A 72,089-nucleotide genomic window follows, 5' to 3' on the forward strand; every position below is an offset into this window, starting at 1 on the left:
ATGTATTTGAGTGTTTTTCACTTTGAAAGGTACAAAAATGCCATTACGACTTTACAAGAAACATATCTGTTGTTTTCGTGCATGTTAAGCATCAAAACACTGAAAAGCATGGAAGGCTCACTATTTGGGAAAAGAAAACAGCTTTATCAAAAACGTGTCTTTTGAGTGTTTTACAGTTCATTTCGTAAGAAAACCCTAACATATATGCAAAATACCTTGGAGAAAAATAAAAGCATTCCCCGAAAAAAAAAAAAGCGTCTTCAGTGTTTTGAGCTTGTTACGTACAAAAAGATCAAAATGCACGTAACGTACCCTATATTGGGGGAAAAAAACTACATTACAAGAAACGTGTAAGAATGTTTATTTTATTTATATTTTTTTAGCTTTTCAAATACAAAAACGTTGAAACTTAATAGTAGCACTCTCTATGAAGAAACAGGACAACAACACGAAAAACGTTTATTTTCACATTGTTAAGTACCAAGACGCTAAAATGTGTGTGTGTGTGTGTGTGTGTGTGTGTGTGTGTGTGTGTGTGTGTGTGTGTGTATGTGTGTGTGTGTGTACACACACACACACACACACACACACACACACACACACACACACACATAAAAAAAAAATAAAATATTTGGAAAAGAAATTACATTTCCAGAAACATGTCTTTTGAGGGTTTATATGCGTGTTATGCACCAAAACACTTAAAATCTTGGGGAAAAACCCTGTACAAAAAATATTACCAAAAACATGTTTCGAGTGTTCTTCAGACTGTTACGTAGAAAATGCCAAAATGCATGCAATATACCCAATATAGGGAAATGAAAAGATGTTAACGTGTATTATGAGTGTTTTTGAGTTTCAATGGAACCAAAACACTAAAACGCATGGATAGCACTCTCTGTGGAGAAAGAAAACAAGACTACCACAAACGTGTATTTTGAGTGATTTTCACAGTTAGGTAGCAAAACCCCAAAATGAATGCATATCACCCCATATGAAGAAACGCAAAATTACAATCAATGTATTCTCCAATACGCTATAAAGCATGGAAAGCAACATTACCAAAAACGTGTCTGTTGTGTATTTTGAGTGTTTGGTAGTTACGTACCAAAACGCTAAAACGCGTTTTTGGAGAAACAAGACAAATTTACGAAAAACTTATATTTTGAGTGATTTTGGGCTTCTTACGTAGAAAACGCCAAAGTGCATGCTAATTACCCTGTATGGTGAAATTAAATGACATTTCGAGAAACGTGTACTTTGAGTGTTTTTTGAGTTTCTTCGATAGCAGAGCGCTAGAATGCATGAATAGCACTGTATATAGAGAAATAAAACAAGATTACCACAAACGTGTATTTTGAGCTTTTTTTTTAACATTCTTAAGTACCAAAAAGCCAAAATGTTTGGAAGTCACCTCATATGGATAAACGAAATGAGATTACCATGTATCCAACAATTTATCCATGTATCCAACCTTGTATCAACCGTGTATTCTTTGTTTATTACTGTGTTAGCCATCAATACGCTAAAAAAAAAAGATATAAAGTACCCTATATGGAAAAACAACAAAACATTATCGAAAAAGTGTATTTTCAGTATTTTTCAGCTACTTATGTACCAAAATTCTTAAACGCATGGAAAACACATTTTATGAAGAAACAGAATAACGTTAACAGTGTTTTTGAGCTTGTTACGGAGAAAAAACGCTAAATGTACGCAAAGTACCCTATATGAGGAAAAGAAAAGACATTACAAGAAACCTTTATTATAATTGTTTTAAAACTTCTTAGATATCTAAGCGCGAAAACGCACGAATAACATTTATATAAAGGGAAAGAACAACATTACCATAAACATGTATTTTGATTGGTTTTCATATTTTCATGTACAAATATGCAAAACTGCATGCAAAACATAATCTATGAAAACGAAACGTTATTTCTAGAAAAAAAAAAATTCAGTATTTATAAGGGTATTAGGCACCAAAAAAAAGCTAAAGAGCATGGAAAGCTATGTGGGGAAACAAAATAATATTCACCAAAAAACGTGTCTTTTGAGTGTTTTTCCGTTACTTACATACCAAAACACCCTTGATGGACAAAGAGAATAAAATAACAAGAAACATGTATTTTCATTTTTTTTTCGTGCTTGTTTATCACAAAAAAAAAAAGAAAGCCAAAATGCATGGAAGAACCCTATATAGGGATATGTCTCTTGAATGTTTTTAAGCTTTTTCAATAACAAAACATTAATACGCATCCAAAACTCTCCTTATAAACAAAAAGAAAACATTACCAAAACCATAGAAGTTGAGAGATATATATAAACTTTCTTCCGTAGAAAAACGCCAAAATGCATTAAACGTATATCATATATTGTGAAAGGAAAATATATTACAAGAAACGTGTATAGTGGGTGATTATGAACTTCGTAGCTACACTAAAAAAAAAAAAAAATAAATAAATAAGACACTAAAACACTAAAACGCGTGAAACTCATTGTGTATGGAAAAATATAACATTACCAAAAAGGTGTTTGTTTTTTTTAGTGGTGTTTAACTTTGTTCGTTACCAACACGACAAAATGCATGAGAACAACGTGATTTGAAAAAAAAAAAGAAATTTACAAAAAAATATGTATTGTAAGCGTGTTTGAGGTCATTAGGTACCAAATGGAAAAAAAATGCATGCAAACCACATTATATAAGGAAACGAAAGGACATCATGAGAAACGTGTACAATAAGTGTTTTTGAGCTTCTTAGGTACAAAAACGCAAAAGCGGTTGAATAGCACTCTATATGAAAAAGCAGAATACCATTACCAAATTTTTTTAATTTTTTTTTTATTGGTACCAAAATGCCAAAATGCATTCAAAGCACCTTATATGAGGAAAAGAAACATTTCCTGAAACGTGTCTTTTGAGTGTTTATGAGCGTTTCAGGGTCCAAAATGAGAATCACCATATATGGGAATATAAAACAGTTTTATGAAAAACATGTCTTTCGAGTGATTTTGAGCTTTTATACCAACACACGAAAACGTATGCAAAAAAAAAAAAGGAAAAAGAAAAACATTCATAAAACAACTATATTAAGTGTTTTTGAGCTTGTTAGGTACAAATTTCGCAAAATGCATGGAAAGTACACTATATGAGGTAACAAAAGAACATTATTAGAAATGCGTATTATGAGTGCAATTGAGCTTTTTAAGTATCAAAACACTAAGACACATGAATCACACTCTATATGGAAAACAGAATAACATTACCAAAAAACAGTATTTTGAGTATTTTTCACAGCCTAAATTCTGAAGTGTAGGCATATCTCTATATATGATGAATTAAAACCTCATTTTCAGAAACATGTCTTTTAAATGTCTTTTGGAGTGTGTTAGGCACCAAAACTCTAAGAAGCATGATAGCACCCTGTATGTAAAAAAAAAAAAAAAAAACGTGTCTTTACAGTGTTTCTTCGGTACTTACGTACAAAACGCTAAAACGCATGTAAAACATCCTTTATAAAAAAAAAAACATGATAATATATCAAAAAAGTGTTTCAAATGGTTTTGAGCTTGTTACGTACAAAACAACCAAAATGTACGGAAAGTATATCATATGGGGAAATAAAGGAATATTACCATGGAGGTGTATTTTGAGTGTTATTGAGCTTCTTAGATAACAAAACACTAAAAATCATGAATAGCACTCTATATGGAGAAACAGAACAATATTACCAAAAATGTGTATTTTGAGTGTTAGATACCAAAATACCAAAATCCATGCAATGCACCCACTATGGTGAAGGAAACGATATTTCCAGAAATATTTCTTTTTGAATATTTATGGGCGCGCTAGGCACCAAAACGCCAAAAAAAAAAAAAGTAAAAGAAAACAAAGCAACATTCCGAAGATCGTGTCTTTTGAGACATTTGAGCTAGTTAAGTACCAAAATCTAAAAAGCTTGCAAAACACATTATTGAGAAACACAATAACATTACCAAAAATATGTATTTCCAGTGTTTTTCAGTTTGTTGCGTGGAAAACGCCAAAATCCATGCAAAGTAACCTATATGTGAAAATGAAAGGATATTACGTAAAATATATTTTAGGGTGTTTTTTTTTTTTTTTTTTAGCTTATTAGGCACTAGATGTAAAAACGCGTTCTCTGTATAGAGAAACAGAACAACATCTTCAAATATGTCTACTTTCAGTGTATTTTATAATGTTAGGTACCAAAATGCAAAAATGCATGCAAAGTCCTCTATATGAAAAATCGAAACGACATTACGGTAAACGTGTATTATGAATGTTTTTTGAGCTTTTTAAGTACCAAAAACGCTATATGGGGAAATAAAGGAACATTACGATAGAGGTGTATTTTGAGTGTTATTGAGCTTCTTAGGTAACAAAAAGCTAAAAGGCATGAATAGTATTCTAAATGGAGAAACATAACGTTACAAAGAATGTGTATTCTGAGTGTTTTTTTCACTTTGTTAGACGCCAAAACGCACCCCCCCAAAAAAAAAAAAACATGCAAAGCACCCCTTTATGGTGAATCGAAACGATATTTCCAGAAATGTCTTTTGAATATTTTTGTGTGTTTGACAATAAAATGCTAAAAAGCATGGAAAGCATGTGTATTTCACATTGTGAAGTACGAAAAAGCCAAAATGCATGGTTATATGAGGAAAATAATTGAGGAAAGGAAAGAACATTTTATAGAAACGTGTCTGTTCAGTGTTTATGAACGTGTTAGGCACTAAAACGTTAAAACGCATTGAAAATAATCTATAATGAATAGCAAATCAACATTATCAAAACCGTCTCTTTTCAGTGTTTTTAAGCTACTTCCGTACGAGAACGCTAAAGCACAGTCAAAACATCCTTTGTAGAGAAAGAGTATAACTCTACAGAAAACGTAAATTTTTCATGAATTTTCAGAGTTTTGAGCTTGTTACGTAGAAAAATCCTGAAATGCATGGAAAGTATTCGATAAGTGTAAACAAAAGAACATTACGAGAATCGTTTATTATGAGAAATTTAATGTTTTTAGGTAAAAAAAAAAAACGCTAAAAGGTATGAATAGTTATCTATATCAAGATACAGAACAACATGACCAAAAATCTGTATTATGAGTGTATTTCAAGTTTTTATGTGCCTTAACACCAAAAGTCATGCAAAGTACCCTACATGGGGAAACGAAAAGATATGAAGAGAAACGTGTATTATGATATTCATAGGTACTAAAACACTAAAACGCATGAATAACAAGGTATATGGAGAAATATTCCAACATTACCAAAAACAAGTATTTTTTTTTTTTTTTACGTAAAAAAAAATCTAAAATGCATCCCAAGGATCATTAAACGACTTTACGAAAAACGTGTATTTATGAATGTTTTTGAGCTTCTTAAGTACAAAAAAATGCTAATAAACATTGATAACACTCCATAAGGAAAACATAAAAAAAAAAAAATCATGTACCTTGCATAGATTTTGGTACGTAACTATATGATGTATACTGAAAATATTCGTTTTTGATAATGTTATCTGTTTCTTCATATAGAGTAAAATTCGTTCTTTTTTAGCGTTTTGGTACCGAAGAAACTCAAAAACACTCATAATACACGTTTCTCGAAATGTCTTTTTGTTTTCTTTTATAGGGTATCTTACATGCATTTTGGCATTTTTGTACGTAACGAGATGAAAAACTCTCAAAATATTTGTTTTTGGTATTGTTATTCTATTTCTCCATAAAGGTGGTTTTTTATGTTTTCTAGGATTTTGGTATGTAACTAGCTCAAGAACACTTAAAATATATATTTTTTTCATAATATTGTTTTGCATTACATTATAGGGTGATTTCCATGGTTTATAGCGTTTTTGTGCCTAAAACGCCCATAAATACTCAAAATACACCTTTCTGGAACTATCGTTTCGTTTCCCTGTGGCTTTAAGCTTTTCATGTCTCTGTACCTAACAATAACCTAATAACTTAATAACAATATCTAACACTTAAAATTCATGATTTTGGTAATGTTGTTCTCTTTCAACATATACAGTTATATCACCGTGTTTTCGTGTTTTGGTGCCTAAGAAACACAAAAACACTCATAATAAACGTTTCTCATAAAATCTTATATTTTCCCTTTATATGGGACTTTGCTTGCACTTTCGAGTTTTTCTACGAAACAAGCCCAAAAACTCAAAATCCTTGTTTTTTTTTTCTTTTTAATGTTATTCTGTTTCATGATGCCATTCATCGTTTCAGCACCTAGGAAACTCAAAAACAGTTTAAAAAACACGTTTTTTGTAATGTTTTGTATTCCCATATAGGGTGATTTTCATGCATTTTATCACCCAAAAGACACACTTGGAAATGTTTCCTTTCTCCATATAATGTGTTATTTATGCATTTTGGAGTTTTGGTACCTACTCAAAATACACGTTTTTGGAAATCTTGTTCTATTTCCCCATATAGAGTGTTATTCATGAATTTTGCCGTTTTGCTATCTGAGAAGCTAAAAAGATAGTCATAATACACGTTTCTCGTAATATTTTAAAATTCCCCCATATAGGGTACTTTATATGCATTTTGGCGTTTTTACATATAAATAAAATAAAAAAAAAACACTCAAATTGCACGGTTTTGGTCTGCATGTTCTATTTCTACATAAAGGGTGTTGTGCAAGCGTTTTACCGTATTGGTATGTTAGTTAAAAACACTCAAAAGACATGTTTTTGATAATGTTGATTTGTTTTACCCATATAGGGTTCTTTCCTTTTTTTTTTTTTCTAGTGTTTTTTTTGCATAACATGTGTATAAACACTCAAAATCCATATTTCTAGAAATGTTTCGTTTTTCCATAGATGGTGCTTTGCATGAATTTCATTTTGCAATGAATTTCTGTACCTAGCAATGTTAAATACGTACATTTAAAATGCATGTTTTTGTCAATATAGTTCTGTTTCTCCATATAGCGTGCTCTTCAAGCATTTTAGTATTTTCATAACTATGAATCTCAATGAAAAAAAAAAACTTTCATAATACACGTTTTTCGTAGTGTCCTTCCATTTCCCCATATAGGGTAATTTACATGCATTTGGATTATTTTTTTTTTGTGCGTAACAAGCACAAAAACACTCAAAATATTCATTTTTCGTAATTTTTTTTTTCTCTCTCCATAGAGGGTGTTTTGCATAAGATTTAGTTTTTTGGTACATAAATAATTCAAATATATTTGTCACGTTTTTGGTAATGTTTTTTATTCCCTTATAGGGAGCTTTCCATGGTTTTTAGTGTTTAGGTGTCTAACATGGTAATGTTATTCTGTTTTTCTATAAAAAGTGTTTTGTATGCGTCTTTTGCTTTATGGTATATTACATTAAAAAACAGTGAGAAGACAAATTTTTTCATAATGTTTTTATTCCTCATATAAAGCGGTTTCCCCCTTTCTTTTTTCTTTTTTTAGCACTTTGGTGTCTAACACGCTCAAAAACACCGAAAAGACATCTTTCGAAAAAAAAAAAAAAGATACCAGAAATCTGTCTTTTCAGTGCATTTCAGCATGTTAGGCACCAAACGATAAATAATATGGATGTCAGCCAATATGTGAATCCAAAACAAAATTACTGAAAACATGTCTTTTCAGTGTTTTACGTAGAAAAACGCTAAAGCGGATGCAAACCAACCCATATAAAAAAAATAGAATAACATTACCAAAAAGATATATTTTGAGTGTTTTTGAGCCTGTTACCTAGAAAAAATGCAAAAATGGATGTAAAGCACTCTATATTAGGAAACAAAAGGACATTACGAGAAACGTGTATAACGAGTGTTTTATAGTTTTAAAAGAACCACAAGGCAATAAACGCAAAAACTCGTGCATATAGAGAAGTTTCTTACATATCAAAATGATGAAATGCATGAATAACACTTTTAATCGATAAACAGAACTACCTTACCAAATTGTGTATTTTGAGTGTTTTTCACATTCTTAGTTACGAAAATGCCAAATTACATGCGAAACTAGCTTCATGTGGGAAAAAAAAAAATGACATTACCAGAAAAATGTCTTCTGAGTGTTTTTGAGCGTGATATGCAACAAAGCAATAAAAAGCAGAGCAATCACATTACATGTGAATAAAACCAACTTTTACGAAGAACATGCCTTTAAGTGTTTTTTAACTCCTTACATACCAAAACGCTGAAGCGCATGCAAAACACTCTTTATGGAGAAACAGAATAATATTACCAAAAAACATGTATTTTGAGTGTTTTTGACCATGTTACCTATAAAAACGCTTAAATACATGTAAAGAACACTATGATTGTATAACAAAAGGACATTACGAAAATCGTGTATTATGACTGTTTTTAACTTCCTCAAGTACCACAAATAACACTCTTTATAGAGAGAGAAAAAAATTGTTATTCATCTTTATATGTACCGAGATGCCAAAATTCTTGCAAAATTCAGGGAAATTTTGTAAAAAAAAAATCATTATAAAAATAATATATAATTTTAGCCTTTTTCCGGAGTTATGTACCAAACCCTGAAGTGCTTGCAAAGACACCTATATGGGGAAATTACACGACTTTACCAGAAACCTGTCTTTTGAGTGTTTAATTTTTTTAGCAATTTCAACAATATTACTGAAAACCTGTCTTTTCAGTGATTTAGGTAGAAAAACGCTAAAACGGATGTAAACCAATATAAAGAAATAGAAAAACATTATCAAAAAGATATATTTTGATGTGTTTTTGAGCTTGTTACCTACAAAAAATGCGAAAATGGATGGAAAGCACCTTTTATTGGGAAAGAAAAGGACATTACGTGAAACGTGTATAATGAGTGTTTTATAGTTTCACATGAACCACAAGGCAAAAAACTCAAAAACTTGTGTACATAGAAAAGTTTCTTACATACCAAAGTGCTGAAACTCATGAATAACACTTTTAATTGAGAAACAGAACTACCTTACTAAATGCGTGAATTTTGAGTGTTTTTCACATTCTTAGTTACCAAAACCCAAATTCCGTGCAAAACTAGCTTTATGTTGGGAAAAAAATGATATTACCAGAAAAATGTCTTTTGAGTGTTTTTGAACGTGTTAGGCAATAGAGCCCTAAAAAGCAGGGAATCACATTACATGGGAATAAAAACAACTTTTACCAAGAACTTGCCTTTAAGTGTTTTTGAGCTCATTACATACCAAAACGCTAAAACGCATGCAAAACACCTTTTATGGAGAAACAATAAAATTACCAAAAACATATATTTTGAGTGTTTTTTGATCATGTTATCTATAAAAAGGCTTAAATACATGCAAAGAACCTTATGTTTGAGAAACGAAAGGACATTACGAGAAATGTGTATTATAATTGTTTTTAAGATCCTTAAGTACCAAAAAGCTAAAACCCACAAATAACACTCTTTATTTAGAAAAAAAAAAAAAAATAGGATTTTTTTTATTTTATTATCTTTATTGTACCGAGATGCCAAAATTCTGGGAAAATTCAGGGCTATTATATGATAAAAGAAAATTATAAAAAAAGTTAATTTTACTTTTTTTCGGACTTATGTACCAAACCCTAAAGTGCATGCAAAGCCTCCTATATGAGAAAATTAAACGACCTTACCAAAAATCTGGTAAGTAAATACCAGTAAAAAATAGTATTTTTTTTTTTTGTTAATCATCTTCATAGGTACCGATATGCCAAAATTCGGACAAAATTTAGGAAATTATAGGAAATAAAAACATTATCAAAAAAGTTTATTTTAGCTTTTTTTTCGGACTCCTATGTACCAAAACCTAAAGTGCATGCAAAGCCACCTGTATGAGGAAATTAAACGTCTTTGCCAGAAAACTGTCTTATGAGTGTTTTTCAGCATGTTAAGCACCAAAACGATAAATAACATGGAAGTCACTCTATATGGGAATCCAAAACAAAATTTACTGAGAAAGGTGTCCTTTCGGTGTTTTATGTATAAAAACGCTAAAACGGATGCATACCAATCAATATGAAGAAAGAAAATAACATTACTAAGAAGGTATATTTTGAGTGTTTTTGAGCTTGTTACCTACAAAAAACGCGAAAATTGAAGCAAAGCACTCGCAATTTGCAGGAGGAGGCAGTAGACACCTGCCGAAACGATAATTACTCCCAGTGAGGTCTAAAGCACTGTTCAGGGGGTGCTGTGAACTTATCATTAAACCCAGCTGTGACCTCACTGAACTTTTCCCTTTGTGTCTCACAACACAAGGGGGTAGTCACAGCCTGCCCTCTAAAGACAACTCTCTTCCTCCACACAAAACTACAAGCACCTAATAACACACACACCCTTCACTCAAAAATTTTAAAATCATGGCGACTCCTACACCAGCCTCGGAGTCCCCATCTGGGGAGGGGACCATAAATGTCCCCAGGTCGGACTGCCTTTCCGTCGACGACCCTAAGTGTCTTGACACCCCCCTCAACTTTTTCTTCATTAACTTCTGCAACATTCGCGGTCTAAGATCTAATTTTCAATCTGTAGAACACCACCTCTCCTCTTCTAAACCTCATCTTCTTTTCCTCACTGAAACTCAGGTGTCTGAGGCAACTGACAGTAGCCCCTTTTCTGTTCCTTCATACTTTCTCTATCCTCATTTTCGATCCAAAGCTGGATGCTGCGTTTATGTGCGCAATGACTTAACCTGCTCTCGTGCCCACGCTCTTGAATCTTCCGAGTTTTCCACCATCTGGCTACGACTACAGAGTCATTCTCATACTAAATTTATCTGTGCTGTATACCTCTCTCCTAACTCCTCTGACTAAGAAATTCTTTGACTACTTAACTTCCAAAGTGGAGCACATTCTGACCCTCTTCCCTTTTGCAGAGATCTCCATTCTTGGAGACTTCAATGTTCACCACCAGCTTTGGCTTTCCTCTCCCTTCACTGACCATCCTGGTGAACTAGCCTACAACTTTGCTATCCTCCATGACCTAGAGCAATTGGTGCAACACCCTACTCGTATTCCTGACCGTCTTGGAGATACGCCCAACATTCTTGACCTTTTCCTGACCTCTAATCCTTCTGCTTATGCTGTCACCCTTTCTTCTCCGTTGGGCTCCTCCGATCACAATCTCATATCTTTATCTTGTCCTATCACTCCAATCCCTCCTCAGGATCCCCCTAAGCGAAGATACCTCTGGCGTTTTGCCTCTGCTAGTTGGGGGGACCTGAGGAGGTATTTTGCTGATTTTCCTTGGAATGACTACTGCTTCCGTGTCAGACACCCGTCTTTGTGTGCTGAGCGCATAACAGAGGTGATAGTGTCTGGCATGGAGGCGTACATTCCTCACTCTTTTTCTCGTTCTAAACCTTCTAAACCTTGGTTTAACACAGCTTGTTCTCGTGCTATACATGATAGAGAGGTGGCCCACAAAAGGTACTTAAGCCTTCCATCACCAGAATCTCATGCACTTTATATTTCTGCCCGGAACCATGCCAAGTCTGTTCTCCAACTAGCCAAAAACTCCTTCATTAACAGAAAATGTCAAAACCTTTCAAGATCTAACTCCCCTCGTGATTTCTGGCATCTAGCCAAAAATATCTCCAATAACTTTGCTTCTTCTTCTTTCCCTCCTCTACTTCAACTAGATGGCACCACTGCTATCACATCTATTTCTAAAGCTGAACTCTTCGCTCAAACCTTTGCTAAAAACACTACCTTGGACGATTCTGGGCTTGTTCCTCCCTCTCCTCCACCCTCTGACTACTTCATGCCACGTATTAAAATTCTTCGTAATGATGTTTTCCATGCCCTCGCTGGCCTAAACCCTCGGAAGGCTTATGGACCTGATGGGGTCCCTCCTATTGTTCTCCGAAACTGTGCCTCCGTGCTTGCACCTTGCCTAGTCAAACTCTTTCAGCTCTGTCTGTCAACATCTACCTTTCCTTCTTGCTGGAAGTTTGCCTACATTCAGCCTGTTCCTAAAAAAGGGTGACCGCTCTAATCCCTCAAACTACCGTCCTATTGCTTTAATTTCTTGCTTATCTAAAGTTTTTGAATCTATCCTCAACAGGAAGATTCTTAAACATCTATCACTTCACAACCTTCTATCTGATCGCCAGTATGGGTTCCGTCAAGGCCGCTCTGCTGGTGATCTGGCTTTCCTTACTGAGTCTTGGTCATCTTCTTTTAGAGACTTTGGTGAAACTTTTGCTGTTGCCTTGGACATATCAAAAGCCTTTGATAGAGTCTGGCACAAAGCTTTGATTTCCAAACTACCCTCCTACGGTTTCTATCCTTCTCTCTGTAACTTCATCTCAAGTTTCCTTTCGAACCGTTCTATTGCTGCTGTGGTAGACGGTCACTGTTCTTCTCCTAAATCTATTAACAGTGGTGTTCCTCAGGGTTCTGTCCTGTCACCCACTCTCTTCTTATTATTCATTAATGATCTTCTAAACCAAACTTCTTGTCCTATCCACTCCTATGCTGATGATACCACCCTGCACTTTTCCACGTCTTTTCATAGACGTCCAACCCTTCAGGAGGTAAACATATCACGCAGGGAAGCCACAGAACGCCTGACTTCTGATCTTTCTAAAATTTCTGATTGGGGCAGAGCAAACTTGGTATTGTTCAATGCCTCAAAAACTCAATTCCTCCATCTATCAACTCGACACAACCATCCAGACAACTATCCTTTCTTCTTCAATGACACTCAACTGTCCCCCTCTTCTACACTGAACATCCTCGGTCTGTCCTTTACTTATAATCTGAACTGGAAACTTCACATCTCATCTCTAGCTAAAACAGCTTCTATGAAGTTAGGTGTTCTGAGACGTCTCCGCCAGTTTTTCTCACCCCCTCAGCTGCTAACTCTGTACAAGGGCCTTATCCGTCCATGTATGGAGTATGCTTCACATGTCTGGGGGGGTTGCACTCATATTGCTCTTCTAGACAGGGTGGAATCAAAAGCTTTTCGTCTCATCAACTCCTCTCCTCTAACTGACTGTCTTCAGCCTCTCTCTCACCGCCGCAATGTTGCACATCTAGCTGTGTTCTACCGCTATTTTCATGCCAACTGCTCTTCTGATCTTGCTAACTGCATGCCTCCCCTCCTTCCGCGGCCTCGCTGCACAAGACTTTCTTCTTTCTCTCACCCCTATTCTGTCCACCTCTCTAACGCAAGAGTTAACCAGTATTCTCAATCATTCATCCCTTTCTCTGGTAAACTCTGGAACTCCCTGCCTGCTTCTGTATTTCCACCTTCCTATGACTTGAATTCCTTCAAGAGGGAGGTTTCAAGACACTTATCCACCAATTTTTGACCACTGCTTTGACCCTTTTATGGGACTGGCATTTCAATGGGCATTTTTTTTATTAGATTTTTGTTGCCCTTGGCCAGTGTCCTTCCTACATATAAAAAAAAAAAAAAAGGTGTGAGGCGCTGAGGACCAGCAGGGACGATGCCCCTGAGGGACAGATCCCTTTGTACCACCACCGCGTTCGGGTGTGACTCGTTCTGGAAAGATTGGATCACTACAATGCAGACGCAGGTGGTGCTTGGTGATAGGCCTGCCTAAGACCCCAAACACGTGAATTCCATATCTGTATTATGAGGGGGTCGATTTCCCTAATTGTCATAATCCATGATTAGTGATGCTGTAAGCGCTGTCCGACGCTTATTAATGTATTGTACTGGAGGTAACTGAAACGAGCTGTGCAGTATGCTCTCTTTGTATTCAGAAGCGGTCAAACCTGTGAATTAACATATTATCACTAATACTGAGAATAACAGAAAAAAGTATATCAATAGGTAAAACAAGTATTGCAGTACATCAATGTCGTGACACTTCACTTTGTCAATTCCGTAACATATGTGAGTCAATACAGAGTTACCTACACTTTAGCGGGTTCAGTCGGTTCTACAGATGAACACCACCAGCACAAACACAGCAAGTCGTCCTCTCGTCTGCGTGATCTGATGTACGTCATTATGTTACACACACATCGCTAAATCTCTCACAATTACGTAACTCACAATTACGTAACTATCTAATTACTATAAGTAGTTACATTAATTATGTTGACACATCATTAGATCCTCATGGTTACATGAGTATCTGTTATCTAATACTATGATGAATACATACACAGTGCGGGGAACAGGCGTCCTCTTGGTTGTATGCAAGGGATTACACTTGGGGATTTACCGGAATGAGAACTCGGGGATTTACTGGGATTTACTCTCCGCGTCTCCCGAGACAAGTTTGAGGTTTAGGCGTGACTGTCGTGAAGTGGCTTTGGAGACGCTGCTGGGCCCCTACGGCGTATGATGTTCCTAAAACGCATGCAAAACACACCTTTATGGAGAAGTAGAATAACTTTACCAACAATATGTGTTTTAAGTGTTTTTGATCATGTTACCTATAAAAACGCTTAATAAAATGCAAAGAACCCTATGTTTGGGAAACGAAAGGACATGAGGAGAAACGTGTATTATGTGTTTTTAAGGTCCTTAAGTCCCAAAACGTTAAAACCCACAAATAACACTCTTTATAGAGAAAAAAAATAAAATAAATAAATAAAATAAAAAAATAGCATTTTTTTTATTGATGTCCATAGCTGCCAAGATGCTAAAATTCTCCCAAAATTGAGGGAAATTATGTGGAAAAAAGTTTATTATCGAAAAAGTTAATTTTAGCTTTTTTTCGGAGTTATGTACCAAACCCTAAAGTGTATGGAAAGCAATCTATATGGGGAAATTAAATGACTTTACAAGATACATGTTTCTTGATTATTTTTCCGCATGTTAGGCACGAAAACGATAAATAATATGAAAGTCACTCTATATGGAAATCCAAAACAAAATTACTGAAAACGTGTCTTTTCAAAGTTTTACGTAGAAAAATGCTTAAACGGATGCAAACCAACCAATATTAAGAAACAGGATAATATTACCGAAAAGGTATATTTTGAGTGTTTTTGAGCTTGTTACATAAAAAAAATGCGAAAATGGATGCAAAGCACTCTATATTAGAAAAAAAAAGACAACGAGAAACGTCTATAATGAGTGTTTCAAAGTTTCACAAGAATCACAAGGCCAAAAACGCAAAAACTCGTGTGTATGGAGAAGTTTCTAACATACCAAAATGCTGAAACTCATGAATAACAAACTTAATTAAGAAACAGAACATTCTTACTAAATGTGTGTATTTTGAGTGTTTTTACATTCTTAGTTACCAAAACCCCAAATTCCATGCGAAAGTAGCTTTATGTGGGAAAAAAATGATATTACCAGAAAAGTGTCTTTTGAGGGTTTTTGAGCGTATTAGTCAATAAAGCACTAAAAAGTAGGGCAATCACATTACATGGGAATAAAACCAACTTTTACCAAGAATTTGCCTTTAAGTGTTTTTGAGCTCCTTACATACCAAAACGCTAAAACGCATGCAAAACACCTTTTATAGAGAAACAGAATAACATTACCAAAAACATGTATTTTGACTGTTTTTGATCATGTTTTCTATAAAAACGCTTAAATACATGCAAACATCCTTATGTTTGGGAAACGAAAGAAGATTACGAGAAACGTGTATTATGAGTGTTTTTAAGTTCCTTAAGTACCAAAGAGGTAAATCCCACAAATAACACCTTTTATTGAGAAAAAAAAAATAAATAAAAAAAAATAAATAGCATTTTTTTTTTTTTTTTTTTTGTTATTCATCTTCATAGGAACCGAGATGCCAAAATTCTTGAAAAATTCAGGGCAATTATATGATAAAAGAATATTATCAAAAAAGTAAATTTTAGCTTTTTTTTTGGACTTATGTACCAAATCCTAAAGTGCATGCAAAGCCTCTTATATGAGGAAATTAAACGACCATATCAGAAATCTGTCTTTTGAGTGTTGTTCGGCATGTTAGGCACCAAAACGATAAATAATAAAGGAACTCAGTCTATATGGAAATTCAAAACAAAATTACTGAAAACGTGTCTTCTCAGTGTTTTACGTAGAAAAAGCGCTAAACCGGATGCATACCAACCAATATAAAGAAATAGAAAAACATTACCAAAAAGGTGTATTTTGAGTTTTTTGACTTTGTTATCTATAAAAAACGAAAAAATTGATGCAAAGCATTCTATAATGGGAAAGGAAAGGATATTGCAAGAAAAGTGTATAATGAGTGTTTTATAGTTCAAAAGAACAACAAGGCTAAAAAATGCAAAAACTAGTGTACATGAAGGAGTTTCCTAGATACCAAAATGCTGAAACTCATGAACAACACTCTTAATTCAGAAACAGAATATCCTAACTAAATGCGTGTATTTTGAATGCTTTTCACATTCTTATTTACCAAAACCTCAAATTGCATGCGAAACCAGCTTTATGTGGAAAAAAAAAAAAAGACATTACCAGAAAAATGTCTTTTGAGTGTTTTTGAGCGTGATAGGCAATAAAGCACTAAAAAGCAGTGCAATCACATTACATTGAAATAAAACCAATTTTCACCATGAACTTCCCTTTGAATGGTTTTGAGCTCCTTATATACGAAGACACTAAAACGCATGCAAAATACACTTCATGGTGAAACAGAATAACATTACCAAAAACATGTATTTTGAGTGTTTTTGATTATGTTACCAATAAAAACGCTTAAATACATGCAAAGAACCCAATTTTTGGGAAACGAAAGGACATTACGAGAAACGTGTATTATGAGTGTTTTTAAGTTCATTAAGTACGAAAAAGCTAAAAGCCATATATAACACTCTTTATTGAGAAAAAAATAAAAAAAAATAAATAAAAATACGTTTTTTTTTCATTCTTATTCATCTTCACAGGTAACGAGATGCCAAAATTCGGGCAAAGTTCAGGAAATTATGTGAAATAAGAACATTATGAAAAAAGTTAAATTTAGCTTTATTTTTCGGACTTTTATGTACCAAACCCCTAAAGTAAATGCAAAGCTACCTATATGGGGAAATTAAATGTCTTTTCCAGAAAACTGTCTTATGAGTGTTTTTCAGCATGTTAGGAACCAATACGATAAAACACAAGGAAGTCAATCTATATGGGAATCTAAACAAAATTACTGAAAACGTGTCTTTTCGGTGTTTTACGTAGAAAAACGCCAAAACGGATGCAAAATCAACCAATATGAAGAAATAGAATAACATTACCAAAAAGGTATATTTTGAGTGCTTTTGAAATTGTTACCTACAAAAAACGCGAAAAGGGATGGAAAGCACTCTCTATTAGGAAGCAAAAGGACATTAAGAGAAACGTGTATAATGAGTGTTTTATAGTTTCACAAGAACCACAAGGCAAAAAACGCAAAAACTCGTTTACATAGAGAAGTTTCTTACATTCCAAAATGCTAAAACTCATGAATAACACTTTTAATTAAGAAACAGAACTATCTTACCAAATGTAAGTATTTTGAGTGTTTTTCACATTCTTAGTTACGAAAATCCCAAATTACATGCGAAATTAGATTTATGTGGGAAAAAAATGACATTACCAGAAAAGTGTTTTTCGAGTGTTTTTGAGCGTGATATGCTACAAAGCACTAAAAAGCAGAATAATCACATTACATGGAATAAAACCAACTTTTACCAAGAACTTGCCTTTAAGTGTTTTTTTTTAACTTCTTACATACCAAAACGCTAAAACGTATGCAAAACACCCTTTATGGAGAAACAAAATAACTTTAGCAAAAACATGAATTTTGAGTGTTTTTGATCATGTTACCTATAAAAACGCTTAAATACATGCAAAGAACCCTATGTTTATGAAACGAAAGGACATTACGAAAATTGTGTATTGAGTGTTTTTAAGTTTCTTAAGTACCAAAAAGCTAAAACCCACAAATAACACTCTTTATAGAGAAAAAAATAAAAAAAACAAATAAATATATCAATAAAAAAAATATAATTTTTTTTTTATTTATCTCCATAGGTACAGAGATGCCAAAATTCTGGCAAAATTCAGGGAAACTAGATAAAAAAAAATATTATCAAAATCAATAATTTTAGCTTTTATCCGGAGTTATATACCAAACCCTAAAGTGCATGCAAAGCCACCTAAATGTGGAAATTACACGACTTTACCCCAAATCTGTCTTTTGAGAGTTTTTCAGCAATTTCAACAATATTACTGAAAACGTGTCTTTTCAGAGATTTACTAAGAAAAACGTTAAAACGGATGTAAACCAACCAATATGAAGAAATAGAATAACATTACCAAAAACATATATTTTGAGTGTTTTTGAGCGTGTTACCTACAAATAATGTGAAAATGAATGGAAAGAACTCTATATTGGGAAACAAAAGGACATTACGAAAAACGTGGATAATGAGTGTTTTATAGTTTAACAAGAACCACAAGGCAAAAAAACGCAAAAACTCGTGTATAGAGAGAATTTTCTTACATACCAAAATCCTGAATTTCATGAATAACACATTTAATTGAGAAACAGAAGTACCTTACAAAATGTGTGTATTTTGAGTGTTTTTCACATTCTTAGTTACGAAAATCCCAAATTACATGCGAATTTAGCTTTATGTGGAAAAAAAAAATGACATTATCAGAAAAGTGTCTTTTGAGTATTTTTGAGCGTGATATGCAAGAAAGCACTAAAAAGCAGAACAATCACATTATATGAGAATAAAACCAACTTTTACTTGCCTTTAAGTGTTTTTAACTCCTTACATACCAAAACGCTAAAACGCATGCAAAACACACTTCATGGAGAAACAGAATAACATTACCTAAGACGTTTATTTTGAGTGTTTTTGAAAATGTTATCTATAAAAACGCTTAAATACATGCAAAGAACATTATGTTTGGAAAACGAAAAGACATTATGAAAAACGTGTATTATGATTGTTTTTAAGTTCCTTTTGTACCAAAAAGCTAAAGCACACAAATAACACTCTTTATAGAGAAAAAAATAAATAAATAGATTTTTTTGTTGTTATTCATCTTCATAGGTACCGAGATGCCAATATTCTAGGAAAATTCTTTGGGAATCCAAAACAAAATTACTGAAAACGTGTTTTTTTCGGTGGTTTACGTAGAAAAACGCTAAAACGGATGCAAACCAACCAATATGAAGAAATAGAATAACATTACGAAAAAGCTATATTTTGAGTGTTTTTGAGCTTGGTACCTAGAAAAAACTCGAAAATGGATGCAAAGTACTCCCTACTGGGAAACAAAAGGACATTATGAGAAATGTGTATAATGAACGTGTTATTATTTTCGCGCAAAAGAACTTGTGGTTCACAAGAACCAAAAGGCAAAAAACGCAAAAACTCGTGTATATAAAGAAGTTTCTTAGATACCAAAATGCTGAAACTGATGAATAACAATCTTAATTGAGAAACAAAAGAACCTTATCAAATGCGTGTATTTTGTGTGTTTTTCACATTCTTAGCAAAACCCCAAATAGCAGGCGAAACCAGCTTTATGTGGGAAAAAAATGACATTCCAAAAAGTGTCTTTTTAGTGTTTTTTTGAGCGTGTTAGGCAATAAAGCACTAAAAAGCAGGGTAATCACATTACATGGGAATAAAAGCAACTTATACCAAGAACTTGCTTTTAATGTTTTTAACACGCATTTTGAAAGGTTGTTCTGTTTCTCAGTTAAGAGTGTTATTCATGAGTTTCAGCATTTTGGTATCTAGGAAACTTCTCCATATACACGAGTTTTTGCGTTTTTCGCCTTGTGGTTCTTTTAAACTATAAAACATTCATCATACACTGTTCTCGCTATGTCCCTTTGTTTCCCAATATAGAGTGCATTGTATCAATTTGGGTTTTTTTTTTGTAGGTAACAAGCTCAAAAAAAACTCAAAATATACATTTTTGGTAATGTTTTTCTACTTCTTGATACTGGTTGCTTTGCGTCCTTTTTAGCGTTTTTCTATGTAAAACACTGAGAAGACACGTTTTTAGTAATTTTGTTTTGGATTCCCATATAGACTGAGTTCCTTATTATTTACCGTTTTGGTGCCTAACATGCAGAAAAACACTCAAAAGACAGATTTCTGGTAAGGTCGTTTAATTTCCTCATATGGGAGGCTTTGCATGTCTTTTGAGTGTTTTTCAGCGTGTTAGGCAATAAAGCATTAAAAGGCAGGGCAATCACATTACATGGAAATAAAACCAAATTTTACCAAGAACTTGCCTTTAAGAGTTTTTGACATCCTTACCAAAACGCTAAAACGCATGCAAAGCAGCATTTGCATTATTAAAAACATGTATTTTGAGTGTTTTTGATCATGTTATCTAGAAAAACGTTAAAAACATGCAAAGAACCTTATGTTTGGGAAACGAAAGGACATTACGAGGAAGTGTTTTTAAGTTCTTTCAGTATCAAAAAGATAAAACCCACAAATAACACTGTTTATATTTAAAAAATAAATAAATAAAAAAATAAATAAAAAAATAGGGTTTTTTTTTTTTTATTCATCTTCATAGGTACCAAGATCCCAAAATTCTGCCCAAATTCAGGGAATTTATGTGGAAAAAACAACATTATGAAAAAAAAAGTTAATAAAAGCTTTATTTTCGGATTGTTATGTACCAAACTCTAAAGTGCATGCAAAACCACGTATATAGAGAAGTTAAACGACTTTACCAGAAACCTGTTTTTTTTGTGTTTTTCAGCATGTTAGGCACCAAATGATAAATAATATGGAATAAATAATATGTGAATCCAAAACAAAATTACTGAAAACGTGTCTTTTTTGTTTTGTTTTACGTAGAAAAACGCTAAAACGGATGGAAACCAACCAATATGAAGAAATAGAATCACATTACCAAAAAGATATATTTTCAGTGTTTTTGAGCTTGTTACCTACAAAAAATGCAAAAATGGATGGAAAGCACACTATATTAGGAAACAAAAAGACATTACGAGAAACGTGTATAATGAGTGTTTTATATTTTCACAAGAACCACAAGGCAATAAACGCAAAAACTCGGGTATATAGAGAAGTTTCTTATTTACCAAAATGATGAAATGCATAAATAACACTTTTTATCGAGAAATAGAACTACCTTACCAAATTGTGTACTTTGAACGTTTTTCATATTCTTAGTTACGAAAATGCCAAATTACATGCGAAACTAGCTTTATCTGGGAAAAAAATGATATTACCAGAAAAGTGTCTTCTGAGTGTTTTTGAGCTTGATATGTAACAAAGCACTAAAAAGCAGAACAATCACATTATATGGAAAAAAAAACAAGTTACGAAGAACTTGCCTTTAAATGTTTTTTTAACTCTTTACATACCAAAACGCTAAAACTCATGCAAAACACCGTTTATGGAGAAACAGAATAACTACCAAAAAACATGTATTTTGAGTGTTTTTGATCATGTTACCTATAAAAACGCTTAAATACACGTAAAGAACACTATGTTTTTATAAGAAAAGGACATTACAAAAATCGTGTATTATGAGTGTTTTTAAGTTCCTTAACTACCAAAAAGCTAAAACCCACAAATAGCACTCTTTATAGAGAAAATTTTTTTTTTTTTTGTTATTCATCTTTATAGGTACCGAGACGCCAAAATTATAGCAAAATTCAGAGAAATTTTGTAAAAAAAATTATTATAAAAAAAATTATTTTAGCTTTTTTCCTTACTTATGTACCAAAGACTAAAGTGCATGCAAAGCCACCTATATTGGGAAATTAGACGACTTTACCAGAAACCTGTCTTTTGAGTGTTTTTCAGCAATTTCAACAATATTACTGAAAAAGTGTCTTTTTAGTGATTTACGTAAAAAAAAACGCTAAAACGGATGCAAACCAACCAATTTGAACTTGTTACCTACAAGAAATGCGAAAATGGATGGAAAGCACTATATTGAGGAAGAAAAGGATATTACGAGAAACGTGTATAATGAGTGTTTTCTAGTTTCAAAAGAACCACAAGACAAAAATCTCAAAAACTCATGTACATAGAGAAGTTTCTTACATACAAAAATGCTGAAATTCATGAAAAACTTTTAATTCAGAAACAGAAATACCTTACCAAATGTGTGTATTAGAGAAGTTTCTTACATAACAAAATGCTGAAACTCATGAATAACACTTTTAGTTAAGAAACAGAACAACCTTACTAAATGCGTGAATTTTGAGTGTTTTTCACATTCTTAGTTACCAAACCCCAAATTGCATGCGAAACCAGCTTTGTGGGAAAAAAAAATGACATTACCAGAAAAGTATATTTTGAGTGTTTTTGAGCTTGATAGGCAATAAAGCACTAAAAAGCAGGGCCATGACATTACATTGGAATAAAACCAATTTTTACCAAGAATTTGCCTTTAAGTTTTTTTGAGCTCCCTATATACCAAACCCCAAAAACGCATGCAAAACACACTTTATGGAAAAACCGAATAACATTACCAAAAACATGTATTTAGAGTGTTTTTGATCATATTATCTATGAAAACGCTTAAATACATGCAAAAAACTTTATATTTGGGAAACGAAAGGACATTACGAGAAACGTGTATTATGAGTGTTTTTAAGTTCCTTAACAACCAAGAAGGTAAAACCCACAAATAACACTCTTTATTTAGAAAAAAAATAAATAAAAATATATAAAAATAGTATGTTTTTTTTTTTTATTGATCTTCATAGATACTGATATGCCAAAATTCTGTGAAAATTCAGGGCTATTATATGATAATAGAAAATTATCAAAAAAGTTAATTATAGCTTTTTTTTTCGGACTGTTATGTACCAAACCCTAAAGTGCATGCAAAGCCTCCTATATGAGGAAATTAAACGACCTTACCAGAAATCTCTCTTTTGAGTGTTTTTTCTGCATGTTAGGCACAAAAACGATAAATAATAAGGAACTCACTCTATGAGAATCGAAAACAAAATTACTGAAAACGTGTCTTCTCAGTGTTTTACTTTGAAAAAAACGCTAAAACGGATGCAAACCAACCAATATGAAGAAATAGAATAACATTACAAAAAAGATATATTTTGAGTGTTTTTGAGCTTATTATCTACACAAAACGCGAAAATTGATGCAAAGCACTCTATATTAAGAAAAAAAGGACATTGCAAGAAAAGTGGATAATGAGTGTTTTATAGTTCAAAAGAACCAAAAGGCAAAAAATGCAAAAACTCTTTTATATGGAGAATTTTCTTAGATACCAAAATGCTGAAACTCATGAATAACACTTTTAATTTAGAAACAGAACAACCTTACTAATTGCCTGTATTCTGGGTGCTTTTCACATTCTTATTTACCAAAACTCAAAATTGCAAGCAAATCCAGCTTTGGAGTGTTTTGAGCGTGATAGGCAATAAAGCACTAAAAAGCAGGGCAATCACATTACATTGGAATAAAACCAATTTTTACCAAGAACTTGCCTTTAAGTGTTTTTGAGCTCCTTATATACCAAAACACTAAAACGCATGCGAAATACACTTCATGGTGAAACAGAATAACATTACCAAAAACATGTATTTTGAGTGTTTTTGATCGTGTAACGAATAAAAACGCTTAAATACATGCAAAGAACCCAATTTTGGGGAAACGAAAGGACATTACTAAAAACGTTTATAATGAGTGTTTTATAGTTTAACAAGTGCCAGAAGGCAAAAAACGCAAAAAATCGTGTATAGAGAGAAGTTTCTTACATACCAAAATGCTGAAATGCATGAATAACACTTTTCATTGAGAAACAGAAGTACCTTACAAAATGTGTGTATTTTGATTGTTTTTCACATTCTTAGTTACGAAAATCCCAAATTACATGCGAAACTAGCTTTATGTGGAAAAAAAATGACATTATCAGAAAATGTATTTTGAGTGTTTTTGAACGTGATATGCAAGAAAGCACTAAAAAGCAGAACAATCACATTATATGGGAATAAAACCAACTTTTACGAAGAACTTGCCTTTAAGTGTTTTTAACTCCTTACATACAAAAGCGCTAAAACGCATACAAAACACACTTTATGGAGAAACAGAATAACATTAATAAAGACATGTATTTTGAGTGTTTTTGATCATGTTATCTATAAAAACGCTTAAATACATGCAAAGAACATTATGTTGGGGAAACGAAAGGACATTACAAGAAAAACGTGTATTATGAGTGTTTTTAAGTTCCTTTTGTACCAAAAAGGTAAAACACACAAATAACACTCTTTATAGAGAAAAAAAAAATATTTTTTTTTGTTATTCACTTTCATAGGTACATAGATGCCAAAATTCTAGCAAAATTCTTTGGGAATCCCAAACAAAATTACTGAAAACGTGTTTTTTCGGTTTTTACGTAGAAAACAACGCTAAAACGGATGCAAACCAACCAATATGAAGAAATAAAATAACATTACGAAAAACCTATATTTTGAGTGTTTTGAGCTTGTTACCTACAAAAAACGCAAAAATGGATGCAAAGCACTCCCTATTAGGAAACAAAAGGACATTACGAGAAATGTGTATAATGAGTGTCTTTTTATTTTCGGGCAAAATAACTTGTGGTTCACAAGAACCAAAAGGCAAAAAACGCAAAAACCTCGTGTATATAAAGAAGTTTCCTAGATAACAAAATGCTGAAACTCATGAATAACAATCTTAATTGAGAAACAGAAAAGCCTTACCAAATGCGTGTATTTTGAGAGTTTTTCACATTCTTTATTAACAAAATCCCAAATAGCATGCAAAACTAGCTTTATGTGGGAAAAAAAGTGACATTAACAAATGTGTCTTTTGAGTGTTTTTAAGCGTGTTAGGCAATAAAGCACTAAAAACCAGGGCAATCACATTATATGGGAATAAAATCAACTTTTACCAAGAACTTGCCATTAACGTTTTTGACACGCATTTAGTAAGGTTGTTGTGTTTCTCAATTAAGTGTGTTACTCAAGAGTCTCAGCATTTTGGTATCTAGGAAATTTCTCCGTATAAACGAGTTTTTGCGTTTTTTGCCCTGTGGTTCTTTTGAACTATAAAATATTCATTATACACTTTTCTCGAAAAGTGCCCTTGTTTCCCAATATAGAGTGCTTTTTTTATCAATTTTGGCGTTTTTTTGTAGGTAACAAGCTCAAAAAAAACTCAAAATATACATTTTTGGTAATGTTTTTCTACTTCTTGATATTGGTTGGTTTGCATCCGTTTTAACGTTTTTCTACGTAAAACACTGAGAAGACACGTTTTCAGTAATTTTGTTTTGGATTCAGCCTCTCTCTCACCGCCGCAATGTTGCATCTCTTGCTGTCTTCTACCGCTATTTTCATGCTAACTGCTCTTCTGATCTTGCTAACTGCATGCCTCCCCTCCTTCCGCGGCCTCGCTGCACAAGACTTTCTTCTTTCTCTCACTCCTATTCTGTCCACCTCTCTAACGCAAGAGTTAACCAGTATTCTCAATCATTCATCCCTTTCTCTGGTAAACTCTGGAACTCCTTGCCTGCTTCTGTATTTCCACCTTCCTATGACTTGAATTCCTTCAAGAGGGAGGTTTCAAGACACTTATCCACCAATTTTTGACCACTGCTTTGACCCTTTTAGGGACTGGCATTTCAGTGGGCATTTTTTTTATTAGATTTTTGTTGCCCTTGGCCAGTATCCTTCCTACATAAAAAAAAAAAAAAAATATAGAGTGAGTTCCTTATTATTTATCGTTTTGGTGCCTAACATGCTGAAAAACACTCAAAAGACAGATTTCTGGTAAGGTTGTTGCATTTCCTCATAAGGGAGGCTTTGCATGTCTTTTGAGTGTTTTTGAGCGCGTTAGGCAATAAAGCACTAAAAGGCAGGGCAATCACATTACATAGAAATAAAACCAAATTTTACCTTTAAGTGTTTTTGACATCCTTACATACCAATACGCTAAAATGCATGCAAAACACCTTTTCCATTACCAAAAATATGTATTTTGAGTGGTTTTCATCATGTTATCTATAAAAACGCTTAAAAACATGCAAAAACCCTTATGTTTGAGAAACGAAAGGACATTACGAGAAAGATGTATTATGAGTGTTTTTAAGTTCCTTCAGAACCAAAAAGCTAAAACCCACAAATAACACTGTTTATTTAGAAAAAAATAAATTAAAAAATTTAAAAAATAAAGAATAGGAATTTTTTTTTCATTCACCTTCATAAGTACCGAGATGCCAAAATTCTGCCAAAATTCACGGAATTTATGTGGAAAAAAAAACATTATCAAAAAAGTTAATTATAGCATTTTTTTTCGGATTTTTATGTACCAAACCCAAACAAAAGTTAAAAGACTTTACCAGAAACATATCTTTTCAGTGTTTTTCATCATGTTAGGCACGAAAGGATAAATAATATGGAAGTCAATCAATGTGAATCCAAAAAAAAAATTACTGAACACGTGTCTTTTCAGTGTTTTACGCAGAAAAACGCTAAAACGGATGCAAACCAACCAATATGAAGATATAGAATAACATTACCAAAAAGATATATTTTCAGTGTTTTTGAGCTTGTTTCCTACAAAAAATGCAAAAATGTATGGAAAGCACACTATATTAGGAAACAAAAGGACATTACGAGAAACGTGTATAATGAGTGTTTTATAGTTTCACAAGAACCAAAAGGCAATGAACGCAAAAACTCGGGTATATAGAGAAGTTTCTTACATACCAAAATGATGAAATGCATAAATAACACTTTTTATCGAGAAATAGAAGTACCTTACCAAATTGTGTACTTTGAATGTTCTTCACATTCTTTGTTACGAAAATGCCAAATTACATGCGAAACTAGCTTTATCTGGGAAAAAAATGACATTACCAGAAAAGAGTCTTTTAAGTGTTTTTGAGCGTGATATGCAACGGATGCAAACCAACCAATATGAAGAATTAGATTAACATTACCAAAAAGGTATATTTTGAGTGTTTTTGAGCTTATTATCTACAAAAAACGCGAAAATTAATGCAAAGCACTCTATATTAAGAAAAAAAGGACATTGCAAGTAAAATGGATAATGAGTGTTTTATAGTTCAAAAGAACCAAAAGGCAAAAAATGCAAAAACTCTTGTATATGGAGAAGTTTCTTAGATACCAAAATGCTGAAACTCATGAATAACACTCTTAATTTAGAAACAGAACAACCTTACTAAATGCGTGTATTCTGGGTGCTTTTCACATTCTTATTTACCAAAACCCAAAATTGCAAGCAAATCCAGCTTTTGATTGTTTTGAGCGTGATAGGAAATAAAGCACTAAAAAGCAGGGCAATCACATTGCATTGGAATAAAACCAATTTTTACCAAGAACTTGCCTTTAAGTATTTTTGAGCACCTTATATACCAAAACACTAAAACGCATGCGAAATACACTTCATGGTGAAACAGAATAACATTACCAAAAACATGTATTTTGAGTGTTTTTAATCGTGTAAATACATGCAAAGAACCCTATTTTTGGGAAACGAAAGGCATATACGAGAAACGTGTAATATGAGTGTTTTTAAGTTCATTAAGTACGAAAAAGCTAAAAGCCACAAATAACACTCTTTATTGAGAAAAAAAATAAAAAAAAATAAATAAAAATACGATATTTTTTTCACTCTTATTCATCTTCACAGATAACGAGATGCCAAAATTCGGGCAAAGTTCAGGAAATTATGCGAAATAAGAACATTATCAAAAAATTAAAATTTAGCTTGTTTTTTTCGGACTGTTATGTACCAAACCCCTAAAGTACATGCAAAGCCACCTATTTGGGGAAATTAAATGTCTTATGAGTGTTTTTCAGCATATTAGGAACCAACACGATAAAACCCATGGGAATCCAAAACAAAATTACTGAAAACATGTCTTTTCGGTGTTTTACGTAGAAAAACGCTAAAACGGATGCAAACCAACCAATATGAAAAAAATATAATAAAATTACCAAAAAGGTATATTTTGAATGTTTTTGATATTGTTACCTACAAAAAAAAACGGGAAAATGGATGGAAAGCACTCTATGTTGGGAAGTAAAAGGACATTACCAGAAACGTGTATAATGAGTGTTTTATAGTTTCAGAAGAACCACAAGGCAAAAAAAACACAAAAACTCGTGTATATAGAGAAGATTTTTACATTCCAAAATGCTGAAACTCATGAATAACACTATTAAATAAGAAACAGAACTATCTCATCAAATGTGCGTATTTTGAGTGTTTTTCACATTCTTTGTTACGAAAATCCCAAATTATATGCAAAACTAGCTTTATATGGGAAAAAAATGACATTAACAGAACAGTGTTTTTCGAGTGTCTTTTAGCGTGATATGCAACAAAGAAATAAAAAAGCAGAATAATCACATTACATGGGAATAAAACCAACTTTTACCAATAACTTACCTTTAAGTGTTTTTTAACTCCTTACATACCAAAACGCTAAAACGCATGCAAAACACCCTTTATGGAGAAACAAAATAACATTATCAAAAACATGAATTTTGAGTGTTTTTTTTATCATGTTATTTATAAAAACGCTTAAATACATGCAAAGATCCCTATGTTTGTGAAACGAAAGGACAACACGAAAATTATGTATTATGAGTGTTTTTAAGTTCCTTAAGTACCAAAAAGCTAAAACCCACAAAAAACACTCTTTATAGAGAAATAAAATAAATAAATATATCAATAAAAAAATAAAAAACATTTTTAGTTATTTATCTTCATAGGTACAGAGATGCCAAAATTCTGGAAAAAATTCAAATTAGATAAAATAAAAAAAAAAAAACATTATCAAAAAAAAATAATTTTAGCTTTTTCCGGAGTTATGTTCCAAACCCTAAAGTGCATGCAAAGCCAGCGATATGGGGATATTACATGACTTTACCAGAAACCTGTCTTTTGAGTGTCAGCAATTCAACAATATTACAGAAAACATGTCTTTTCAGAGATTTACGAAGAAAAACGCTAAAACGGATGTAAACCAATCAATATGAAGAAATAAAATAACATTACCAAAAAGATAAATTTTGAGTGTTTTTGAGCGTGGTACCGACAAAAAATGCGAAAATGGATGGAAAGCACTCTATATTGGTAAACAAAAGGACATTACGAGAAACGTGTATAATGAGTGTTTTGTATTTTAACCAGAACCACAAGGCAAAAAACGCAAAAATCTGTGTATAAAGAGAAGTTTCTTACATACCAAAATGCTGAAATGCATGAATAACACATTTAAATGTGTGTATTTTGAGTGTTTTTCACATTTTTAGTTACGAAAATCCCAAATTACATGCGAAACTAACTTTATGTGGAAAAAAAAAATGACTATCAGAAAAGTGTCTTTTGAATGTTTTTGAGCGTGATATGCAACAAAGCACTAAAAAGCAGAACAATCACATTATATGGGAATAAAACCAACTTTTACGAAGAACTTGCCTTTAAGTGTTTTCAACTCCTTACATACCAAAACGCTAAAACGCATGGAAAACACACTTTATGGAGAAACAGAATAACATTACCAAAGACATGTATTTTGAGTGTTTTTGATCATGGTATCTATAAAAACGCTTAAATATATGCAAAGAACATTATGGTTGGGAAGAGAAAGGACATAACGAGAAACGTGTATTATGAGTGTTTCTAAGTTGCTATTGTACCAAAAAGCTAAAACACACAAATAACACTCTTTATAGAGAAAAAAAAATAAAAAATAAAAAAATAATTTTTTTTTTATTCATCTTCATAGGTACCGAGATGCCAAAATTCTGGCAAAATTCTTTGGGAATCCAAAACAAAAATTACTGAAAACGTGTTTTTTCGGTGTTTTACGTAGAAAAACGGTAAAACGTATGCAAACCAACCAATATGAAGAAATAGAATAATATTACGAAAAAGCTATATTTTGTGTGTTTTTTGAGTTTGTTACCTACAAAAAACGCGAAAATAGATGCAAAGCACTCCCTATTGGGAAACAAAAGGACATTACGAGAAAAGTGTATAATGAGTGTCTTATTATTTTCAGGCAAAAGAATTTGTGGTTCACAAGAACCACAAGGCAGAAAACACAAAAAAAGAAGTTTCTTAGATACCAAAATGCTGAAACTCATGAATAATAATCTTAATTGAAAAATAGAAGAACCTTACCAAATGCGTGTATTTTGAGTGTTTTTCTTATTCTTAGCAAAACCCCAAATAGCATGTCGAAACTAGCTTTATGTGGGAAAAAAATGACAATACCAAAAGTGTCTTTTAAGTGTTTTTGAGCATGTTTGGCAATAAAGAACTAAAAAGTAGGGTAACCACATTATATAGGAATAAAACCAACTTTTATCAAGAACTTGCCTTGAAGTGTTTTTCAGCTCCTTTCATACCAAAACGCTAAAACGCATGCAAAACACTCCTTTATGGAGAAGCAGAATAACATTACCAAATGTGTTTTGAGTGTTGTTTCTCATGTTACCTATAAAAACGCTTAAATACATGCAAAGATCCCTATATTTGGGAAACGAAAGGATATTACGAGAAATGTGTATTATGAATATCTTTTTAAGTTCTGTAAGTAGCAAAACGTTAATAACACTCTTTATAGAAATAAATAAAAAAATAAATAAAAAAATAGCATTTTTTTTTTTGTTGTTGATGTTCATAGGTACCAAGATAGAAAAGTTCTGCCAAAACATTATAGAAAAAGTTAATTTTAGGTTTTTTCGGAGTTATGTACCAAACCCTAAATTGTATGCAAAGCTTACAATTTATGGGGGAATTATGAGGAAATTAGCTTTATGTGGGAAAAAAAATGACATTATTAGAAAAGTGTCTTTAGAGTGTTTTTGAGTGTGATATGCAACTAAGCACTAAAAAGCAGAACAATCACATTACATTGGAATAAAACCAACTTTTAAGAAGAACTTGTCATGAAGTGTTTTTTTAGCTCTTAACATACCAAAACGCTAAAACGCATGCAAAACACCCTTACAGGAGAAACAGAATAACAGTACAAAAAACATGTATTTTGAGTGTTTTTATCATGTTACCTATAAAAACGCTTAAATACATGTAAAGAACACTATGTTTGTATTATAAAAAGGACATTACGAAAATCGTGTATTATAAGTGTTTTTAAGTTCTTTAAGTACCAAAAAGCTAAAACCCACAAATAACACTCTTTATAGAGAGAAAAAAAAATTATTTGTTATTGATCTTCATAGGTACCGAGATGCCAAAATTCTGGCAAAATTCAGGGAAATTTTGTAGGAAAAAATCATTATAAAAAAAATAATTTTAACTTTTTTCCAGACATGTACCAAACCCTAAAGTTTATGCAAAGCCACCTATATTGAGAAATTGCACGACTTTACCAGAAACCTGTCTTTTGAGTGTTTTCAGCAATTTCAACAATATTACTGAAAAAAAATCTTTTTAGTGATTCACGTAGAAAAACACTAAAATGGATGTAAACCAACCAATATGAAGAAGCAGAATAACATTACAAAAAAGATATATTTTTATGTGTTTTTGAGCTTTTTACCTACAAGAAATGCGAAAATGGATGGAAAGTACTCTATATTGAGAAAGAAAAGGACATTACGAGAAACGTGTATAATGAGTGTTTTATAGTTTCACAAGAACCACAAGGCAAAAACTCAAAAACTCGTGTACATAGAGAAGTTTCTTACATACCAAAATGCTGAAACTCATAAATAACTTTTAATTGAGAAACAGAACTACCTTACCAAATGTGTGTATTAGAGAAGTTTCTTACATACCAAATTCTAAAACTCATTAATAACACTTTTAATTAAGAAAGAGAAAAATCTTACTAAAGGCCTCTATTTTGAGTGTTTTTCACTTTCTTAGTTACCAAAACCCCAAATTGCATGCGAAACCAGCTTTGTGGAAAAAAAATGACATTACCAGAAAAGTGTCTTTTTAGTGTTTTTGAGCTTGATAGGCAATAAAGCACTAAAAAGCAGGGCAATTACATTACATTGGAATAAAACCAATTTTTACCAAGAACTTGGCTTTAAGTGTTTTTGCTCTCCTTATATACCAAACTGCTAAAACGCAGGCAAACCACACTTGGTGGAGAAACAGAATAACATTACCAAAAACATGTATTTTGAGTGTTTTTGATCATGTTATCTATAAAAACGCTTAAATACATGCAAAGAACCTTATCTTTGGGAAACGAAAGGACATTACGAGAAACGTGTATTATGAGTGTTTTTAAGTTCCTTAAGTACCCAAAAGCTAAAACACACAAATAACACTCTTTATTCAGAAAAAAAAAAAATAGATAAAAAAATATAAAAATTGTAATTTTTGTTTTTTATTCATCTTCATAGGTACCGAAATGCCAAAATTCGGACAAATTCAGGAAATTATGTGAAATAAGAACATTATCAAAAAAGTTAATTTTAGCTTTTTTTTCGGACTGTTATGTACCAAACCCTAAACTCCATGCAAAGCCTCCTATATGGGGAAATTAAACGTTTTTGCCAGAAAACTGTCTTATGAGTGTTTTTCAGCATGTTAGGCACCAAAACGATAAATAACATGGAAGTCACTCTATATGGGAATCCAAAACAAAATCCGTTAAAACGGATGCAAACCAACCAATATGAAGAAATAACACTACCAAGAAGGTATAATTTGAGTGTTTTTGAGCTTCTTACCTACAAAAAACGTAAAAATATATGCAAAGCACTCCCTATTAGGAAACAAAAGGACATTACAAGAAACGTGTATAATGAGTGTCTTATTATTTTCGGGCAAAAGAAATTGTGGTTCACAAGAACCACAAGGCAAAAAACGCAAAAACTCGTGTATATAAAGAAGTTTCTTATATACCAAAATGCTGAAACTCATGAATAACAATTTTAATTGAGAAACAGAAAAGCCTTACCAAATGCGTGTATTTTGAGTGTTTTTGACATTCGTAGCAAAACCCCAAATAGCATGCGAAACTAGCTTAATGTGGGAAAAAATGATATTACTAGAAGTGTCTTATGAGTGTTTTTGAGCGTGTTAGGCAATAAAGCACTAAAAAGCATGGCATTACATAGGAATAAAACCAACTTTTACCAAGAACTTGCCTTGAAGTGTTTTTGAACTCATTACATACCAAAACGCGTAAACGCATGCAAAACACTCCTTTAAGGGGAAGCAGAGTAACATTACCAAGAACATGAGTTTTAAGTGTTTTTCATTATGTTACCTATAAAAACGCTTAAATACATGGAAAAAACCCTATGTTTATGAAACGAAAGGACATAACTAAAAACGTGTATTATGTGTTTTTAAGTTCCTTAAGTACCAAAACGTTAAAACCCACAAATAACACTCTTTATAGAGAATAAAAAAATAGCAGTTACAAAGATGCCAAAATTCTGCCAAAATTCAGGAAAATTATGTGAAAAAAAGAACATTATCGAAAAAGTTTATTTTAGCTTTTTTTTGGTGTTATGTACCAAACACTAAAGTGTATGCAAAGACATCTATATGGGGAAATTAAACGACTTTACAAGAAACCTGTCTTTTGAGTATTTTTTTTTTCCGCATGTTAGGCACCAAAACGATAAATAATATGAAAGTCACTCTATATGGAAATCAAAAACAAAATTACTGAAAACGTGTCTTTTCAAAGTTTTACGTAGAAAAACGTTAAAACGGATGCAAACCAACCAATATGAAGAATTAGAATAACATTACCAAAAAGGTATATTTTGAGTGTTTTTGAGCTTGTTACATAAAAAAAATGCGAAAATGAATGCAAAACACTCTATATTAGGAAAAAAAAAAAGGACATAACGAGAAACGTGTATAATGAGTGTTTCATAGTTTCACAAGAATCAGAGGTCAAAAAACGCAAAAACTCGTGTGTATTGAAAAGTTTCTAAGATAACAAATTCCTGGAAATCATGAATAACACTCTTAATTAATAAAAATACAGAACAACCTTACGAAATGCGTGTATTTTGAGTGTTTTTCACATTCTTAGTTACCAAAACCCCAAATTGCATGCGAAAGTAGCGTTATGTGTGAAAAAAAAATGAAATTACAAGAAAAGTGTCTTTTAAGGGTTTTTGAGCGTGTTAGGCAATAAAGCACTAAAAAGCAAGGCAATCACATTACATGGGAATAAAACCAACTTTTACGAAGATTTTGCATTAAAGTGTTTTTGAGCTCCTTACATACCAAAACGCTAACACGCATGCGAAACACCGTTTATGGAGAAACAGAAAAACATTATCAAAAACATATATTTTGAGTGTTTTTGATCATGTTTTCTACAATAATGCTTAAATACATACAAAGATCCTTATGTTTGGGAAAGGAAAGGACATTACAAGAAACGTGTATTATGAGTGTTTTTAAGTTCCTTAAGTAAAGAAAAGCTATATCCCACAAATAACACTCTTTATTGAGAAAAAATAAAAAAATAAAAAAGTTTTTTTTTTTTTTTTTTTTGTTATTCATCTTCATAGGTACCGAGATGCCAAATTTCTGGGAAAATTCAGGGCAATTATATGATAAAAGAATATTATTATAAAAGTTAATTTTAGCTTTTTTTTTCGGACTGTTATGTACTAAACCCTAAAGTTCTTGCAAAGCCTCCTATATGAGAAAATTAAACGACCTTATCAGAAATCTGTTTTTTGAGTGTTGTTCAGCTTGTTACGCACCAAAACGATAAATAATAAGGAACTCACTGTATATGGGAATTCAAAACAAAATTACTGAAAACGTGTCTTCTCAGTGTTTTACGTAGAAAAACGCTAAAACGAACGTAAACCAACCAATATAAAGAAATAGGAAAACATTACCAAGAAGGTATATTTTGAGTGTTTTTGAGTTTGTTACCTATAAAAAAACGCGAAAATTGATGCAAAGCACTCTATAATGGGAAAAAAAAGGACATTGCAAGAAAAGTGTATAATGAGTGTTTTATAGTTCAAAAGAACCACAAGGCATAAAATGCAAAAACTAGTTTATATGAAGAAGTTTCCTAGATACCAAAATGCTGAAACTTAATTGAGAAACAGAATATCCTTACTAAATGCGTGTATTTTGAGTGCTTTTCACATTCTTAGTTACTAAAACCCCAAATTGCATGCGAAACCAGCTTTATGTGGGAAAAAAAATAACATTATCAGAAAAATGTCTTTTGAGTGTTTTTGAGCGTGAAAGGCAATAAAGCACTAAAAAGCAGGGCAATCAAATTACATTGGAATAAAACCATTTTTTATCAAGAAATTGCCTTTAAGTGTTTTAAGCTCCTTATATACCAAAACACTAAAACGCATGCAAAATACACTTTATGGTGAAACAGAATAACATTACCAAAAACATGTATTTTGAGTGTTTTTTATCATGTTACCAATAAAAACGCTTAAATACATGCAAAGAAACCCATTTTTGGGAAACGAAAGGACATTACGAGAAATGTGTATTATGAATGTTTTTAAGTTCATTAAGTACGAAAAAGCTAAAAGTTACAAATAACACTCTTTATTGAGAAAAATAAATAAACAAAAAAATACGATATTTTTTTTTCATTCTTATTCATCTTCACAGGTAACGAGATGTCAAAATTCGGGCAAAGTTCAGGAAATTATGTGAAATAAGAACATTATCAAAAATTTTTAAATTTAGCTTTTTTTTTCGAACTGTTATGTACCAAACCCCTAAAGTGCATGTAAAGCCACCTCTATGGGGAAATTAAACGTCTTTTCCAGAAAACTGTCTTATGAGTGTTTTCAGCATGTTAGGAACCAACACGATAAAACCCGTGGAAGTCAATCTATATGAGAATCCAAAACAAAATTACTGAAAACGTGTCTTTTCGGTGTTTTACGTAGAAAAACGCTCAAACAGATGCAAACCAACCAATATGAAGAAATAGAATAACATTACCAAAAAGGTATATTTTGAGTGTTTTTGAAATTGATACCTACAAAAAAACGCAAAAATGGATGGAAAGCACTCTATATTGGGAAGCAAAAGGACATTACGAGAAACGTGTATAATGTGTGTTTTATAGTTTCACAAGAACCACAAGTTAAAAAACGCAAAAACTCGTGTATATAGAGAATTTTCTTACATTCCAAAATGCTGAAACTCATGAATAACACTTTTAATTGAGAAACAGAACTATCTTACCAAATGTGAGTATTTTGAGTATTTTTCAGATTCTTAGTTACGAAAATCCGAAATTACATGCGAGACTAGTTTTATGTGGGAAAAAATGACATAACCACAAAAATGTCTTGTGAGTGTTTTTGAGCGTGAAAGCACTAAAAAGCAGAATAATCACATTACATGGGAATAAAACCAACTTTTACCAAAAACTTACCTTTAACTGTTTTTTAACTCCTTACATACCAAAAATTCATGCAAAAACACCCTTTATTGAGAAACAAAATAACATTACCAAAAACATGAATTTAAAGTGTTTTTGATCATCTTACCTATAAAAACGCTTAAATACATGCAAAGAGCCCTAAGTTTGTGAAACAAAAGGATATTACAAAAATTGTGTATTATGAGAATTATTAAGTTCCTTAAGTACCAAAAAGCTAAAACCCACAAATAACACTCTTTATAGAGAGATAAAAAAAAAAGTAAATAAATATATCAATTAAAAATTTTTTTTTTTTTTTGTTATTCATTTTCACAGGTACCGAGATGCCAAAATTCTGGCAAAATTCTGGGAAATTAGGTAAAAAAAACCGGAGTTATGTACCAAACCCTGAAGTGCATGCAAAGCCACCTATATGGGAAAATTACACGACTTTTCCAGAAACCTATCTTTTGAGTGTTTTTTTTTTCAGAAATTTCATTAATATTACTGAAAACGTGTCTTTTCAGAGATTTACGAAGAAAAACGCTAAAATTGATGCAAACCAATATGAAGAAATAGAATAATATTACCAAAAATATATATTTTGAGTGTTTTTAAGCTTATTACCTACAAAAAATTAAAAAATGGATGGAAACAAAAGAACATTACGACAAACGTGTGTAATGAGTGTTTTATAGTTTCACAAGAATCACAAGGCAATAAACCCAAAAACTCTTGTATATAGAGAAGTTTCTTACATACCAAAATGATGAAATGCATGAATAACACTTTTAATCGAGAAAGAAAACTACGTTACCAAATTGTGTATTTTAAGTGTTTTTCACATTTTTAGTTACGAAAATGCCAAATTACATGCGAAACTAGCTTTATGTGGAAAAAAAAAATGACATTACCAGAAAAGTGTCTTTTGAGTGTTTTTGAGCGTGATATGCAACAAAGCACTAAAAAGCAGAACAATCACATTACATGGGAATAAAACCAACTTTTACGAAGAACTTGACTTTATGTGTTTTTTAACCCCTTACGTACAAAAGTGCTAAAAGGCATGGAAAACACCCTTTATGGAGAAACAGAATAACATTAAAAAAACATGTATTTTAAGGATTTTTGATCACGTTACCTATAAAAACGCTTAAATACATGTAAAGAAGCCTATGTTTGAATAACAAAAGGACATTACGAAAATCGTTTATTATGAGTGTACCAAAAAGCTGAAACTCAAAAATAACAATTTATAGAGAAAAACTTTTTTTTTATTCATCTTCATAGGTACCGAGATACCAAAATTCTGGAAAAAATCAGGGAAATTTTGTAAAAAAAAATCATTATAAAAAAATGATTTTATAATTTTTCCGGAGTTATGTACCAAACCCTGAAGTGCATGCAAAGCCACCTACATGTTGAATTTACACGACTTTACCAGAAATCTGTCTTTTGAGTGTTTTTTTTTCAGCAATTTCAACAATATTACTGAAAACATGTTTTTTCAGTGATTTACGAAGAAAAACGGTAAAACGGATGCAAACCAACCAATATGAAGAAATAGGATAACATTAACAAAAAGATATATTTTGATGTGTTTTTGAGCTTGTTACCTACAAAAAATGCACAAGAACTACAAGGCAAAAAACTCAAAAACTCGGGTACATAGAGAAGTTTCTTACATACCAAAATGCTGAAACTCATGAATAACACTTTTAATTGAGAAACAGAAATACCTTACCAAATGTGTGTATTAGAGAAATTTCTTACAGACCAAAATGCTGAAATTCATGAATAACACTTTTAATTAAGAAACAGAAAAACCTTACTAAATACCTGTATGTTGAGTGTTTTTCACATTCTTAGTTACTAAAACCTCAAATTCCATGCGAAACTAGCTTTATGTGGGAAAAAAATAATATTACCTGAAAAGTGTCTTTCGAGTGTTTTTGAGCGGGTTAGGCAATAAAGCACTAAAAAGCAGGGCAATCACATTACATGGGAATAAAACCAACTTTTACGAAGAACTTGCTTTTAGGTGTTTTTGAGCTCATTACATACGAAAACGCTAAAACGCATGCAAAACACCTTTTATGGACAAACAGAATAACATTAACAAACACATTTATTTTGAGTGTTTTTGATCGTTATCTATAAAAACGCTTAAATACATGAAAAGAACCTTATGCTTGGGCAACGAAAAGACATTACGAGAAACATATATTTTGAGTGTTTTTAAGTTCCTTAAGTACAAAAAGCTAAAACCCACAAACAACACTCTTTATTTAGAAAAATGAATAGATAAAAAATAAAAAAATATGATTTTTTTTTTTGTTATTCATCTTTATAGGTACCGAGATGGTAAAATTCTGGGAAAATTCAGGGCTATTATATGATAAAAGAAAATTATCAAAAAAGTTAATTTAAGCTTTTTTTTTCGGACTGTTATGTACCAAACCCTAAAGTGTATGCAAAACCTCCTATATGAGGAAATTAAACGACCTTACCAGAAATATGTCATTTGAGTGCTTTTCAGCATGTTAGGCACCAAAATGATAAATAATAAGGAACTCACTCTATATGGGAATCCAAAACAAAATTACTGAAAACGTATCTTTTCAGTGTTTTACGTAGAAAAACGCAGAAACTCATTTATATAAAGAAGTTTCTTAGATACCAAAATGCTAAAACTCATGAATAACAATCTTAATTGGGAAACAGAACAACCTTACCAAATGCGTGTATTTTGAGTGTTTTTCACATTCTTAGCAAAACCCCAAATAGCATGCGAAACTAGCTTTATGAGGGAAAAAAAAATGACATTACCAGAAGTGTCTTTTAAGAGTTTTTGAGCGTGTTAGGCAACTACGAGTAAGTACTAAAAAGCAGGGCAATCACATTACAAGGGAATGAAACCAACTTTTACCAAGAACTTGCCATTATGTGTTTTTGAGCTCCTTACATAACAAACCGCTAAAACGCATGCAAAGCAAACTTTAGGGAGAAACAGAATAACATTACCAAAAACATGTATTTTGAGTGTTTTTGATAATGTTATCTATAAAAACGCTTAAATACATGCAAAGAACCTTATGTTTGGGAAACGTAAGAACATTACGAGACACGTGTATTATGAGTGTTTTTAAGTTCCTTCAGTACCAAAAATCTAAAACCCACCAATAACACTCTTTATTTAGAAAAAAAAATAAAATAAAAAATAATTTATTTATTTATTTATTTTTTTTTTCACATTCATAGGTACTGAAATGCCAAAATTCTGGGAAAATTCAGGGCAATTATATGATAAGAGAATATTATGAAAAAGCTGATTTTAGGTTTTTTTTTCGGACTGTTATGTACCAAACACTAAAGTGAATGTAAAGCCTCATATATGAGGAAATTAAACGACCTTACCAGAAATCTGTCTTTTGAGTGTTTTTCAGCATGTTAGGCACCAAAACGATAAATAATAAGGAACTCACTCTATATGGGAAACCAAAACAAAATTACTGAAAAACGTTTCTTCTCAGAGTTTTACGTATAAAAACGCTAAAACGGATGCAATCCAACTAATATCAAGAAGTAGAAAAACATTACCAAAAAGGTATATTTTGAGTGTTTTTGAGCTTGTTACCTACAAAAAAAAACGCGAAAATATCAATTTTCTATATTGGGAAAGAAAGGGACATTGCGAGAAAACTGCATAATAAATGTTTTATAATTCAAAAGAACCACAAGTTAAAAAACGCAAAAACTCGTGTGTATGGGGAAGTTTCCTAGATACCAAAATGCTGAAACTCATGAATAACACTCTTAATTGAGAAACAGAACAACCTTACTAAATGCATGTATTTTGAGTGCTTTTCACATTCTTAGTTACCAAAAACCCAAATTGCATGCAAAACCAGCTTTATGTGGGAAAAAAATGACATTACCAGAAAAGTGTGTTTTGAGTGTTTTTGAGCGTGATAGGCAATAAAGCACTAAAAAGCAGGAGAATCACTTTACAATTTTTACCAAGAACTGGCCTTTAAATGTTTTGAGCTCCTTATATACCAAAACGCTAAAACGCATGCAAAACACACTTTATGGAGAAAGAGAATAACATTACCAAAAACATATATTTTGAGTGTTTTTGATCATGTTACCAATAAAAACGCTTAAATACATGCAAAGAACCCTATTTTTGGGAAATGAAAGGACATTACGAGAAGCGTGTATTATGAGTGTTTTTAAGTTCATTAACTGCCAAAAACCTAAAAGCCACAAATAACACTCTTTACTGAGAAAAAATAATCTTTACAGGTACCGAGATACCAAAATTCGGACAAAATTCAAGAAATTACTCGTATGAGTCAATTATCAAAAATAAATAATTTTAGCTTTTTTTTCGGACTGTTATGTCCTAAACTCTAAAGTGCATGGAAAGCCACCTATATGGGGAAATTAAACGTCTTTGGCAGAAACCTGTCTTATGAGATTTTTTCAGCATGTTAGGCATCGTAACGATACATAACATACAAGTCACTCTATATGAAAATCCAAAACAAAATTACTGAAAACGTGTCTTTTCGGTGTTTTACGTAGAAAAACGCTAAAACGGATGCAAACCAACCAATAAGAAGAAATAAAATAACATTACCATAAAGGTATATTTTGAGTGTTTTTGAGCTTGTTACCTACAAAAAACGCGAAAATGGATGCAAAGCACTCGCTATTGGGAAACAAAAGGACATTACGAGAAATGTGTATAATGAGTGTCTTATTATTTTCGAGCTAAAGAACTTATGGTTCACAAGAACCACAAGGTAAAAAACGCAAAAACTTGTATATAAAGAAGTTTCTTAGATATCAAAATCATGAAACTCATGAATAACAATATTAACTGAGAAACAGAACAACCTTACCAAATGCGTGTATTTTGATTTTTTGTTTTCACATTCTTATCTAGCAAAACCCCAAATAGCACGCGAAACTAGCTATATGTGGGAAAAAAATGACATTACCAGAAGTGTCTTTTGAGTGTTTTTGAGCGTGTTAGACAAAAAAGCACTAAAAGGCAGGGCAATCACATTACATGGGAATAAAAGCAACTTTTACCAAGAACTTGCCTTGAAGTGTTTTTGACCTTCTTACATACCAAAACGCTAAAACGCATGCAAAACGCTCCTTTATGGAGAAGCAGAATAACATGTTTTTGATTATATTACCTATAAAAGCATGTACATGGAAAGAACCCTATGTTTGGGAAATGAAAGGACATTGCGAGAAACGTGTATTATGACTGTTTTTAAGTTCCTTTAAGTACCAAAACCTTAAAACCCACAAATAACACTCTCTATAGAGAAAAAAAAAAAAAAATAAAAAATAAAAAAAAGGGCATTTTTTTTGGGGGGGATATTGATTTTCATAGGTACCAAGATGCCAAAATTCTTCCAAAATTCAGGGAATTTATGTGGAAAAAAGAACATTATCAAAAAAGATAATTATAGCTTTTTTTCGGATTTTTATGTTCCCAACTTTAAAGTGCATGCCATCTATATAAGGCAGTTAAACGACTTTACCAGAAACCTGTCTTTTCAGTCTTTTTCAGCATGTTAGGCACCAAAACGATAAATAATATGGAAATCAGTCAATATGTGAATCCAAAACAAAATTACTGAAAACGTGTCTTTTCAGTGTTTTACGTAGAAAAACGCTAAAACGGATGCAAACCAACAAATATGAAGAAATAGAATAACATTACTAAAAAGTGTTTTTGAGCTTTTTACCTACAAAAAACGCGAAAATGGATGGAAAGCACTATATTTGGAAGCAAAAGGACATTACAAGAAATGTGTATAGTGAGTGTTTTATAGTTTCACAAGAACCACAAGGCAAAAAAGAAGTTTCTTACATACGAAAATACTAAAACTCATGAATAACACTTTTAATTGAGAAACAAAAACTACCTTACCAAATGTGTGTATTTTGAGTGTTTTTCACATTCTTAGTTACGAAAATCCCAAATTACATGCGAAACTAGCTTTATGTGAGAAAAAATGACATTACCAGAGAAGTGTCTTTTGAGTGTTTTTGAGCATTATATGCAACAAAGTACTAAAAAAAAGAACAATCACATTACATTGGAATAAAACCAAATTTTACGAAGGACTTGCCTTTAAGTGTTTTTTAACTCCTTACATACCAAAACGCTCAAAGGCATGCAAAACACCCTTTATGGAGATATAGAATAACGTTACCAAAAGCATGTATTTTGAGTGTTTTTGATCATATTACCTATAAAAACGCTTAAATACATGCAAAGAACCCTATGTTTTTTAAACGAAAGGACATTACGAAAATCGTGTATTTTAAGTATTTTTAAGTTCCGTAAGTACCAAAAAGCTAAAATCTACAAATAACAAACACCCTTTCTAGAGAAAAAAAAAAAAATAAATAAATAATTTTTTTTTTTTTTGTTATTCATCTTCATAGCTACCGAGATGCCAAAATTCTGAGAAAATTAAGGGAAATTATCTGAAAAAAAAACATAAAAAATATAATTTTAGCTTTTTCCGGAGTTATGTACGAAACCCTGAAGTGCCTGCAAAGCCACCTATATGGGAGAATTACACGACTTTACAAGAAACCTGTCTTTGGGTGTTTTCAGCAATTTCAACAATATTACTGAAAACGTATCTTTTCAGTGATTTACGTAAAACGCTAAAACTGATGCAAACCAACCAATATGAAGAAACAGAATAACATTACCAAAAAGTTGAGTGTTTTTGAGCTTGTTACCTACAAAAAACGCAAAAATGAATGCAAAGCCCTCTATATTGGGAAACAAAAGGATATTACAAGAAACTAGTATAATGAATGTTTTAATTGCTTTCAAGAATCATAAGGCTAAGAACGCAAAAACTCGTGTATATGAAGAAGTTTCTTAGATGCCAAAATAATGAAACTTATGAATAACAGTCTTAATTGAGAAACAGAACCTCACGAAATGAGTGTATTTTGAGTGTTTTTTCACATTCTTACTTACCAAAATCCCAAATTACATGCCAAACTAGCTTTATGTGGTAAAAAAATAAAATTATTAGATAAGTGTCTTATTAGTGTTTTTTGAGCGTGTTAGGTAATACAGCACTGAAAAGCAGGGCAATCACATTACATGCGAATAAAACCAACATTTACCAAGAACTTGTCTTTAAGTGTTTTTGAGCTCCTTATATACCAAAACGCTAAAATGCATGCAAAACACCCTTTATAGAGAAACAAAATAACATTATAAAAACATGAATTTTCAGTGTTTTTGATCTGTTACGTATAAAAACGCTTAAATACATGCAAAGAACCCTATGTTTGGAAAACGAAAGGACATTACGAGAAACGTGTATTATGAATGTTTTTAAGTTTCATAAGTACCAAAAGAGTTAAAACCCACAAATAACACTCTTTATAGAGAAAATAAATAAATAAATAAAAACAAGGATTTTTTTTTTTTGTTATTCATCTTTATAGGTACCGAGATGCTAAAATTCTGGCGAAATTCAGGGAAACTATGTGAAAAAAATAACATGAAAAAAGTTAATTTTAGCTTTTTTTTCGGGCTCTTATGTACCAAACCCTAAAGTGTATGCAAAGCCACCTACATGGGGAAATTAAACCACTTTACCAGATACCTGTCTTTTGAGTGTTTTTCAGCAAGTTATGCACCAAAACGATAAATAATATGGAAGTCACTCTATATGGGAATCCAAAACAAAATTACTGAAAACGTGTCTTTTTAGTGTTTTACATAGAAAAACGTTAATACAGATGCAAATGAACCAATATGAAGAAATAGAATAATATTACTAAAAATTTATATTTTGAGTGTTTTTGAGCTTGTTACAGAAAACGCGAAAATAGTTGCAAAGCATTCTACATTGGGAAAGAAAAGGACATTACGAGAAACGTGTATATTGAGTGTTTTATAGTTTCAAAAGAACCACAAGGCAAAATACGCAAAAACTCGTGTATATGGAGATGTTTCTTAGATACCAAAATGCTGAAATTCATGAATAACACTCTTAATTGAGAAACAGAACAATCTTACCAAATGCGTGTATTTTGAATCATTTTCCACATTCTTACCAAAACCCCAAATTACATGCGAAACTAGCTTTATGTGGAAAAAAATGATATTACTAGAAAAGTATCTTATTAGTGTTTTTGAGCATGTTAGGCAATACAGCACTGAAAAGCAGGGCAATCACATTACATGGGAATAAAACCAACTTTTACCAAGAACTTGCCTTTAAGTGTTTTTGAGCTCCTTACATACCAAAACGCTAAAACCCATGCAAAACACCCTTTATGGAGAAACAGAATAACATTATCAAAAACATGTATTTTGAGTGTTTTTGAGCTTGTTACCAATAAAAACGCTTAAATACATGCAAAGAACCCTATGTTTGGGAATGAAAGGACATTACGAGGAATGTGTATTATGAGTGTTTATAAGTTCCTTAAGTATCAAAAAGCTAAAACCCACAAATAACACTCCTTATAGAGAAAAATAAATAAATAAAAAAATAGCATTTTTTTTGTTATTAATCTTCATAGGTACCGATATGCCAAAATTCTGCCAAAATTTAGGAAAATTATGTGAAAAAAGAACATTATGAAAAAAGTTAATTTTAACTTTTTTTCGGACTATTATGTACCAAACCATAAAGTGTATGCAAAGCCACCTATATGGGAAAATTAAACGACTTTAAAAGAAACCTGTCTTTTGAGTGTTTTTCAGCATGTTAGACACCAAAACGATAAATAACATGGAAGTCACTCTTTATGGGAATCCAAAACAAAATAACTGAAAACATGTCTTTTCAGTGTTTTACGTAGAAAAACGCTAAAACGGATGGAAACCAAACAATATGAAGAAATAGAATAACATTACCAAAAAGGTATATTTTGAGTGTTTTTGATCATGTTACCTATAAAAACGCTTAAATAAATGCAAAGAACCTTATCTTTGGGAAACAAAAGGACATTACGAGAAACGTGTATTATGAGTGTTTTTACGTTCCTTAAGTACCAAAAAGCTTAAATCCAGAAATAACACTCATTATAGAGAAAAAAATAAATAAATGAAAAAAATAGCATTTTTTTTGTTATTGATCTTTATAGGTACCGAGATGCCAAAATTCTTGCAAAATTCAGGGAAATTATGTGAAAAAAGAATATGAAAAAGTTAATTTTACCTTTTTTTCAGACTGTTATGTACCAAACCCTAAAGTGCATGTAGAGCCACCTATATGAGGAAATTAAACGACTTTACCAGAAACCTGTCTTTTGCGTGTTTTTCAGTATGTTAGGCACCAAAACAATAAATAATATGGAAGTCACTCTGTATGGGAATCCAAAACAAAATTACTGAAAACGTGACTTTTCAGCGTTTTACGTAGAAAAACGGTAAAACGAATGCAAATCAACCCATATCTTGAAATAGAATAACATTACCAAAAAAGGTATTTTTTGAGTGTTTTTTTTTTTTAGCGAAAATGGATGCAAATATTTCTATATTGGGAAACAAAAGGACAATATGAGAAACGTGTATAATGTGTGTGTTATAGTTTTACAAGAACCACAAGGCAAAAAACGCAAAAACTCGTGTATATGGAGAAGTTTCCTAGATACCAAAATACTGAAACTCATGAAGAACACTCTTAATTCAGAAACAGAATAACCTTTCCAAATGCGTGTATTTTGAGTGTTTTTCACATTCTTAGTTACCAAAACCCGAAATTACATGCGAAACTAGCTTTATGTGGGAAATAAATGACATTACCAGAAAAAAGTGTCTTTTGAGTGTTTTTCAGGGTGTTAGGCAATAAAGCACAAAAAAGCAGGGCAATGACATTACATGCGAATAAAACCAACATTTACCAAGAACTTGTCTTTAAGTGTTTTTGAGCTCCTTACATACCAAAACGCTAAAATGCATGCAAAACACCCTTTATGGAGAAACAAAATAACATTACGAAAAACATGAATTTTCAGTGTTTTTGATCTGTTACGTATAAAAACGCTTAAATACATGCAAAGAATCCTATGTTTGGGAAACGAAAGGACATTACGAGAAACGTGTATTATGAATGTTTTTAAGTTCCATAAGTACCAAAAGAGTTAAAACACATAAATAACACTCTTTATAGAAAAAAAATAAATAAATAAAAACTAGGATTTTTTTTTTGTTATTCATCTTGATAGGTACCGAGATGCTAAAATTCTGGCGAAATTCAGGGAAATTATGTGAAAAAATAACATGAAAAACGTTAATTTTAGCTTTTTTTTCGGACTGTTGTGTACCAAACCCTAAAGTGTAAGGGGAAATTAAACCACTTTACCAGATACGTGTCTTTTGAGTGTTTTTCAGTAGTAGGAAGTCACTCTATATGGGAATCCAAAACAAAATTACTGAAAACGTGTACACTTTTTAGTGTTTTACTTAGAAAAACGTTAATACGGATGCAAACCAACCAATATGAAGAAATAGAATAATATTACTAAAAGGTACATTTTGAGTGTTTTTTTTTGCTTGTTACCTACAGAAAACGCGAAAATAGTTGCAAAGCACTCTATATTGGGAAAGAAAAGGACATTACGAGAAGCGTGTATATTGAGTGTTTTATAGTTTCACAAGAACCACAAGGCAAAACAAGCAAAAACTCGTGTATATAGAGATGTTTCTTAGATACCAAAATGCTGAAATTCATGAATAACACTCTTAATTGAGAAACAGAACAATCTTACCAAATGCGTGTATTTTGAATTTTTTTTTCACATTCTTACTTACCAAAATCCCAAATTGCATGCAAAACTAGCTTTATGTGTGAAAAAAATAGTACCAGAAACGTGTCTTTTGAGTGTTTTTTAGCGTGTTAGGCAATAAAGCACTAAAAAGCAGGGAAATAACATTACATGGGAATAAAACCAACTTTTACCAATAACTTGCCTTTAAGTGTTTTTAAGCTCCTTACATACCAAAACGTTAAAACGCATACAAAACAAGTATTTTGAGTGTTTTTTTAAGATTGTTACGTAAAAAAACGCCTAAATGAATCGGAAATACCTTATATGGGAAAAATCAAAATACATTACGATAAACGTGTATTATGAGTGTTTTTGACCTTCTTAGTATCAAAAGGGTAATACGCATGTAAAACTCTATATATGGAGAAACAGAACAATATTGCCAAAAAGATCGTGCATTTTGAGTGTTCTGATATTGTTAGTTACCAAAAAGCCAAAATTCATGCAAAGACCCATATATAGATATATGAAACGACTTTAGAAACGTATGAAAATACCATATATAGAGAAACAGAATACATTTACCAAAAACTTGTATTGTGTGTGTTTTTTTTTTTTTGAGCTTATGTACAAAATCGCCTGTCATCAAACAAATCACCCTGCATATGGAAATAAAAAGGACATTACGAGAAACATTTGTTATGTTTTTTTTTTTTTTTTATTACTTTCTTAAGTACCAAATCAGTAAAAAGCTTCAATAGTACTCTGAAGAAAAAGAACAAACTTACCAAAAACGTGTATTTTTTTTACAATGATTATTACCAAAACGCCAACATGCATGTAAAGCAACCTATATGAAGAAACGAAACGAAATCACTAGAAACTTGTCTTTTGTTATTTTTTGAGCGTTTTAGGCACCAAATCAGTAAGAAGCAACTAAATCACCCCATAGGGGAATACAAAACAACTTTACTAAAACGTGTCTTTAGAGTGTTTTTTTTTAGGTTCTTACGAACTAAAATGTCAAAATACATGCAAACACCCTGTTAGGTACCAAAGCAACAAAAAGACCCTATATGAGGAAACGAAAGGACATGACAAAAAACGTGTATTATGAGTTTTTTTTTTTTTTTAGCTTCTTAGGTACCAAAACGCAAAAATAAATGAGTAGCACACTGTATGGAGAAAGAAAAAACATTACCAAAATCGTGTAATTTTAATGTTTTTCACATTGTCAGGTAGTAAAACACCATAAAGCTTGCTCGTTATACGAGATAATTAAACAACAATGTAAGAAATGTGTTTTTATGTGTGTTTCAGCGTGTTAGGCACGAAAACGCTAAATAGCATGGAAAGCACCTTATATAGAAATGCAAAATAATAAGCATGTCTTTTAAGTGTTTTAAACTTTTTTACGTTCCAAAACGCTAAAACACGTGCAACAAACACGAATAACCTTACCAAATAGAAAAAAAAAAAAAAACAAAAACGTGTATTTTGAGTCTTTTTGAGTCTGTTACGTACATCATCTTAAAAATGCATCAAAAGCACCCTGTATGAGGAAACGATAGGACATTACGAGAAACGTGCATTATCAGAGTTTTGAGTCTGTTAGGTACCAAACACTAAACCGCCTGAATGAAAATTAAATATATTCTATATCTCTTAATAGAGAAACAGAACATCACCAAAAACGTGTTTTGAATGTTTTTTTTTTCCTTTTTATGGACCAAAACGTCAAAATACATACGAAGCATCCTATATGGGGAAATGGAAAGACATTTGGAGAAACAAGTTTTATTGGTGTTTTTGAGCTACCTATGTAAGCTTCCTAAATACCAAAACCCTAAAAAGGATGAATAGCACCCTATATAGAGAAAAAGAACAACATTACCTAAAATCTTTATTTTGAGCGTTTTTCACACTATGTAGCAAAACATCATAATGCATGCAGATCCCTATATGAAGAAGCAAAACGATATTACAGGAAACGTGTCTTTTGAGTGTTTACTTGTGTTAGGAATAAAAATGCTAAAAAGCATTGAAAGCACCCTATTTGGCAATATAAAATAACATTACCAAGAAAGTATCTTTAGAGTGTTTTTTCACCTTCTTACATCCGAAATTGCTGAAAAGCATGCAAAATAACCTTTACGGAGAAACAGAATAACATTACCAAAAACTTGTATTTTGATTGTTTTTGTGCTTGTTAATTATAAAAGTGCCAAATTACACGCAAAGCATCATACATGGAGAAAAGAAAGGACATTACGAGAAAAGTGTATTATGAGAGATTTTTTTATCTTTTTATAAAAGATAAAATAACATTTTATAAATGTTATTTTATAAATGTTATTTTATAAATGTTATAAACCAAGACTCAAAAACACATGATTAGAACTTTATATGGAAAAATAACTCTACCGAAAACTTTTACTTAAACTTTTTTTTCATATTGTTAAGTACCAAAAGACAAAATGCATTGGAAGCCCCCTTTATCGGGAAACGAAACGACATTATCATCAACGTGTCTTTTCAGTGTTTCTCAACGTGTTAGACACCAAAACGCTGAAAAGCAAGGAAAGCGCTTCATAAAGGAATACAAAATAGCATTACTAAAAACGTGTTTTAAAGATTCTTATGTACAGAAACGCAAAAACCCAAGCAAAACACCCTTTATAGAGAAGCAAAATAAATATTTCGTTGATTAATTACATTCAGGACAGTTAGGGAACATCCCTTACAGAAGAATAAGATCGCAGAAGAATGATCCTAAATGGATGACTGAGGTTAAAACACTATATAGGGCGAAAGAGAAGTATATATGAGATTAAAGACAGGGGAAGTGGTTTTAAGGCCACAATATAATGAATTAAAAAAGTCAGGAGTTTAACAAGGAAAGCTAAAAATAGTTATGAATTAAAGGTAGCCAGCCAAGCGAAGATGGACCCCAAGGGATTTTATCAGGCATATAAGACGAAGAATAGAAAAACAATAGTTCCTTAAAGACAGCAAAATGGGACCTGCTTAGTTGTTGGGAGAAGATTAGTAAAATTGTGAACGAGTATTTTTTAACTGTGTTTGCCCAAGAAAACATACAGGATTTGCCAAATAGTGAGAAGATATTCAGAGTAGAAGAGAATGAGAAGCTGACAGATATTACCATAACTAAAGAGATAGTGGAACAGGAGATAGATAAGCTGAAAAGTTCAAGTCACCAGGACCAGATGAAATATATTCCAGAGTATTTAAGGAATGGAAAAAAGGTTATAAGTAATCTGTTAGTTTCTGTCCTTAAGAAATCACTTTAGTCATGTGAGGTATCGGTAATGTGGAGGCAGGCAAATATAGTACCTACCTTTAAGAAAGGAGATAGATTCCAAAACGCTGAAACTCATGAATAACACTCTTAATTGAGAAACAGAACAACCTTACCAAATGCGTGTATTTTGAGTGTTTTTCACATTCTTGGTTACCAAAACCCCAAATTTCATGCGAAAATAGCTTTATATGGGAAAAAAAATGACATTACCAGAAAAGTGTCTTGAGTGTTTTTGAGTGTGTTAGGCAACAAAGCACTAAAAAGAAGGGCAATCACATTACATGTGAATAAAACCAACTTTTACCAAGAACTTACCTTTAAGTGTTTTTGAGCTCCTTACATGCAAAGAACCCTATGTTTGGGAAACGAAAGGACATTACGAGATACGTGTATTATGAGTGTTTTTAAGTTCCTTAAGTACCAAAAAGCTAAAACCCACAAATAACACTCTTTATAAAGAAACAACAAAAAAAGTAAAATAAAGAAAAAAATACCAATTTTTTTTTTTTATCTTCATACGTACCGAGATTGCAAAATTCTGTTAAAATTCAGTGAAATTGTGTGGAAAAAAAAGAACATTATCGATAAAGTTAATTTTAGCTGTTTTTTTTTTTCGAACTGTTATGTACCAAACCCTAAAGTGCCTGCAAAGCCATCTATATGGGGAAATTAAACGACTTTCCAAAAAAACTGTCTTTTGAGTGTTTTTCAGCATGTTAGGCACCAAAACGATAAATAATATGGAAATCTCTCTACATGGGAATCTAAAACAAAATTACTGAAAACATGTTTTTTCAGTGTTTTACGTAGAAAAACGCTAAAACGGATGGAAACCAAACAATATCAAGAAATAGAAAAACATTACCAAAAAGGTATATTTTAAGTGTTTTTGAGCTTGTTACCTATAAAAAACACGGAAATGGATGCTAAGTACTTTATATTGGGAAACAAAAGGATATTACGAGAAACGTGTATAATGACTGTTATATAGTTTCACAAGAACCATAAGGCAAAAAACGCAAAAAACTCGAGTGTATGGAGAAGTTTCTTAGATACCAAAGTGCTGAAACTCATGAATACCACTTTTAGTTGAAAAACAGAACAACCTTACTAAATGTGTGTATTTTGAGTTTTTTCCACATTCTTACCAAAAACCCAAAAATACATGCGAAACTAGCTTTATTTGGGAAAAAAATGACATTACCAGAAAAGTGTCTTTTGAGTGTTTTTGAGCGTGTTAGGCAATAAAGCACTAAAAAGCAGGGCAATCACATTACATGGGAATAAAACAGACTTTTACCAAGAACTTGACTTTAAGTGTTTTTGAGCTCCTTACATACCAAAACACAAAAACGCATGCAAAACACTCTTTATGGAGAAACAGAATAACATTACAGTGTTTTTGATCATATCTATAAAAACGCTTAAATACCTGCAAAGAACCTCATGTTTGGGTAAGGAAAAGACTTTACGAGAAACGTGTATTATGAGTGTTTTTAAGTTCCTTAAGTACCAAAAAGCTAAAACCCACAATTAACACTCTTTATTTAGAAAAAAAAATAAAAAAAATAAATAAATAAATAATTTTTTTTTTTTTTTTTTTTTTTTTTGTTATTCATCTTCATAGGTACCGAGATGCCAAAATTCTGGCAAAATTCAGGACAATTATGTGATGAAAGAACATTATCAAAAAAGTTAATTTTAGCTTTTTTTTCGGACTGTTATGTACCAAACCCTAAAGTGCATGCAAAGCCACCTACATGGAAAAATTCAACTTTACCGGAAATCTGTCTTTTGAGTGTTTTTCAGCATGTTAAGCAACAAAACGATAAATAATATGGAAATCAATCAATATGGGAATACAAAACAAATTTAGTGAAAACGTGTCTTTTCAGTGTTTTACGTAGAAAAACGCTAAAACGGATGCAAACCAACCAACAAATAGAATAACATTACCAAAAAACATGTATTTTGAGTGTTTTGATCATGTTACTTATAAAAACGCTTAAATACATGGAATAACCCTATGTTTAGGAAACAAAAGGACATTACGAGAAACGTGTATTATGAGTGTTTTTAAGTTCCTTAAGTACCAAAAGTTTAAAACCCAAAAATAACACTCTTTATAGAGAAAAAATAAATAAAAAAAATAGGATTTTTAAAAATTAATTTTCATAGGTACGAAGGTGACAAAATTCTGGCAAATTTCAGGGAAATTATGTGAAAAAAGAACATTATCAAAAAAGTTAATTTTAGCTTTTTTTTTCGGACTGTTATGTACCAAACCCTAAAGTGCACCTAAAGCCACCTAAATGAAGAAATTAAACGACTTTACCAGAAACCTGTCTTTTGAGTGTTTTTCAGCATGTTAGGCACCAAAATGATAAATAATATGGAAGTATCTCTATATGGAAATCCAAAACAAAATTACTGAAAACATGTTTTTTTCAGTGTTTTACGTAGAAAAACGCTAAAACCAACCAATATGAAGAAATAGAAAAACATTACCAAAAAGGTATATTTTGAGTGTTTTTGAGCTTGGTACTTACAAAAAAACGCGAAAATGGATGCAAAGCACTCTATATTGGGAAACAAAGGACATTACGAGAAACGTGTATAATGAGTGTTTTATAGTTTCACAAGAACCACAAGGCAAAACACGCAAAAATTCGTGTATATGGAGAAGTTTCTTAAATACCAAAATGCTGAAACTCATGAATAACACTCTTGATTGAGAAACAGAACAACCTTACCAAATGCGTGTATTTTGAGTGCTTTTCACATTCTTAGTTACCAAAACTCCAAATTGTATGCGAAACTAGCTTTATGTGGGAAAAAAATGACATTACCAGAAAAGTGTCTTTTGAGTGTTTTTGAGCGTGATAGGTAATAAAGCACTAAAAAGCAGGGCAATCACATTACATGGGAATAAAACCAAATTTTACCGAGAACTTGCCTTTAAGTGTTTTTAAGCTCCTCACATACCAAAACGCTAAAACGCATGCAAAATGCCCTTTATTGAGAAACAGAAAAACATTACCAAAAACGTGTGCTTTGAGTGTTTTCCAGCTTGTTATATTTAAAATTTTCAAAATATATGTAAAGGACCCTATTTCGGGTAACGAAACGACATTCCCAGAAACATGTTGTTTTATTACTTTTAAGCATAGTAGGCACCTAACACTAGAAAAAAAAAGATATGGAAAATACTCTATATAGGAAAACAAAACAACTTCATGAAAAAAAACTTTTTTGTGTGTGTTTTGAGCTTATTACGTATCGAAACTCTAAAATGCGTCGAAACCACCCATTATTAAGGAAACAGAAGAAATTTAGCAAAAAGGTGTGTTTTGATTTTTTTCTTGAGCTTATTAGGTAATAAAACGCCAAAATTCATGCAAGATACTTTATATAGGGAAACGAAACGATATTAACGATATTCCCAATGTCAGGTACCAAAACGAGAAAATGCATACAAAGAACCCTAAATGAAGAAACAAAACAACATTACCAATATCTTGTGTTATGAAAATTTTGGAGCTTGTTAGGTACCAAAACGACAAAGTGCAAACAAAGCACCCTATATGGGAAAAGAAAAGATTAAAAAAAAAATAAAATTCTAATTCTTATGTACAAACTCGTTAAAACGCATACAAAATAACGTGTAATGGAGAAACAGGACAACATTGCCAAAAACGTGTATTTTGAGTGTTTTTGAGCTTCATAAGTACCAAAATGCCAAAATACATGCAAAGAACCCTCGATGCAGTAACAGAACGACATTACCAGAAGATTATCATATGGGTTGTTTTGGGGTATATTAAGCACCATATCGCTGAAATTTTTTTTTTTCTCAGCTTCCTACGTACCAAAACGCTCAAACGTGTGGAAAAAAACTTTTTATGGAGAAACAACATTTGTATTGAATGTTTTCAGCTTTTTTAGATCGCAAAACACCAAAATGCATGCATATTATCCGATATTAGGAAACGAAACGATATTAACAGAGAAGTGCATTATGAGATTTTCACCAAAACTCAAAAATATATGAATAACACTCTATATAAAGAAACAGAACAATGTTATGAGAAACGTGTATTACAAGTTTTTTTTTCGCAATGTTAGATAATAGAACTCCAAAATGCATACAAATCACCCTATCGAATAAACAGAACATTACCAAACACGTGTATTATGAGTGTTTTCTTTGTGTTAGGTACTAAAACGCCAAAATGCATACAAAATAGCCAACATGAAGAAACAGAACAAATTTATTAGAAAAAAAATATTATGAGTGTTTTTGTGCTTGTTAGGTACCAAAACGCTTAAGTGCATGCAAAGCAAGCTGTATGGGAAAAATAAAGAACATTTTTTTGATTGTTTTTATTTTTCTGCTTACGTACTAAAACGTTAAAATGCATGCAAAACGCCATTCATGGGCAAGTAGAACAACATTACGAACACGTGTTTTAAACGTTTTCCATCTTGTTAGGTACAAAGAAGACAAAATGCATGCAAACTATACTATTTGGGGTAATAAAACGATTTTACCAGAAACGTGTCATTTGGGTGTGTTTTTTTTTTTAACATCAAAACGCTGATGAGAATGGAAAACACTATTCACGGGAAAATAAAACATTATCAAAAACGTGTCTTTTGCGTGTTTTTGAGCTTATTACGTACCAAATCGCTAAAACGCTCCAAAACAATCTTTATGGAGGAACAAAACATTACCAAAAACGGGTGTTTTGAGTGTTTTTGAGCTTGAAAAATACCAAAACGCCAAAATGCATGCAAATTACCCGATATTTTAAAATAAATGATATTAACAGAAAATTCTATTAAGAGTGTTTTTTGAGCTTGTTATTTACCAAAACGATAATGTGCATGCAAAGCACTCTATTTGAGAAAAGCAAACAACATTGCAAAAAAAAACTTGTCTTTTAACAACGCGTGCAAAACACCTCTTATTGAGAAACCTAACAACATTACCGAAAACGTGTGTTTAATATTTTCCAGCTGGTTAGGTACTAGAACGACATTTACAGAAAACGTGCCATTTGGATGTTTTTGAGCATATTAAGCACCAAAACTCTAAAACCCATGAAAAATACTTTACATGGGAAGACAAAATAACATTATCATCGTGTGTACTTTGAGGGTTTATCTTCTTATGTACCAAAACGCTAAAACGCGCGAATATTTATATATATGGAGAAACAGAATAACATTACCAAAAACCTACTGTGAGTGTTTTTCTTTGTGTTTAGGTACCAAAACTCCAAAATGCATACAAAGCACTCATACAGACTGCTTTATATGCATTTTGGATACAAAAACGTGCGTTATGATGTTTTTTTTTTAAGCTCGTAACATACCAAAAAGTTCAAACATGCGAAACGCTCTTTATGGAGAAACAGAGCAACGTTGCCAAAAACATGTTTTAAGTTTTTTTTTTTCAGCATGCTGGGTACCAAAATAACAAAACACATGCAAAGCATCCTATTTGAGTTAACGAAACGGCATTCCCAGAGATGTGTCATTTCTGTGTTTTTGAGCATATTAGCCACAAAAAAAGCTATAAAAACATTGAAAACACTCTATATAGGAAAATAAAACATTGTCAAAAACACGTCTTTTGAGTGTTTTCGAGCTTCTTCCGTACCAAAAGGCTAAAACAGTGTAACACTGTTTATAGAGAAACAGAACATTACCAAAAAATGTGTTTCCTCATTTTTTTGAGCCTGTAAGGTAAAAAACACCAAAGTCCATGATAATCACCCGATATGGGGAAACGAAACGATATTAACAGAAACGTATGTTATAATTGTTTTTTAACTTCTGTACCAAAACGCTAAAAATACGTGAATATCACTATATTGAGGAACAGAACAGCATCATCAAAAACTTGTATTATGAGTGCTTTTCTCAATGTTAGGTACCAAAATGCTAAAATGCATATAAAGCACCCTATAAGAAGAAACAGAATAACATTACAAAAACGTGTATTATAAGTGTTTTTACCAAAACGCTAAAGTGCATGGAAACTCCCAATAAGGCAAAAACAAATAACAATAACAAAAACGTGTCTTTTGAACGTTTTTCAGCTTCTTAGTACCAAAACGCGGAAACGCATACAAAACGTTGTTCATGGAGAAACAAGTACATAACCGAGAATTTGTCTTTTCATTGATTTCCAACTTGTTGGGTACCAAAACGTGAAAATGCATGCAAAGCACCCTATTTGGGTAACGAATCGACATCACCAGAAATGTGTAATTTGTGTGATTTGAGCATATTAGGCACGAAAACGCTAGAAAGCAGAGGGAAACAAAGCAACATTATCAACAACGTGTCTTTTAAGAAATCTTAAGCTTCTTACGTACCAAAACGCTGAAACATATGTAAAACACCCTTTAAGGTGAAACAAAACTATATTAAGAAAAACGTGTGTTTTGAGTGTTTTTGAGCTATTTAGGTAACAAACGCCAAAATGCATCCAAAGTATCCGTTACTGGGAAACGAAACGATATTAACAGAAACGTGTGTTATGTCTTTCAACATTATTGATACTAAAACACTACATTACGTGAATCGCTCTCCATATGGAAAAATAGAACAACACTACCAAAAACGTCTATTATGAGTGTTTTCTCCATGTTACGTACTAAAACGTCAAATGCACACAAGCACCCTATATGACAAAAAAAAAAAATAAATAAATAAAATAAAAGATTACTAAAATGGTGTATAATGAGTGTTATTAAGATTGTTAGGTTCTAAAACGCCATAATGCACGCAAATTACCCTATATGTGAATAGCAAACATCAATACCAAAAACATCTTTTCAGTAGTTCCATCTTATTATGTAACAACCCTCCAAAATATATACAAATCACCCTATCCGGGGTTAGAAGATGACATTCTCTGAAAGGGTGTTTTTTGAGGATATTAGGCACCAAACGGTAAAAAGGAAGAAAAACATTCACTATAAAATATCAAAACTGTGTATTTTGTGTTTTTTTTATTTTTTTTAAGCTTCTTACGTACCGAAACGCTAAAACACGTGTTAAATACCCTTTACAGAGAAAATGAACAACATTACCAAAAACGTATGATTTGTGTGTTTTCCAGATTGTTAGGTTTAGGTATTAAAACGCCAAAATGAATGATTTCATATGTCTAAAGGAAACAATATTAAGAGAAACGTGTATTATGAGCGTTTTTTTTAGCTTCTTATGTACCAAAACGCTAAAACACATGAATAGGAATCTATATGGAGAAACAAAACAACATTATAACTATGTTAAGTGCCAAAACGCCAAAATGCATACAAAACACCCTATATAGAGAAATCAGAACATTATCTAAAACGTGTATTATAAGTGTTTTGATCTTGTTATTTACAAAAACACTAAAAGTGCATAGAAAAAATCCTTCTTGGAGAAAGAAAAAAATTGCAAAAAAGACCATATTGAGCCATCAAAACTGCAAAATAAATGAAATCACCATTTTACTAGCCGAACGAGATTACCAAAAACAGCTCTTTTTGAGTGTTTTTGAAAATCTTATGTACAAAAATGCTCTATATTGCAAAAGCAAACAATATAACCAAAAACATGTATTTTTAGTGTTTTTCAGCTTCTTTTTTTATAGAGAAACAGAAAAAACATTGTATAAAACGTGTTTATTGAGTGTTTTTGAGCTTCTTATCTACCAAAACTACAAAATGCATGCAAAGCACGGAGCGACATTACCAGAAAGATATTTTTTGAGTGTTTTGAGCTTCTTATGTACCAAAACGCTAAAGCGCGTGGAAAACACGTTTTATTGGGATACATTACAAAAAAAAAAAGTGTGTGATTTGAGCGTTTTCCAGCTTCTTAGGAACCAAAACGTGAAATTCAATGGAAATATTGGATACTAAAGGATATTAAAAGAGTATTATGAGTATTTTCAGCTTCTTAGGTAAAAAAAAAAAACGCTAAAAAACGTCAATAACACACTATATCTAGAAACAGAACAACATTACCAAAAACGTCTTTTATATGTTTTTGAGCTTCTTGGGTGCTAATTCACCAAAGTGCATGCAAAGCACCCTGTATTGAAAAAAAAAAAAAAAAAAAAAAAAAAAAAAAAAATATATATATATATATATATATATATATATATATATATATATATATATATATATATATATATATATATATATATATATATATATATATATATATATATATATATATATATATATATATATATATATATATAAATGTGTCGATTGTTTTTCAGCTTACGTACTAAAACGGTAAAACGCATGGAAAGCACTGTTTGTGGAGAAAAAAATACCAATAATGTGTGATTAGAGAGTTATCAGCGTAATAAGTAGTAAAACGCCAAAATGCATGCAGAGCGCCCTATATGAAGTAACGAAAAGACATTTCCAAAAACGTGTCTTTTAGGTGTTTTTTTTTTTTTTTTTTTAGGGTATTAAGCACCAAAACGCTAAAAAAAAAAAACATGGAAAAAACCATATATAGGAAAATGAAACAACTTCAACAAAATCGTGTCCTTTGTGTGCTTTTGAATTTCTTACGTACCAAAACGATAACTAAACTAAACAATTTATGAAAAAACAGAACAATATTAGCAAAAAACGAGTGTTTTTGAGCTTGTTAGATAACTAATCGCCAAAATGCATGCAAAGTTTCATATATGGGGAAAAGAAAAGATATTAACGCTGTTTTTCAGCTTCTTATGTAACGAAACGCTAAAACACGTAAATAGCATTCTATATGAAGAAACAGAATATCATTACGAAAAACGTGTATTATGGGTGCTTTTCCCCATGTTAGGGACCAAAACGCCAAAATACATATAAAGCACCCTATATGAAGAAACAGAACGACATGATGATAAACATGTATTATGAATATTTTTGAGTTTGTTAGTTATCAAAACACCAAAGTACATGCAAAGCACCCTATAGAAGAAGAAAAAAAAAAATACCAAAAACATATCTTTTGAGTGTTTTTCAGCTTCGTACGTACCGAAACTCTAAAAGGGATTGAAAACGAACTTTACTGAGAAATACGAGTAGAACATTAACAAAAACGTGTGTTTTAAGTGTTTTTAAGTTAGGTACCAAAACGACAGAATGCATGTAGAATACCTTGTCTGGAGTAACTAAAAGATAGTACCTACAACGTGCCATTTGGAAATTTTCGAGTAAATTAGGCAACAAAAAGCTAAAAAGCATGGAAATAGCTCTATATGAGAAAAGAAAACAACATTGTCAAAAACGTTTTTTTTTAGTGTTTTTTGAGCGTATAAAACGCTAAAATGTGAGCAAAGAAACATTTATGGGAAACTTTAGCAAAAAATTCTTATCTCAGTCTTTTAACTTGTTAGGTACCCATATTGCCCCATAAACCCCATATTGCATGCAAAGGACCCTATTTGAGGAAACGAAACGATATTAACAGAAACGTGTATTATGAGTGTTTTTAATTTTCTTTATATAATAAAAACACTAAAACACGTGAATATTACTCTATATGAGGAAAAAAATGTTTTTTGAGCTTCTTACGTACCAAATTTCTAAAAAGCGTGCAAAACATCCCTTATGGTGAAATAGAACATTACCAAAAATGTGTGTTTTGAGTCTTTTTGAGCTTGTTGGGTACAAAAACGCCAAAATGCACATAAATTAACGGACATTAACAGACTAAAAGTTATTAAGAAAAAAATATTATTATAAATGTTTTTTTTTAACTTCTTATGTACGAAAACAATGAAACACGTGAATATCACGGGTGTTTTCCTCATGTTAGGTACGACAATCTATACAGAATACAATATATAAAAAACAGAACAGCATTACCAAAAACGTATATTATAAGTGTTTTTGAGCTTCTTAGCTAATAAAATACTGAAACACGTGATTAGTACATATATTTAGGCGCTTTGGTTTCCAAAAAGCTGGAAAACGCTTAAATCATACTTTTTTGGTAATGTCTCCCGATAAAGGCTATTGTGCACGCGTTTTAGCATTTTGGAACGTAAGAAGCTAAAAAACACTCAAAAGACACCATTTTGATAATGTTGTTTTCATTTCTATATAGAGTGTCTTCCATGCTGTTTAGAGTTTTGGTGCTAACGCTGAAAAGCACCGAAATAAAATGAAATGGATGAATTTTTGCGTATTGGTACGTAATAAGCTTAAAAACATTCAAAATACACGTTTTTGGCAATAATATTTTGTTTCTCCATGAAATTTCTTTTCCATGCATTTTAGTGTTTTGGTACGTAAACAGCTGAAAACACTCTAAAAACACGTTTTTGTTTGTTTCTCCCGTATAGCTTACTTTGCATGCACTTTGGCGTTTTCGAAAACACTACTAATACATGTTTTTGTACCCTATATGAGGAAAGGAAACGCGATTTCCAGAAAAGTACCTTTTGAATTTTTACTGGCGTGCTAGGCACCAAAACGCTAAAAAGCATGGAAAGCACCCTATAAAGGAAAACAAAACAACTTTACCATAAACGTGTATTTTCATTATTTTTGAGTTTCTTACGTACCGAAATGCTAAATTGCATGAAAAAACAAAAAAAACATGGAGAAATAATATCAAAAACAAATATTTCGAGTGTTTCTGAGTTAGTTAAGTAGAAAAACGCCAATATGCATATATAATATCTTAAATGGGAAAATGAAAAGACGTTACTAAAATGTGTACTATTAGTGTTTTTTTTTTTTTAACTTATTACGTACGAAGTCGCTAAAATGCATGAATAACACTCTATATGAAATAACATTACCAAAAACGTAAATTTTCATTGTTTTCACATTGTTATGAATCAAAACGCCATAATGCATGTAAAGCACTCTATTTGGGGAAAGGAAACGAGATTTCAGAAACGTATCTAAAATGTGTTCTTCAGCGTGTTAGGCACAAAAATGCTAAAAAGCATACAAATCACCTGATATGGGAATACAAAACAACATTAAGAAAACGTTTCTTTTGAGTGTCCTACGTACCAAAACGATAAAAAAAACAAACATAGAAAACATCCTTTATGGAGAAACAGAATAACATTACCAAAAACAAGTATTTTGAGTGTTTTGTAAGATTGTTACGTAAAAACACCTAAATGAATCGAAAATACCCTAAATGGGAAAAATGAAAAGACATTACGAGAAACGTGTATTATGAGTGTTTTTGACCTTCTTAGTATTAAAAGGGTAAAACTCATGAATAACACCCTATATGGAGAAATAGATATATGAAACGATATTAAAAACGCGTGAAAATACCCTATATAGAGAAACAGAATACATTTACCAAAAACGTGTATTTTGAGTGTCTTTGAGCGTATTATATACAAAATCGCCTATCATGAAACAAAACAGCCTGCATATGGAAATGAAAGGACATTACGAGAAACGTTTGTTATGTTATTTTTTTTATTACTATCTTAAGTACCAAATCAGTAAAAAGCTTCAATAGTCCTCTGAAGAAGAACAACCTTACCAAAAACGTGTATTTTTTTACATTGATAATTACCAAAATGCCAACATGCATGTAAAGCAACCTATATGAAGAAACGAAACGAAATCACTAGAAACTTGTCTTTTGTTATTTTTTGAGCGTGTTAGGCACCAAATCAGTAAGAAGCAACGAAATCACCCTATAGGGGAATACAAAACTTTACTAAAACGTGTCTTTAGAGTGTTTTTTTTAGGTTCTTACGAACTAAAATGTCAAAATACATGCAAACACCCTGTTAGGTACCAAAGCACCAAAAAGACCCTATATGAGGAAATGAAAGGACATGACAAAAAACGTGTATTATGAGTTTTTTTTTCTAGCTTCTTAGGTACCAAAACGCTAAAACAAATGAGTAGCACACTGCATGGAGAAAGAGAAAAACATTACCAGAATCGTGTAATTTGAATGTTTTTCACATTGTCAGATAGCAAAACACCATAATGCTTGCTCGCTATACGAGAAAATTTAACAATAATGTAAGAAATGTGTTTTTATATGTTTTTCACATAAATGCTAAATAGCATGGAAAGAACCTTATATAGAAATGCAAAATAATAAGCATGTTTTTTAAGTGTTTTAAACTTTTTACGTACCAAAACGCTAAAACACGTGCAACAAACACGAATAACCTTACTAAATAGAAAAACCTTACCAAAAACGTGTATTTTGAGTCTTTTTGAGTCTATTACGTACATCATATTAAAAATGCATGTAAACATCCTGTATGGGGAAACGATAGAACATTACGAGAAACGTGCATTGTCAGTGTTTTGAGTCTCTTAGGTACCAAACACTAAACCGCTTGAATGAAAATTAAATATATCTTATATCTCTTAATAAAGAAACAGAACATCTCCAAAAACGTGTTTTTATTTATTTATTTTTTTCTGCCTTGTTATGTACCAAAACGTCAAAATACATACGAAGCATCCTATATGGGGAAATAGAAAGACATTATGAGAAACAAGTTTTATTAGTGTTTTTGAGCTTCCTAAGTACCAAAACGCTAAAACGCATGAATAGCACCCTATATAGAGAAAAAGAACAACATTACCTGAAACCTTTATTTTGAGCGTTTTTCATTTTATGTAGCAAAACATCATAAAGCATGAAGATCCCTATATGAAGAAGCAAAACGATATTACAGGAAACGTGTCTTTTGAGTGTTTACTTAAGTGTTAGGAATCAACATGCTAAAAAGCATTGAAAGCACCCTATTTGACAATATAAAATAACATTACCAAGAAAGTATCTTTGGAATGTTTTTGACCCTCTTACGTCCGAAATCGCTGAAACACATGCAAAACAACCTTTACGGAGAAACAGAATAACATTACCAAAAACTTGTATTTTGATTGTTATTTTTTGCTTGTTAAGTATAAAAATGCCAAATTACACGCAAAGCATCCTACATGGAGAAAAGAAAGGACATTACGAGAAAAGTGTATTATGAGAGATTTTGAGCTTTTTAGGTACCAAAACTCAAAAACACGTGATTAGCACTTTATATGGAAAACAACTCTACCGAAAATTTTTACTTAAACTATTTTTTTCATATTGTTAAGTACCAAAAGTCAAAATGCATTGGAAGCCCCCTTTATCGGGAAACGAAACGACATTATCATCAACGTGTCTTTTCAGTGTTTTTGAACGTGTTAGACACCAAAACGCTAAAAAAAAGCATGGAAAGCGCTCTATAAAGGAATACAAAACACCATTACTAAAAACGTGTTTTATAGGTTCTTATGTACAGAAACGCTAAAACCCAAGCAAAACACCCTCTATGGAAAAGCGAAATAAATATTTCGTTGATAAATTACATTCTTGACAGTTAGGGAACATCCCTTACAGAAGAATAAGATCGCAGAAGAATGGTCCTAAATGGATGACTGAGGTTAAAACACTATATAGGGCGAAAGAGAAGTATGTATGAGATTAAAGACAGGGGAAGTGGTTTTAAGGCCATAATATAATGAATTAGAAAAGTCAGGAGTTTAACAAGGGAAGCAAAAAATAGTTATGAATTAAAGGTAGCCAGCCAAGCGAAGATGGACCCCAAGGGATTTTATCAGGCACATAAGACGAAGAATAGAGAAACAATAGTTTCTTAAAGACAGCAGAATGAGACCTGCTTAGTTGTTGGGAAGAGGTTAGTAAATTGTGAACGAGTATTTTTTAACTGTCTTTGCCCAGGAAAACATGCAGGATTTGCCGAATAGTGAGAAGATATTTAGAGTAGAGGAGAATGAGAAGCTGACAGATATTACTATAACTAAAGAGATAGTGGAACAGGAGATAGATAAGCTGAAAAGTTCAAGACACCAGGACCAGATGAAATATATTCCAGAGTATTTAAGAATTGGAAAAAGGTTATAAGTAATCTAGATAATGTCATGGCCAAGCGGCAGGCGACAGAGTGTTGTAATAAACGGCTCTAAATCCGAGTGGGGTCCAGTAATTAGTGGGTTGACAAAGGGATTATTAGTATTAGAGCCGATGTTGTTTGTAATATATGTCAATGACGTGGATAGTGGAATTAGTAGTGTTGTTAGAAAATTTGCGGATGACACGAGAGTATGTAGATTAATTAGGTCAGAATCGCATACCATCGCCTTGCAGGCAGATTTGGATAGGATGAACGAATGGACAGACAGATGGCAAATGCAGTTTAATATCAAGAAATGCAAAGCACTTAGCGTAAGTAGAAGAAACCCACATAGTAGTTACACAATGAACAACCAAGTTCTGGTAGGTTCAGGGTAAGAAAAAGATTTGAGATTTAAAGTTAGCTCTGAACTCCGTCTAAGAAAGCAATGCAAAGAGGCCAGAAACAAAGCAAATAGTGTATTATAATTAATTTTCAGGAGTGCTAAAAGTAAAACTCCCGAAGTAATATTAAAGATACATTTGGCGCTGGTCAGACTTCATCTAGACTACGCTGTCCAATTCTGGTCACCACAGCACAGGAAGGATAAAGTTCTATTAGAATCAGTTCAAAGAAGAATGACTAAAAGGATACAGGGGATGAGGAGTATTCCTTACGAAGCGAAATTCAAGCTGTTAAATTTACATTCTTTAGAGAGAAGTAGGTTAAGAGTGGACCTGAGAGAAGTCTTTAAGTGGTATATGGATTATAACAAGGGGAACATAAGGAAAATTCTTAGAATCTGTAACCATGATAGAACAAGAAAAAAGGAACATCACGTTTTAAGGCTTCAGCCTGATAACTTGATGTTCAAAAAGGGAACGGGAAGGAACTGGTTCTCAAATACAGTAGTAGATGATTGGAACGGACTTAGTAATCAAGCTGTTAGTGCTGAGGCATTTAGGAACTGTAAGAGAAAATTACACATTTATGGATGGGGATGATAGGTGGAAATACGTAGGCATATTTCATACAAGTACTGCCACGTGTAGGCCTGATGCCTTCTTGCGTATTTACTTATTTCTTATGTTCTTATGTTCTTATAACCAAAAGCGTGTATTTTCAGTGTTTTTTCAGCTATTCCGTGTAAAATAAATGCCAAAATACATGCAAAGCACCCTAAATGAGGAAAAAAAAGGGACATTACGAGAAACACACAAAAACTCGTGTATGTGGAGAAGTTTCTTAGATACCAAAACGCTGAAACTCATGAATAACACTCTTAATTGAGAAACAGAACAACCTTACCAAATGCGTGTATTTTGAGTGTTTTTCACATTCTTGGTTACCAAAACCCCAAATTGCATGCAAAACTAGCTTTACGTGGAAAGAAAAAAAAAGACATTTCCAGAAAAGTGTCTTTTGAGGGATTTTGAGCGTGTTAGGCAATAAAGCACTAAAAGGCAGGGCAATCACATTACATGGGAATAAAATCAAATTTTACCAAGAACTTGCCTTTAAATGTTTTTGAGCTCCTTACATACCAAAACGCTAAAACGCATGCAAAACACCCTTTATGAAGAAACAGAATAACAATACCAAAAACATGAATTTTGAGTGTTTTTGATTATGTTACCTATAAAAACGCTTAAATACATGCAAAGAACCCTATGTTTGGGAAACGAAAGGACATTACGAGAAACGTGTATTATGAATGTTATTAAGTTCCTTAAGCAAAAAAAAAAAAACCTAAAAAACACAAATAACACTCTTTATAGAGAAAAAAAAAGTAATTTTCTTTTTTCTTTTTTGTTATTCTTCTTCATAGGTACCGAGATACCAAAATTCTGGAAAAATTCAGGAAAATTGTGGAAAAAAGAACATTATCAAAAAAGTTAATTTTAACTTTTTTTCGGACAGTTATATACCAAAACCTAAATTGCATGCAAAGCCACCTCTATGGGGAAATTAAACGACTTTACCTGTCTTTTGAGTGTTTTTTCAGCATGTTAGGCACCAAAACAATAAATAACCTGAAAGTGACTCTATATGGGAATCTAAAAAAAATTACTTAACACTTGTCTTTTTCAGTGTTTTACGTAGAAAAGCGCTAAAACGGATGCAAACAAACCTATATGAAGAAATAGAATAACATTGCCAAAAAGGTATATTTTGAGTGTTTTTGAGCCTGTTACCTGCAAAAAAACGCGAAAATGGAAGCAAAGCACTCTATATTGGGAAACAAAAGGACATTACGAGAAACGTGAATAAGAAGTGTTTTATAGTTTCACAACAACCACAAGGCAAATGTTTCTTAAATACCAAAATGCTGAAACTCATGAATAACACTCTTGATTGAGCAACAGAACAACCTTACCAAATGCGTGTATTTTGAGTGTTTTTCACATTCTTAGTTACCGAAACCCGAAACTGCATGCGAAACTAGGTTTATGTGGGAAAAAATTATATTACCAGAAAATGTCTTTTGAGAGTTTTTGAGCGTGTTAGGCAATAAAGTACTTAAACGAAGGGCAATCACATTACATGTGAATAAAACAAACTTTTACCAAGAACTTGCCGTTAAATATTTTTGAGCTCCTTACATACTAAAACGCTAAAACGAATGCAAAACACCCTTTATGGAGAAACACAATAACATTACAAAAAACATATATTTTGAGGATTTTTGATCATGTTACCTATAAAAACGCTTAAATACATGCAAAGATTCCTATGTTTAGGAAACAAAAGGACATTACGAGAAAAGTGTATTATAAGTGTTTTTAAGTTACTTAAATACCAAAAAGCTAAAACCCACCAATAACACTCTTTATAAAGAAACCAAAAAATAAATAAAAATAAATGAAATAAATGCAAAATAATGATTTTTTTTTTTTTTTTGTTATTCATCTTCATAGGTACCGAGATGCCAAAATTCTGTTAAAATTCAGTGAAATTATGTATATAAAAGAACGTTAACGAAAAAGTTAATTTTAGCTTTTTTTTTCGGACTGTTATGTACCAAACCCTAAAGTGCATGCAAAGTGCATATGGGGAAATTAAACGACTTTACAAGAAAACTGTCTTTTGAGTATTTTTCACCATGTTAGGCACCAAAACGATAAATAATATGGAAGTCACTGTATATGGGAATCCAAAACAAAATTACTGTAAACGTGTCTTTTCAGTGTTTTACGTAGAAAAACGCTAAAACGAATGCAAACCAACCAATATGAAGAAATAGAATAACATTACAAAAAAGGTATATTTTAAGTGTTTTGAGCTTGTAAGCAACAAAAAAAAACGCGAAAATGGATGCAAAGCACTCTATATTGGGAAACAAAAAGACATTACGAGAAATGTGTATAGTTTCATAAGAACCACGAGGCAAAAAACGCAAAAACTAGTGTATATGGAGAAGTTTCTTAGATACCAAAATGCTGAAACTCCTGAATAACACTCTTAATTAAGAAACAGAATAACATTACTAAATGCGTGTATTTTGAGTGTTTTTCACATTCTTAGTTACCACAACACCAAATTGCATGCGAAACTAGCATTATGTGGGAAAAAAAATGACATTACCAGAAAAGTGTCTTTTGAGGATTTTTGAGAGGGTTAGGCAATAAAACACTAAAAAGGAGGGCAATCACATTACATGGGAATAAAACCAACTTTTACCAAGAACTTGCCTTTAAGTGTTTTTGAGCTCCTTATATACCAAAACGTTAAAACGCATTCAAAACACTCTTTATGAAGAAACATGTATTTTGAGTGTTTTTGATCATGTTACCTCTAAAAACGCTTAAATACAAGCAAAGAACCCTATGTCTGGGAAACGAAAGGACATTACGAAAAACGTGTATTATGAGTGTTTTTAAGTTCCATAAGTATCAAAAAGCTAAAACCTCTTGATAGAGGAAAAAAATATAAATAAATAATTAAAAAATAGGATTTTTTTTTGTTATTCTTCTTCATAGGTACTGAGATGCAAAAATTCTGGCAAAAATTAAGGGAAATTATGTGTAAAAAGAACATTATCAAAATAGTTAATTTTAGCTTTGTTTTTCGAACTGTTATGTACCAAACCAAAAAGTGCATGCAAAGCCAACTATAAGGGGAAATTAAACGACTTGACGAGAAACCTGTGTTTCTAGTGTTTTTCAGCATGTTAGTCACCAAAATAATAAATAATATGGAAGTCATTCTATATAGGAATCCAAAACAAAATTACTTTAAACGTGTCTTTTTCGTGTTTTACGTAGATAAACGCTAAAACGGATGGAAACCAACCAATATGAAGAAATAGAATAAGATTACCAAAAAGTATATTTTGTGTTTTTTTTTTAGCTTTTTATTTACAAAAAACGCGAAAATGGATGCAAAGCTCTCTATATTGGTTAACAAAAGGACATTACGAGAAACGTGTATAATGAGTGTTTTATAGATTCTCAAGAAGCACAAGGCAAAAAACGCAAAAACTCGTATATATGGAGAAGTTTCTTAGATACCAAAATGCTGAAACTCCTGAATAACACTCTTAATTGAGAAACAGAACAACCTTAAAAAATGCATGTATTTTGAGTGTTTTTCACATTCTTAGTTACCAAAACCCCAAATTTCATGTGAACGTAGCTTTATGTGGGAAAAAAATGACATTACCAGAAAAGTGTCTTTAAAGTGTTTTTTTTTTTTTTTTTTTTTAGCATGACAGGCAATAAAGCACTAAAAAGCAGGGCAATCACATTACATGGGAATAAAACCAACTAAGAACTTGCCTTTAAGTGTTTTTGAGCTCCTTATATACCAAAACGCTAAAACGCATGCAAAACACCCTTTATGGAGAAAAAGAATAACATTACCAAAAACATGTATTTTGAGTGTTTTTGATCATGTTACCTATAAAAACGCTTAAATACATGCAAAGAACCTTATGTTTCGGAAATTAAAGGATATTTCGAGAAATGTTTATTATGAGTGTTTTTAAGTTCTTTAAGTACCAAAAAGCTAAAACCCAAAAATAACACTCTTTATAGAGAAAAAAATAGGAATTTTTTTATTTTTTTTTTTTTTGTTATTCATCTTCATAGGTACCAAAATGCCAAAATTCTGGCAAAATTCAGGGAAATTATGAGACAAAAGAAAATTATGAAAAAAAATAATTTTCACTTTTTTTCTGCACTGTTATGTACTAAACCCTAAAGTGCATGCAAAGCATGGGGAAATTAAACGACTTTACCAAAAACCTGTCTTTTGAGTGTTTTTCAGCATGTTAGGCACCAAAACGATAAATAATATGGAAGTCACTCAATATGGGAATCCATCACAAAATTACTGAAAAAGTGTCTTTTCCGTGTTTTACGTAGAAAAACGCTTAAATGGATGCAAACCAATGAATAAGAAGAAATAGAATAACATTACCAAGAAAGGTATATTTTGAGTGTTTTTGAGCTTCTTACCTACAAAAAACGCAAAAATGGATGGAAAGCACTTTATCTTGAGATACTAAAAGGACATTACGAGAAACTTGTATAATGAGTGTTTTATAGTTTCACAAGAACCACAAGGCAAAAAACGCAAAAACTCGTGTATATGGATAAGTTTCTTAGATACCAAAATGCTCAAACTCAGGAATAACACTCTTAATTGAGAATACAGAACAACCTTACGAAATGCGTGTATTTTGAGTGTTTTCATATTCTTAGTTACCAAAAGCCCAAATTCTATGCAAAACTAGCTTTATGTGGTAAAAAAAAATGACATTTCCAGAAAAGTGTCTTTTGAGTGTTTTTTAGCGTGTTAGCCAAAAAAGCACTAAAAAGGACGGCAATCACATTACATGGGAATAAATCCAACTTTTACCAAAAACTTGCCTTTAAGTGTTTTTGAGCTCCTTATATACCCAAACGCTAAAACGCATACAAAACACCCTTTATGGAGAAACAGATTAACATTACCAAAAACATTTATTTTCAGTGTTTTTGATCATGTTACCTTTAAAAACGCTTAAATACATGCAAAAAACCCTATGTCTGGGAAACGAAAGGACATTACGAGAAACGTGTATTATGAGTGTTTTTAAGTTCCATAAGTACCAAAAAGCTATAACCTCTTTATAGAGAAAAAAAAGTAAATAAATAAATAGGATTTTTTTTTGTTGTTATTCTTCTTCATAGGTACCGACATCCCAAAACTCTGGCAAAATTCAGGGAAATTATGTGAAGAAAGAACATTATAAAAAAAGTTAATTTTAGCTTTTTTTTTTTTCGGACTGTTATGTACTAAACCCTGAAGTGCATCCAAAGCCAACTATATGGGGAAATTAAACGACTTTACGAGAAACCTGTGTTTTGAGTGTTTTTCAGCATGTTAGTCACCAAAACAATAAATAATATGGAAGTCATTCTATATGGGAATCCAAAACAAAATTACTGAAAACATGTCTTTTCCGTGTTTTATGTAGAAAAATGCTAAAATGGATGCAAACCAACCAACATGAAAAAATAGAAAAAATAGAAAAAATTATATTTTGAGTGTTTTTGAGCTTTTTACAAAAAACGCGAAAATGGATGGATTTGGTTAACAAAAGGACATTACGAGAAATGTGTATAATGAGTGTTTTATAGATTCTCAAGAAGCACAAGGCAAAAAACGCAAAAACTCGTATATATATGGAGAAGTTTCTTAGATACCAAAATGCTGAAACTTCTGAATAACACTCTTAATTGAGAAACAGAACAACCTTACCAAATGCGTGTATTTTGAGTGTTTTTCACATTCTTAGTTACCAAAACCCCAAATTGCATGTGAAAGTAGCTTTATATTTGAAAAAAATGACATTAGCAGAAAAGTGTCTTTTAAGTGTTTTTTTTTAAGCATGATAGGCAATAAAGCACTAAAAAGCAGGGCAATCATATTACATAGGAATAAAACCAACTTTTACCAAGAACTTGCCTTTAAGTGTTTTTGAGCTCCTTATATACCAATACGCTGAAACACATGGAAAACATCCTTTATTTAGAAACAGAATAACATTACCAATAACATGTATTTTGAGTGTTTTTGATCATGTTACCTATAAAAACGCTTAAATACTTGCAAAGAATCTTATGTTTGGTAAACGAAAGGACATTTCGTGAAACGTGTATTATGAGTGTTTTAAGTTCTTTAAGTACCAAAAAGCTAAAACCCACAAATAACACTCTATATTATGAAATAAATAAATAAATAAATAAAAAAATAGGATTTTTTTTTGTTATTCATCTTCATAGGTACCGAGATGCCAAAATTCTGCAAAAATTCAGGGAAACTATGTGAAAAAAGAACATTATAAAAAAAAGTTAATTTAACCTTTTTTTCGGACTGTTATTTACCAAACCCTAAAGTGCATGCAAAGCCACCTATATGGGGAAATTAAACGACCTTACCAGAAACCTGTCTTTTGAGGTTTTTTTTCAGTATGTTAGGCACCAAAACGATAAATGATATGGAAGTCACTCAATGTGGGAATCCATCACAAAATTACTGAAAAAGTGTCTTTTCAGTGTTTCACGTAGAAAAACGCTAAAACGGATGCAAACCAACGAATATGGAGAAATAGAATAACATAACCAAAAACGTATATTTTGAGTGTTTTTGAGCTTCTTACCTACAAAAAAACGCGAAAATGGATGGAAAGCACTCTATTGGGATACAAAAGGACATTACGAGAAACGTGTATAATGAGTGTTTTATAGTTTCAAAACAGCCACA

This window comes from Scylla paramamosain, chromosome 9 (assembly GCF_035594125.1).
Source record: "Scylla paramamosain isolate STU-SP2022 chromosome 9, ASM3559412v1, whole genome shotgun sequence".
NCBI classification, from domain to species: Eukaryota; Metazoa; Arthropoda; class Malacostraca; order Decapoda; family Portunidae; genus Scylla; species Scylla paramamosain.